This window comes from Diadema antillarum, unplaced genomic scaffold (genome assembly GCF_040938485.1).
Source record: "Diadema antillarum isolate AM-2024a unplaced genomic scaffold, OU_Dant_1.0 seq00000364_RagTag, whole genome shotgun sequence".
Taxonomy (NCBI): domain Eukaryota; kingdom Metazoa; phylum Echinodermata; class Echinoidea; order Diadematoida; family Diadematidae; genus Diadema; species Diadema antillarum.
In genome coordinates, this window is record NW_027271365.1 from 988,711 (window position 1) to 1,060,799 (window position 72,089).

At 38.5% G+C, this 72,089-nt stretch overlaps 1 protein-coding gene across 1 annotated transcript; it reads right to left on the minus strand.

Annotated features, from left to right (window-relative positions):
* Positions 1-21,008: 21,008 nt before the first annotated feature.
* On the minus strand, positions 21,009-58,962 carry LOC139731171 (sodium-independent sulfate anion transporter-like). Its single transcript, XM_071642052.1, has 15 exons — positions 58,720-58,962; positions 57,464-57,680; positions 55,809-55,974; positions 53,541-53,595; positions 52,701-52,800; positions 51,540-51,691; positions 31,887-31,959; positions 29,646-29,696; positions 28,296-28,356; positions 26,937-27,133; positions 26,047-26,177; positions 23,632-23,805; positions 23,159-23,224; positions 21,730-21,910; positions 21,009-21,037 (listed from the first exon to the last, which is right to left on the minus strand). Exons 1-15 carry the CDS (start codon positions 58,960-58,962, stop codon positions 21,009-21,011), a joined length of 1,896 nt encoding a protein of 631 aa, XP_071498153.1.
* Positions 58,963-72,089: the final 13,127 nt, after the last annotated feature.

Here is a 72,089-nt window from a genome sequence, read left to right on the forward strand (position 1 = left end):
TTTTTTGGGAGAGGCTTCAGTGCAGTTTTGCGTGTATTAGTCTTGGCACATGCAGACTCCTAATACGACCAACAAGGGTTTGTGCCTGCAAACTATTCGGCAAAGGCGGCGACTTCGTCGCGGGGCGGCGACTTCGTCGCCGCGGAGTCCAGTTGGCAAAGGGTCTGGAAACCAGACTAGTTGAGTCTAGTCTGGCTTCCAGACCCTCTGCCCATACTATTTCGCTATCCATGATATTGACGCCCTCAACGTCGAAAACTAGTATAGTTTAAGTTGATTTTCTCGCTTTCGGCAAAGGCGGCGACTTCGTCGCGGGGCGGCGACTTCGTCGCCGCGGAGTCCAGTTGGCAAAGGGTCTGGAAACCAGACTAGGTTGAGTCTTGCCTGCGAGTGCATGAGTGAGCAAGATAAGGGCCGGAATGACCCATACTCAACCATGATGGTCATACGCATGCAGCTTGGAAAGGCTTTTCTAATCAACCTTCTCTTTATAGACTCAGATGTTAGATTTTCAAATAAATAGATAATTTTATCAGTACTGGTACATAAGAAAATCACGCAACAATTACAGAATTTAGTTCCTTCTATTCTTCTCTTTGGTAACCACGTTTTTCGTTCACCTATATTGGGAATACACATAATAAGTTAATCAGTATAAATACGAATTCACGTCACTATTATAGAGTTTTTGTTTCTGTTTTGTGTGTTTTTTTTGTTTTTTTTTGCAAAGAGTGCAATAGACGTTTGAATTTAAATACTTAAAAAATGCAAAAGCTCTCTCGCTTTAGAGGGAAATACTTCCCTCCTACTGTCCTACATCCTCCCCTCATTTGCGTGTTCTCCCCCCCCCCCAAAAAAAAAAAAAAAAAATTGAACGTAGTCTCGCACCCCGTGAAAGCATTTCTTTCATTTCGCCCGTGAACTCGACTAACGTGTTGCTTGCACTTTTTCACATTCCAATTACCAGGAAGTGTCCAACCTGAAAGACGTGCATGGTTGACATCTTATGCAATAAAAATCCAAGAAGGATGAAGCTGAAGTTGGTATAGATGATAGCTATGCGCGAAGAAGATCAAACAATTTCTTTTTTCATGACTGATAGGTTACATTATACATGAGACCAAACTATTGGTGGAAGTGGTCTTGATAGAAAGATCTCTTATTTCCAATTTTGAACCCCTCCCCCGTCCCCCCCCCCCAAAAAAAAAAAGAGTAAAAATTATCCTAGTTACTGGTCTGGCTTGTTGTCACGAAATCCGTGGCCATGCTTAATCATAACAGGAGAGGCCGGCTGGTCACTCTCATAGAGCACAGGGAAGCGTGCAAAGTTCGCTGGAGGGTCTTTTCCTATTGACCGATTCTGTGACGCGCTATGTGTATTTTTAGCATAGGCGCAGCCATACTGGGTGTATCATCCGACCCCCCCTCCACACTCCCCCACCCCTCTCCCTACATTAGCACGCGCGCAGAATGAAAAACTGCTTTAGCCAATGGGCGTCTCGTACTGAGTGCGCGAATGCTTGCTAGTGCGCGAACCTTTGTTACAAGTGCGTGATAAACATGTTGCCCGGGGGTGGGGGAGAGCAGGGGGGGGGGGGGGTCGGCTGATACACACCGATACACCCACTATGGCTGCGCCCTGTGCCGTAAAATGTCTGCTGCCCTCAACGAACCCGAATCGGTCAATAGTGGTTGTTTAGAGCGTGATATGACGCACACAGAATTGCATCGTGTGAGTTCTTTCACTAGAAGTGGTAGTGCATGCTCAAAACAGTAGCATGTTCTTCTGCCCTATGTAACTCTCAACTGCAACTCTATGCAACTCTTAAGTGGTGAATACGTCACGCTCTTGAGCATATTCAGCGTTTTCTGTTCATAAATTATATTGGTAATTGATTCAACTACCTCTAGGATTTTAATACTTTAATGGTGATCATAGTATTCCAAACTGGATTCATGTTTTTAGTTCCATAAAAAGAAAATAGATTTACTACAGATCTTAGCCTCTTTTTTCTGTTATTATGCTCCGTCTGATATACAAATGCAGCATTATTTATACCACAAACATCGCAATTTCAACATTTTTACCATAAAGAAACAAAAATGAAAAAAGCTAGAGGGCTCCTACTTTAGATTCAAAGGGGAAGGCTAGTAACTGATCAGTGGAAATCAATGGAAATGCTTGGGGATGATTGTTCCAATCCTTGTGGGATTCATTCAAGAGTTCATTGTATATCTATTGTTGTGTGAAAATGCTTTGCTTCAGAACGGTCTCATATTCAAGTAATGTGCAGATTAATGCTCCGTCACTGACCAGGGACACTAACCTGGAAGCATTAAACTGCACATTACTTCAATATGAGACCATTCTGAAGCAAATCATTTTCACACAACAATAGATATACAAAGAACTCTTGAATGAATCCCATAAGGATTGGAACAATCATCTCCCAGCATTTCCACTGATTCCCACTGATCAGTTACTAGCCTTCCCCTTTAATGAGTATATCCATAACACGGAATAACCTCTCCGAATTCGGTGCTTTTATGCAGCCTGTAAGAGCAATTTCAAAATTTGACATTAAGTAACCAGACTAGAGAGCGCTGCTCTGAATCGGTGCAAGCGGAAGCACTTTGAAGGATCTTTCAGCTCTATAGATGAGCAGGGAATGGTTTGACAAGTTTCTTTTCAAGGTCTCATCTCATCATCCTCCTTCTATCCCTCCTCCAATCTCACACCATTTCCTTTATCATTGTCCAGCGACGAATCTAAATCAGATTATAGGTAGTGATATTGCGCAGAATTAACTCGATAGAACTCCTGCTGACACTCGCCGAATCCGTGCTCGACGCCGTATCCGTTTTGACTACCGACACGTCTTTCGTAACCGTTCACCTCTTCGCAAGGGTAGTACTCCGAGGGGAAGTGTCCAGAAGGGTCGCGGAGATCGAAGTGAGCGGCAGACGACGTTGATGACACCGGGAAACCGCTGCAAGTGGTGCTTACAGCAGAGACGTCTTGACCGGGCGGTTGCTCCAGCATCTCTTCCAGCGCTCGAATGTAGTTCTGCGCCAAAAGCAGAGTGCTAATTTTGCTGAGTTTCTGCCTGTGCGCCCCTTGTTTTGGTCGCTTAAACGGAAGTACTTGTCGAAGCCGCTCGAAGGCGTCACACAGCTGATGCATTCGATCTCGTTCCCGTGAGTTTATCCGATCGCGTCTTTCCACGGTAGCCCGACGGCTGCTATAGCGGCGAATACCATCAGGACCCTTCGGCGGCTTTCTCCCCACGGAACTCCGCTTTGCTCTTGGCGAGTTCATCATCCCGTGACCGTACTGGTATGGATGAGTCAGTACCGATGAGGCCATCGACGGCGACGTTGGAAATGGCGTCGGCTGCGCGTTTTCGAAGCCGTTGCTCGTTACGTAATTGTGGTAAGACCCGTTAGGAACTGGGCCACAAAATGGTGATTGAAAGTCGAGCATCCTTTCCACCCCAACGTCCACGTCGACTTCGCACGGTAAAGAACTGTCGCCGCTTCGCTGGGCCAACCCTCTAGCAACTTCCTCTGCAATGTCGAATTCGTCGTCCCTTTCAAAGGCCATAACGACTGTTTCCTGGAAGGACTGATGTCTTTTCCACCTTTCATCCAGTGCACTGTCCTCGTAAAGTGTATTCTTATTTTTGCATACGTTTAATACGATATCAAATCGGCCGAAGAAATCTTCAGACGCCCCTCAAACCTCTATGCTGACTCCGGCTCAGCTCGTAGAAATCTGTAATCAACACGAAATATAAGTGGTCATTAATAGTAAATAAAAACAAAATAAAATGAACTGCAAATCATAGTGTCATTTCGGTTACTACTGGTCTTACTTCTAGTGCTATAGATTAGAAAGATAATGATAATGATGATTAATAAAAGTATTTGATAGTATGGTAGTAGTAGTAGTAGTAGTAGTAGTAGTAGTAGTAGTAGTAGGAGTAGTAGTAGTAGTAGTAGTAGAAGTAGTAGTACTCTCTGAAAAAAATCGAGTGAAAATATTCACTCTTGAGGGAGTGAATACAAAAAAGATTGAATTTAGAGTGAAATTGGAGTGAATTTTGAGTGAAAATGTTCATTTTCACTCATTTTAGAGTGACCTCAGGGATCACTTGAAGATTTTGGAGTGATCCCTGAGGTCACTCTAAAACGAGTGAAAATGAACATTTCCACTCAAAATTCACTCCAATTTCACTCTAAATTCACTCTTTTTTTGTATTCACTCCTTCAAAAGTGAATATTTTCACTCGATTTTTTTTAGAGAGTAATAGTAGAAGTAGTAGTAGTAGTAGTAGTAGTAGTAGTAGTAGTAGTAGAATTAGTAGTGGTAGTAAAACAGTAGTAGTAGTCATAGTAGGTGGTAGTAGTGATGATGCTGATAATATAGTAATGCTAACAACAATAATAATACTTATAAATTAAATGGTGATAACAAATGAGCAATCACGTCTCATCAAGTCAGGGTTACCTCCTTGATATTGCGCAACTCTTTCGCAGTGTCCTGCAGTCATTATTACGTCACCACTGCTAGGTAATTATATTATGTGAACTTGGGTCAATAGGGGCATTGATGATGACTGTAAACATTACTGTCCAAGGACTGTCGAATCGAGCAGGAATCTTTTGCGGAGTTAGCCGTTCATAGGAGCCTGGACTTTTGTGTGCTGTACATACACCCATGTTGCTTTCACATAATGTGATTGATTTGTCTCGTATGCAATTGGCAGGTCATAACCTTCAGAGATGGCTTTTAATATCTATCTGCCGGTAGCTTTCATTCTTTCCATCTTGGTGTGTTGCATAAGGGAGGTTCTTTTTACTTCAAGAAAAAAAAAAGAAAAATACGGAGAATATTCATTCAAATTGTTTATGGGAAAGTTTAGAGAGTGCAAGAGGAGTGAATGAGTAAAGTGACTATATACATGCACGTTTAAACGGGCGGAGCTGACTGCATACTGTGGGACCAGTTAGACCCAGTTCTTTTTCGTAACGATGCTGTATTGTTGATGCTCATCGCGATGATTAGATATTGCTGAGACCATGCAGCCACCCGGTTTGTTGAAGTGGTTAGCAAATCAATAACTTGGAATCTAAAAAATGATGGGTGAAGCCTGTATTTCTCCTGCCCTACGAGTATGTGTCTTATGGTGAGCCTAAGTGAATATGATTAATGTGACGGTTAACATGTGACGGTACGTTTTGTCTGTCTGTCTTTCTTTCCCTATGTGTTGCTACCGGTCAACGCGGAACACTGAAAGACATTGCCTGGTTTTCTAGCATCCCTTTCTGTGAAAGCGACACAAAAATTGATAGAATAAAGACTGATGTCATCAGGGCAGAGTATGATATGATTTAGATCGGTGATGACACCACCAGTTTGAGGGCTGAATTCTGCTCTCAGTAGCTATCCAGCCATGGTTGTACTCGAAAGAAAGCTTTGAAGGCAATACTCGATGGGATTCAAATTCAAATTCAAATTCAAACTTTATTTTCACTTTTTATCAACAGAATGTACAAAGAAATATGATGAATCTGACATGCGTGTCGTTCATTCTTCTAAATGCTATCATGATATTGCAATTTCACAGCAAAATGATTTTTTTTTTCTGTACTTGTCTTGACATTTACAAAATCGTACCACTGTTCATATGTTTGTCAAATTCATGAAATTCTTCCGTCGAGGTGTTTTCATTGCAATTGATTGACAAATTGCCCTACATCGACGTAAATAAGCACTGAATTGATCAGTGTTTTAGTAGTAGCCATGATAAAAATCATGGGCGTACATACTCGAGCAGGATTCGAACCTACGACCTCCTGATCACCGGACAATATTGTATCATTAGTATGTGTATTCAAATGGTGTAATCATATTTGTTGGAAATGAAATAAAAAGAAACGAATAATAACCAACGCAGATATATATGAGGAAAGTTGTCATGAGTAAAACCACAAGCATAACGAATCAACATTGTTATTACTACCCTTTGTGTGGTCCCGTTTTGATTGTCCTCTCAGGGCTGCCTATGTGCATCAGAACCTTGGTTAAAGCCAGGGGTTAGACGGATGGACGATCTTGTGTATGATATTTCAGATAAGAACCATGCGAATCGAGCTGTACATTGTATACGTATACTCCAACGTTCATTGACAAGGTGCGCAAGCTGAATAACTGTGACTTTACATAATTATGCACATGAAAGTCTACAATCCCAGCGGTTGCTTTATTCTTCGTGGGGTTATTGTAACTCATCCCATTCTTTAGACCCTTCTCTTTGGTCTCAAAGAATGAGACAAAAGAGAAACTCAGTATCATACACACACACACACACACACACACACACACACACACACACACACACACACACACACACATATATATATATATATATATATATATATATATATATATATATATATATATATATTATACTACACATGATGACATTGGCCTTAGAGAACCGCAACTTCGAAACTATTACTAACCAGTCAACCCACATCTTTTAGACTTGATGATATGATTTTGTTTCTTTCATTATTAATTTCTAACATAAAGCCTCCTGCATATATCACTTAATTTGAATGATTTCTACGTCACCTCCCCCACCCCCCCATCCACGCTGTGGGTTGAATTTCATATGTTTCTTCTTTCTTAGCGGGATGTCAGAGATATCAAAGTAATTTTTCTCTGTTTAATTGAGCTTGAAAGACGATAGAAAGAAATCCATAATATGGGTTGGAAAGTTTAAAAAAAGTTTTTAAAGTTATTTTCTGAAGTCACGAAAGGTGAAAGGATTATTGTGAATTTGATTAAGGTTTAGCTGAAGGACCAATGAAAGTATAACAGGTAGGATTCTTACCTTCGATTCAAGCAATATTGTGATCATTGCTTGAGTTTTCACGAACCAGGCGGAGAGTTTGTTTATTGGATGCGCTCTTCCGATCACATGAAACTCGCGTAACATTCAATGGATGAAGCTCCAACGTCTCGATTATTACTTCCGCTTCTTTATGGATGCGCCGTTGCGTTTCATATCAAACTTAACGATGTGTGAAATTTCTGATCTTCTCGGAAACAAATAAAAACAAAACAATGTAGGAATCTAGGCAAGTTACATCCAAAAGAAATTGAAAACTGAAACAGAAATTGTCTCGTTCACTTGCGATGAGGAAAATTAGCGAAGGACACGCCAAAGCATTGCATCATGTGTATCACTGACTGATATGTACCGTTGTCTATAAAGTGCAAACCCCTTATGATACTCCGTGCTTCTGGGTATTTGGTAGCAGAAGTAAGGAGGAAAAGGGGGAGGGGCGTGGTGGGCGCAGAAAGAAGGGCGAGAGTGATAGAGATTGAAATATCTTGCCTACCAGCACAGTGTGTCAATTCGATTCTTTCTCACCACGGACTTACTTTGTGCTAGTCGACAGGCAACACACATCACTCTGAGAGCATAAATACATGCGAAAAATCATTGCTTGACATTGGATTGATAGATGATTTTTTCCCCTTTGGTTACAGTTTGTTCTTGTTTGTCTGTGTTTTTCTCTTTTCTTTTTTTTTTACGAACTCCGTATACTCATTAAATCTTGCATATACAGCTGATTTACAGCATTGACAATGATACGGGCATGCACGTGTATTTTATATTCTTTGCGTCCATGCGCGTAATTGCTGGTGTACATTATACATTCTGAGTCAATAATGGAATACCAGTAATCAATTACTGAGATAAATTTCCCCTTTTTATGACTCGTGTCCTTTGCGTAGCTGTATATAACACTTGCGGAGGTTATATCACGTTCACTGTAAATACTGCACAAATCGTGTTCTTTACTTGTTTTTGTTTATTATGTGATGAACTCGCATGGTAGTCATGACGAATCATCATGCAGACCATACCAATACTCCATCATGTGCATCATCGTCACCATACTGAGTCTCCCACCCCCTCTCTATCTTTCTCTCTTTATATACCAACACTCTGTTTCTGCTCTTTCGCTCGATTTAGATTTTATGTAATGTGACATCCGTCTCCCAGATGTGTACTCACTCAACATCATTTATGTGATTTTTTTTCCTTTTTGGCAATAAAATGAAAGCAATTTGCAATATCGCACGGAACATAACTAAATAAAGTAATTCATATAAAACGCCCTATTATTGAATTTTCCCTTTCTCCTTTATGGGATCTAATTAGCCAGCCAAAAAAAAAAAAGTGCCTTGCCATATTCTATTCTAGCAAACGAATATGATATAAGTTTTTAGATATACACTATATCAAGTATTCCTACCGATCTGTACGATTAGTACAGTTGTGACTTTTCAACCATGAAAATCGGAATGCTCATAAAGACTGTGTCGACGAAATCAAAGCATTCTAAAAATCTTGTCGGTTGCCATTGTTATAAAAACTGATTGTAATTTGAGAACAAACAAAATGAGAATCCGAGTATGATTGATTACACGTAGAAAATGTACCGTATGGGCGACGAAATACGCTGGTAAACTCTAGACTCTTGGCAGCGGCAGCGGTGTCTCATGGGCCTGCAAAATCTAAAGGCGGGATATTTTTTAATCGTGAACGGTGTTGAAACATACGGGTTGAACACATTGTCATGATAATTATACAACCACGGTGACGAAGAAGAATGGTCCATCCAGCAAGACCAGAATGCCGTGAATAAACACGAATTCATTGTTACTATAAGGTCAAGCATTGAATAACATGATTGATAAGCAATTATTATCAAATCAAGCGATTTTCTGGAAATTTTGAAAGCCTAAATTATTTCGTCCAGTACAAAACAAAACAAAAAACTTGATGTTGATAAACATTGCCCCGATCAATCGATAAACAAAGAAATAGGCAGATGATGGTTGCTCCTCAAAATCTCATGTATTAACTTAAAACAAACCATAATCAAGGTCTCCAGATGGTAATATGCATTCACATACATACTTTATAACTGTGTGAGTAATGTGAGTGTACACACAAGCATACGTAATAGATAGATAGATAAGATAGATAGATAGATAGATAGATAGATAGATAGATGGATAGATATATAGAGTGGATGGATGGATAGATAGATAGATAGACGTTACGCTGTTGCTTAACTTATTCTCTGAGGTATAGTCCACATAGAATTTCAATTTCCATAGCTCCTTTTTTTTTTCATTTTCATGTTCATTTGGTCGTTTGTAATTACCCATAAAGTACACGGCTGCCTTCACAATTACGAAAGCAAACAATTGTAAAAGTCCCCTGCCTGATCTCCGAGCTATTTTCTGTATAGTTTGTATGGGTGTGATACTCGGAGTGCGAGCACAAACCTAATGCTGTTGTGTGCTGCCTACCCTTTGAATTTTCTCTCTCGTAGTATTTTGTTGGGTTTTTTTTTTCGGTCTAGACAAAGTCATCCAAAGCTTCTCAGTAGGCGTGTCTTCATCAGCCCGAAGTTTCAAAATAGCGCGCTATCTTGCGGTTACCAAAACTAGTCCGATGTCAAAATAGCGCGCTATCTGTGTAGTGAAGACGCAAATAGCGCGCTATTTGATCGGGAAAATAGTATTTTGATTGATAAACTAGGCGTGTCTTCATCAGCCCGAAGTTCAAACTAGCGGGACATTTTGCGGTCTTATAAATAGCCCGATACAGCGAATGTGCGTCTTCATCAGCTCGAACAGCCTGCTTCGGGAAATTAGTCCGAAAATGACGCATGCGCACTTTGCAATATTACTCTGCCTGGCTCGCGGTTCGAAAGTGGATTTCCCCGCTCAAAATCTCCTATGTCACCGTATGTACGATTCTACAACCAGGGAGGTGAGCAGTACAGCAAATTCTCTCCAAAGGGACGCTACTCTTTCTTCTGTCCAGTGAGGCATCTTATATGAAATTAACGAATTGCAATGTTTAAACAAATCCAAATTTTTCTTCCAAAATGCACACAATCTGCAAGAATCTTCAGCTAAGGTAGAGTGGACCAGAAGAAGAAGTTTACAAAAAAAAAAAAAAACAGCTAGCATGCACGGCACTGAGTTTTAATAGGGAGGTGAGAGAAATCACCTCCCTGGTTTTAAAGATGACAACAACAGTAGGCCTATAGTACACACATGTGATCCTTGAATACACCGTGCGTGTAATGTACTATACACAATCACTAGCTGCTTGTACATGCGCTTTCCATTGCCAGCTGGCTAACCAGAAGCGTGGAGGGATCGAGAAAATTTCGGGCTGATGGAGACGCACCCAAGATAGCGCGCTATTTCACGAATTAGCGCTCTAGTTGACGAACTAGACCAAGATTTTGGGGGGAAATTTTCCCGATCAAATAGCGCGCTATCTGCGTCTTCACTAGCGCGCTATTTTGACATCGGACTAGTTTGGTAACCGCAAGATAGCGCGCTATTTTGAAACTTCGGGCTGATGAAGACACGCCTACTGCGGTGACCTATCCCACGTACCATACAGAGTGAGACTCCGATGAGAGGCACAACTCACTATCACGCCCTGTGATTGGCTGAGCAGTTTGTACTCTTTGACCAATGGAAACGAAGGTTATCGATACACACCCACCGAAGTTCGGTGTACACACAGCGCCCTTGGCTCCTGCTTACACTTACATTGTACTTTCAGCAATAGTTGAAGATCCGCATGTACGTATTCATAGTATCAGGGAGGTCACCTCCCTGATAGTATTCGTTCATTCGTTTGTTTTGCTCTTGGTTTTTATTTTGTGTTGCTTTGTTCTGTTCTACTTTTTCAATGTCTTACACAAAATAGGTTCCGGGAATAGCACTTCTGAACTATTACCTGCACAATTCAACTTCAAGCCAGTCTTCCACACACTATTATGATAGTATATTGTATTCTTGTTGGACACAAGTCATTGAATCATTAAGACTCTGAGTTTCAGATGAATGTCGAATCTCTGGACAGTTAAATTGCATTTGTATGGCGCTCACTTACTATACGGATGTTCTGAAACGCACTTGTGCTTTTTTATACAGGAAAACTAGAAAACATTATAACGTAAGGACACTGCAAAACCAAAATAACAGAAGCGAAAAGTTGAAGAAACAATACAGGCGATACAGTGATACACATAACTGACCTGTGTGCGCCTCCAGAAAAAAAAAAAACAACAACAACAAACCGACTGATCAAAAGGATGAAGTTTTCGAGAAGAATTCTAAATGATTGAGGCATTCAGAATATAAAGAGGGAGTTTATTCCAAAGCGGTCGGGGTAATGGAAGAGAAGGCTCCTACATCATAACGGGTTTTTGTACGTAGACCGTGAAGTAATTGGAAGAGAGAGAAGATGAACGGAGGGGTCTGGCAGAAAAGGAGGATCGAAGGGTGACTAGATTTGAAGTTTATGGGCAAAAATGTTAGCCTTTCAACCACGTCGAAAGGGTAGTCATCGTGAACGCACCGACAATTCAAGCATTTTCAACTTTACGACAAGTCATGCAGTGCAGTAATTTGTTTACACAGTAACATACTAGGCTAGCACTGTCTCCTCTATTGGTTCTGATCGTGTGCGAATGAAAAATATCCAGATTTCCTAAACAGTTTTGCTGTCAATCAAAATGGTCCATATGTTTTAGTCATCTTCAATTATGCTATCTCTTCATGCGCGTGTGAAGTCGACGCTCCTGATGATGTAAAATCTATAGAGATGGTTTAATTTTCATTATACTTTTTTGTTTCAAGGGGAACCTCTTCTTTTGGACGTCTGAGATATTCCACGCACAAATAAGGTATTGATGGTTCTTAGGAACTGGAGTTTTCGCCGGTGTTTTCGAATGAATTATTAAGATTTATATCCCTGACGACTGAGATTCGTATCAGAGGTTATATCATTTTGTGTCCTCGTCCTATCTGACTTTACACATTTAGACGGAACAGTGGAAGGTGACGTATTTCGTTAAGATACTCTTTGAGATATTCGACAGTTGTTGCTTTTTTTTTGTTCAGTTTAGTTTGACGGTTACAAATTGGTGTTATCAAATTTTACGGGGTGTGTTAATAATTGTTCTAGCAGATTCCTATTAACGCCTTTACATAAATGGTGATGAACATGCTTTCTTTGTAACAATAGAAGTGATACGCAGTGACCAGGAAATACAAATTAACAAACTAACGATGCAAAGGCAAATTACATGTACTATAAATAACTCTGTCTTCTTGTTTCAACCCCCTTTTTCAGTGGGTCATAAAATAAAGAGTCAGGGTGATCCGTATCAGCCCAGCATAAAGAGAGGGCATGGTCTTTTATATATTTTGTTTTTGTTTTTCTGCCTGGAAGATCGTCTGCCAGAGCAGATCGTCTTCGTGATCGGAAGACATTCTCATCAAAGTATGTTTGATAAAAGAGAATGAGAAATATGTTGCCTGTTTCCATTAACCCTGGCGTTGCCATAGGCGATCTGATCATACGAAATGCCTGTGGGATTCTGAGTTAGTGGTCCCGAGAGGCTGGTATATTCTCCGCGTGGGTGGTGTGGTGAGAAGTGGTGCAGAATTACGTGTATCTCCATTGGGTCAGAATGGTATATACGGAAGACCAAAACAAAGGCAAACAACAGCAGCAGCAGCAGCAACAACAACAACAACAACAACAACAACAACAAAATAACAACAACAGCAGCAGCATCAATAACAACAACAACAACAAAAACGAGCAAAAGCAAAACAAAAAAAAACAAAAAAAAAAAACCAATCCCTACCAATCTTGTAATAAATACTTCAATTACTAGTAGTAGGTTCTTTTCAGGAACATACTTATCCAGAAAGAAATCAGCGGCGGACCTCGTATACCGAGATAGCTGGTGTTTCAAAAATAAATAAACAAAAATAAAAAAAATCAATTGCATCTTGTATTTTTGTCGATTTGTTCGTTCAAGGCGCAAACTCCGCTTTATGTTCACTTTCTTTTCAGTCAAGGGAGAAATATCAAACTAACCAGAACGGTAGAAAGGGGAGACATTTCATCTATGATGCCGCTTTGAAAAGTTTCAGCCTTAAGTCATTTCATGGCACTGACCACCTTCATATACATAAGGATTGAAAGAATGCAGCAATATCAATAGAACACATCAGTGAAAGTTTGAGGATAATTGGACAATCCGTTGAAAAGTTACGGACATTTTAAGTATCTGCGAAGTCACTGCTGGAAGAGAAGACTACCACAGTGTATGATGTCACATGCGTACAACAATATAAGGAAAATAAAAAGAGAATTTCCCAAAACTTTACTTTTTGAATAAAGTGCACATTTCTTCAACTTGCTACCGACGTATGTTAAGGGTAATATTATTCTCCCTGCCTTCTGAAAGAGAGAAGTCGAGTGTTCTTTTGTTATGCGATAAAAATGGAAATATGTTGAATTTTCTTTAATCTTTCTTATATCGTTGTACTCATGTGACATCACAAGCTATCGTAGTCTTCTCATCCAGCCGTGACTGAGCAGAAACTTCAAAAATTCATAACTTTTGAACGGATTGTCCGATTTTGCTCAAACTCTCACTAATGTGTTCTACTAATATTGCTGCATTCACTCAACCCACATGTCTATGAAGGTGAACTTGTCCTTTAACGTGGCGTTCTTTGTTTGTTTGTTTGTTTGTTTGTTTTGTTGTTGTTGCAAGAACCTTCGTTACAGGAATCACAAGTATAGAACTTGCGTTCTGTCTGTGGCAATACGCGCTGGTGTACATTTTCAACGATCATTCTTGATCCATAGTGCATGTTACAACGTGCAGTAGCTTGACAATCTCCTTGCATGTTCGTCGCTCTAAGACAAAAGCCGTTCTCCTCATCAATTTCCGTTGTCCCGTAATCTGTTTGGGGAAAAGAGTAAAGGAAATTTGATTAACACTCAGCTTTTATTCTCACTGCTATACTCGGGTTCCAGGATTGACTCACCATTTCGCACGCTCTATAGACTCCGACACAAGATGCTATCATCAGATAACTCTCATGAAATAAACTGGTAGTCTTTACAAGACAAAAATCACAAAAGTTTCTCCTCATTAGCTGGCTTGTTATTTCTTTTCTAGACGGACACGAGATAAACGAAATACACAAAAGGCGACCGTGGCATGTTTGAACGAAAACGTTTCCCTGGAATGACGGATTGGGGTTACGTAACAGATGGGGAACGTAATACCGGATGTTTGATATGGTGAGCCCTCATCTTTGATTTGTAGCCCCTCCCTTTCTTTCCGGACGTTCTCACAGAAATACAGGGAAAAGTAGACTGACGAGTAGATGATTACGTAATTCTTGGATGCTTCTGCGGACATCATTCTTTAATATCTCATCAATGAAACACGAAGACGCCACATACAATAGTCTTCACTTGGCATCGCAGAGCTGTCTATTCCTTCAATCAATGTCAGGTCATCAATTGGAGTTCTCTCCCTCTCCTATTTCGATTCACCCCCCCCCCCCCCCTTTCCTTCTTGTCTGCTTCTATTTTTTTTCTTGTACGAATGAGAATGAGAAGAGAAGCGATAATAAGTGCATCAGAATCAGAAGAGGGCAGCTTCCGTCTCTCTTTAAACTTCCTATCCTCGTGGCTGCTTTAACTATTTTTCTTCTGCAAGCATCGTCGTTTCACACAACCATCCTCGTCCCTCTCTTCTCTCTACTTGCAATCATCACCGTTATCATCATCATCGTCATTATCATCATCATCATCATCATCATCATCATCATCATCATCATCATCATCATCATCATCATCATCTCCACCATCATCTTAGTTTTACTAGATCTCTGTGTAGAGCTTATAGTCGTTTGCACGACTCTTCGCTTCTTTCTCTTATTCTATAGAGTCGAACTTTTCCTCGATTCACCTCTTACCTTCTTCAACCCAACGGTCTTTTTCAGGATCACTTCACCATTATTTACAGGGATTACTTTCTCAGGTTTACTAATAGTACTCTTTCATGACATGTTTTCCCTCTTTTTTTCTTTGTCATATCTGCTTCATTCCTTCTTCCACGGAGGTCCTTTTCAAGACTACATTTCTAACTATGATTCCCTCTCATATCTCTTTCCTACAGGAGCCCTTCCTATGATCCACCCAAGTCGACGTTCTCAGTCGCTTCCGGACTCCCGTTTTCTCTCGTTTCACGTCCTGATACATCTTCCTAATTTCACATTCTTTTTCACTTCTCTAGCTCTCTTATCTACATGATTTTCAAACGTTCTATTTCCTTTCCTCCTTCATTTCTGATTCATCTTTCCCCTCCCATCGACTTCCGAGGTTGACCTGATTCCCATTGTATTCTTCCTTGCAACTGTCCCTGTCTCCTTTGAATTCTCCCGTCTCCATTAGTGCAACCTCAACTCCCTGCTCACCGCTGCCCTTAAGACTGTCATTATTTACCTTCCTTAACACTCTCCCGGTGTCGCTTCCCTCCTCAACTCTCCTCTCTCTTGGTTCATCTCTCACCATTCAACAGTCCTTTCAAAGATTATAATTATACACATCATGGTGTTAGCACTAACCTCTCCTCCTCCTCCTCCTTCTCCTTATATCATCATCATCACCATCAGCAGCAGCAGCAGCAACATCATAATTGCCATTATCAATGACAACACCATCATTCCGAACCATGCACCTAATACCTCTCTGCACTCAAAAACGCCGCACCCCAAAACTCTGTACCCAAGCACTGAACAACGCAAAACCTTGCAAATATCGCAATATACCACCGCAGCGCGTTTATTTTTCAATATATCTCTATAATGTAAGCTCAATTTACATGATCACCAAAGCGTGGCAGAAAGTGGCTGCTAAGAAAACCAAGGAGTCGTAATAAAAACCTCGTTGTGTCTGAAAACAATACACCTTCAAAATCACAACCCATACCACCCAACAAAACGGTCTGAGAGTCAAAATTGTGACAGGAAAACTTTAACAGAATTATTTTCTGCTAGATAAGAACAAGGGGGACAAAATAAACGTTGACGACTCTCAACAAACAACATGATAAAGTCTACCAAATGCAATGTTTTCAACTTTTACATAGTATCAACGCTTGACTTTCTAAAAAATGGGTCGCTCAAAATCATTAAACAGAAATTAAGCGTAAGATGAACTGTCTTTTAACACAGTGAACTGATACTTGACATCCGTCCTTTTGTTTTCTCCTTCAATTCACTTCACATTGCATCACGAAAAAAAAAGAGCATTACTGTTCAGATCAATTATTTACCAGCAGAAATTTTGCTTAAAGTTGTACATTAAACCTCGAGGCAAGTACCACCAATATCATACATGTCATTTGCAAATATCTTCATGATATTATTTCATGCATGAATGATCACACACTGAAGGCGATGCATCGTGAAAAAGAGTGCCCTCTGACGCTCTAATTTCTATGACGACAATCGTTAATTCATGAACTACAATGTTCCGGTAATTTGCAGAGCTAAGCAGAAAGAGAAAGTGGGAGAAAGACTGGGAGAGACGCAGAATAACAGACAGACAGACAGATGGCCGAAGAAAGAAGTACAAACAAGTTCATTCAGAAGTCGGTATAGAAGTTAATGAATATTTGAATATATAAACAAAGATACATATTTCTAAAAATGTTTCACACACTGACTTTGTATACTACGAACGCTTTAAGCTTTCTAGTGTTAAAATCTGAATACAATTTTCCCTCAGCAATTATTATGATCAATTCTGTGGATGATCATAACTCCATTTCATGTTGAAGAGCATACATATCTCATCACTAAATGTTAGCAGTGTGATAAAATGCCCATAAGAATGCACTGTGCACATTATGGAACATACTGGTGTCAACCATTTTTTTTTTGCATTTCTTTGTTGCATTTTCAGCACCTTTATTATGTACTTCTGGCAAACTTTAACCCAGGTAAAATCTATAAGATTAGCATAAAGCACAATATTACAGCTGCACTTGGCAATGACATAAATACAGTTCTGGTTTTGAACTATCTTTCACTCACTGAAAGCACGCAACTGAAATGACATAGAGTCTTTTGGTGGCCAACGAGTCCAAAAACCAACACATTACTTTCACACCCAACAATGTCTACTAAATACCTTATGAGCACAAACATTAGCGCACAAAGAACACACACTTTTGAGAAAGAAAAGTCCCTCACCCTAGATACATGTAAGATTTTTAGAACAATACTTTACTGTAAGAAGTCTACAACCCCCCCCCCCCCAAGAAACAGTGACTTAAGTATGACCATCAAATCTGCAAAGATTTGCATGAATTTTTTTTCATGTAAACACAACATCCTATGTGCACAATAACACAGAAACAATGGAATCAGTGTCCTCACATCAGTACTGTGTCTTCAGCATAAACCTTGCTTTGTGAATGAAGCCAAAATAAAATTTTGCGAATATTTCCCATATTAAATATTTACCATGGTATATTCATCCTTCAGGGGATGAGTAAGAATATGACAACCACGATTTGCCACAATGGAGAATCATGAAGGGCATATTCATTAAAAAAAAGAAAATTGTGACATTTTCTGGAAAACACTCAGGCTCTATGGCTTGGCCACATGAATTGGAAGTGATTGTATCATAAAGTTGCTATGTTAGACATCTTTATGACTGACATTTACATGCAACACAACTTTCACATGAGATAAAGTTCTATATTAAACACCATAATTATACTTCTGCAGGACAAATATCCCAACAAACAGAGTAAACAGACACTCGCATTGCTCTAAAACATGGGTATGGTGGTAGGATGCAGTATGCACAGGCAGAAATGAGCTTGCTGAGTGCTGCAGACTTTTACTTTCTTTAACTACAGGGGGCAGTCTTTCCTCAGATGGAGCTTCAAACATGCAGAGCTTTGATTGAAGATCTTGGGTACATTATGATAGGGTATACTGTAAAACACAGTATTTTCATGGCATGAAATTTTTGCAAATTGGAGCCGGTGGCCTTTTTCGCGGTTTCAAATTTTTCGTAGGTTGCCTTTAACATCCAATGCATATAGTGCAGACAAGAACTTGTGTGTGCATCAAAATTTTGAAAATCTTGGCTCTCGCAAAATTCATGAAATTAAAATGCACGCGAACATCCTCATTTTACAGTACATTCTTATAGACCGAGTATGCCACACATCTGATCTTTAACTTCCAAAAGACTTGATACTTAGTAAAACAACTTCCTTTGAGCAATAGATGAATAGAATCTTCACACGAAGTCATAATTATGGAAAATAGCCTCTTATGTAACCTGACATTCCTCACTTGTAGCCAGATTTAATTTGAAATTATAGAAAAATAGGAGAGAATCAAGTCCTTTGGTATGACTTCTAAGATCAGAAAAGTGTTTGACTGTCAGTTTCATGAAAATTAATTTCAGTACTAGCAGTACTTCATTTCAAATAAGCCTGAATGCTTGGGTTTGATAGCAAAGCTTGGGTTGAAAAGCACTGATTGATATAGTCAACATAACGACTAACATTTTAGAAGTAGACATTTTCCAACTTTTTTCCCCCAAATCTGTGTCCACGGAAGCTGGAAAAAAAGTTTGAACATCAGGAGTGGCTATGAACGAGGACAATTAAGTTGGACAGGGACATTAGGGAGCTTTAGATTTTAGACGCGCGGACGTTCAAAGAGAAAAAAACATGGTCTGAGCGTGTGCAGTAGCGCACGTCAAGTTACTGCGCATGCTCAGACCATGTTTTTTTTCCTTTGAACGTCTGCGCGTCTAAAATCTAAAGCTCCCTATTCACTATGATATCCCTGTTTCAGAAAGATTTATTCACAGTCTTTACTATGTACTTAACCACACTACCGCGATGGAAATCTATATACATAATTCATCGCAGACTACAACATTGATAGGTACAAGCATATCATCTAATTACACATTTAATGTTAACATCACCATGTATTTGTTGCACATTTATACCTTTAATATTTTTTCCAAAGATATATACATGATATATAGATGCAGTGTTCAAGGCACATGTTTCATCTTTAAAAGCAATCTTTGATTACATAACATCACCAACACCTGATCAGCCAAATCATTATCATCATCATCATAATAATCATCCAATCATCACTGCTATCATCATTCGTATTTCTCTCCCTCTCTCTCTCTCTCTCTCTCATATATTTTGTTTATACAGAGGACTTCCGTTATAACAAAGTCCTCGGGACCAGCAGTTTTCTTTCGTTATATCGAAATTTCATTATAACCGAACAAGTCAGCAATAAAAACATAGAGCCAATAATGCTACGGCCTGAATTTTTATTTCATTGTAACCGGAATTTCTTCATAACCGTGTTCATTATAACGGGAGTGCATTGTATTTTATCTACTAAGGCAAGAAAGACCAAGTTCCAAGCAATAAATGGTATCTCTCACACACAGCAGGATTCATAGTACCATGACATAATTAGAATCATCTGTATCAAAAACAGACTCATCCCTTTAACACTACGTTACAAACAAAGAATGTATGTACATCAGTAAAATTCTACAGAACCTGTGAATATATCATAATACATGTACAAGACCATTCTTTTTTCATTTCATTGTCTAATTGTCTAAAAGTAGCATCTTTATAGGATATGTCTTGATTACATTTTTTGGCAGCATATTTCTAACTTTAAAAAAGTTTCTCACAATAATGATAATAATACTGTATGATATCATCCCCTTAGCACAGCCTCTTCAGCAAAAATCCTACACCGCATTTTTTTTTAAAACAAAAATGAGCTAATTCTACTAAAACTGCCGATTTGCGTAGCAGAGATAATGCAACATTCAATGCTAGGGCCTGCTGCATCATTTAAAACAATGACTGAAACTTGTCATCCAAATAAGGCAACAGGCAGATGTCACAAGCATTGTAGTAATAAATCAGATGGAATAAAATGGATTCTTTCATTCACCTTTACAAAACTCCTCTGGCAGTTGAAGCTTTCATTGGATACACTTTGCGCTCAAAGCAAATTTGATAACTATACATAGAGTGTTTAGATGACACTGAAAGTACTCATGAATGTGTCGATTGAGAATGAAAAGGGCGTTACGTTGCCACAAAACCCATAGTGTTTGAGACAACTTAACGCCCTTCTCATTCTCAACAGATGAATTATGGGGCTTCTATCTTGGAGTTTGTATGTGTTTACATAAACCTCTGAGAAAACATAAAAAACATGAATTCCACGTTTACATGCTGTGCACAAGATTCCTGAGAAATTGAATAAAAAAACTGCATTCAATATTTCTAGTGATAGTGTATTACGGTGGGAACATGAAATGTTGTTGATGCAGAGAAAGGGATATGGGCAAAATCTTTGGAGGGACTCTTTCAGCTCGATTAATCACTTTTTTCTCAGCAACATCAAATGATTACTTTGTTGCAATGCAAAAATCAACCTCTGCAATTTTCTTTACAGTTAATTGATAATGTGACAACATTTATCTTCATAAAATGAAAGTACATTGGCATATAAAAACAAAGTTTGTTCCTCCTGTACAACTCTACTCTCAAGGTATTACACTGGACCTTTTCTTCATGAGTCTAAATGTCCATGTTACAATTTGATGATACATTGGTGGGTGATTAAATCAAGACATCATTGATGCAATGCACTGGGCAACAAACCAACAAAACATAGATTTCTAATCTCGGCATGATGCTGATTTGGAGAGATTTTACCAAAGTAGGGAAGAACAGTGACATGGAATGTGCCATTATTACTTTGCAGCTGTAGCCAAAATGGTCAGTTTTGGTCCTCCCCTGAAAAATATCTGTATACACCCAAAACGCCCTTCCAAGGCAAAAGTGCACGTATATTTCTGGGACAGAGATTCAAGATGTTCCTCATCAGTTGCCCTCTCTGCGCAGCATATCATATGAAATCTGGGTGTTGCCATGGTTACCTCCTTATATCTCCACGGTCGTGTTCACACTGCACTGTCTTCAATGTTGTGCTCTGAAGCAAGATTAGACACACCAAAGAAACAGATACAGATGCAAGATGAAATGTATTCAAATAATCTCATTTACGGCCTAAAAAGGAAAGATAGTTAACCTGTTGAGGACGAGTCCTGAGTAACTTGTGCAAATGTCTGTGGGAAATGTGTGTTGCAGCAAAGTCAAACCGTCCTCAACAGGTTAAAAGCTACAATCAATCTGATTCCTAATTTCTCAAGAATGAAAAGATTGATCTCTTATGGACATTGTAATGGCAGGGCCCTCTGGTAGAGCAGTAGCAACACTGAAGAGGCTACCCCGGATATATCAGATCTTATTATTCTTATTATCATTATCATTGTTATTTCTAAAATGTATAGTAACATGCATCTTCAGAGAGTTCAGAAGATGCAAACTGTTAAAAACTTATAGACACGCACTGCATAACCATTACAAGATTACGTAGACAGTCTATTACTCATTTCCTATGGTAAAAAGTGATCGATTTCACAGTTTTAGTCATCAAAATGTAAGTTCACCACAACATTAACAGACAATGTTTTATTTTTACTAAAATCACTAGCTACGTTTATAATTTGAGTCTAGAAAAGTAAGAATTGATAGAATAATCATGACAGCACAATAGAAAGATAGAATAGCAAAACTGTAAGATATCAAGGTAGCCCAGCAATTCCAACCACCACAACTCACCGTTAGACTTTGCCACTTCATTTTCCTCACGATCTCCCATCACCATGGCGACGAGGTGAGTGCTCGCATCTCCTTGGCTCTCCTCCAGGCCCTGGTTGACCTTGTGGAGGGCATCGTCCACACTGTCCAGTATCTTGACCCCTTCTATCTTAGCCCTGTCCAGCATCGAATGTATTCCAGGCTGTGGATGGAAGGGGGTCAAAAAAAAAAATGAACTGTGACAGGCATGACCAGGAACACCTTGCAATTCTCTTATTTCTATTTGTTTGGTCTCACTTCAAGAAATACAACCATTACATTGCTTGTTTTGTTTGTTTGTTTTTGCTTTTTTCATCTGGGATAAACCTTGTTTCTCACTCAAATGCCTTCGCTTGTTCCTTAACACTATGCACTAACAATATCATCATTTGTTTATAGTAGAATTGTGCTGCTGATGTTATTTTGTTTGTACATGTTAACGCGTTGTAGCAATAAATGAAATAGACTCTTTGGACACAGCTGATGACTTTACACATTTAGAACAATTATAAATTTTTTTTTGTAAACACCTTCCTTCATTTATCGTTGACTTTGCTATTTTGTTGTTTATTGCTTTACCGTTTTTCAGCAAGTTTCAGTAAGTTTTATTTCTCCACTTGTATATAAAAGAAAAATAATGACAATATATCAACATATTATTCACAAGTCATGAAAATATAAACAATAGTTCACATTACAAATATACAATCGTGATATAATAATACATACATATGGCAAATCTTTAAATAATAAACAGGAGGGGGAGCCTGTTATCAACTTTTTAAAACATGTTTGATTAGTAACTTATGTTGCATAAAGACATATCTTTATGTACCAGTTTATGTTTATTACCCTTATGATACTACTTTATCAGAGAGAAGAGCTCATATGTAAGAGTACCTTATACTGGAGAAGAGTTTCCACTTTCACTCATGTTTTCTTACCAGGCAGGATAATGAGTTAAGTTATACACCATAGACATACATATCTTACCATCAGTAGAAATTCAATATTATTTTCTTTTCCCTGCACATACATGTATATACCTCTGTAGCAGTGCAGTACACAAACTTTCAAAGGATCACAGTCAATTTGAAATTGTAGGTTTCTTTTTTTTTAATCTTCTACACACAAAATATGATACAAACTGTTATCTGGAGAATTCCTTTGTTATCACAAAGGGGATACATCTAAGAAAAACTCTAAGAAACAGAAACTACACTGTTGACACTTCAGTGGCTGGTGCAATTATCTTCAAGTCACAGAGATTCTTGCATTCAGTTCTCAAATACTTCCCTTTTTACCACAATATTGAATGTTTTCACTTGGGATTCGTAATTCCTGGAAATCCAGGAATAATACGGATGTTTATTCCTTTACAAGACTGTTTATGTGACATGGATCACCTTACCTTTACTCCTGTGAGCATGATGCTTAGCTGCTTTTTCCTGAAGGATTTCACGACATCTTTTAATCCCTAGTTTTGAAGAAAACGAACAAGGAAGACAAGGAAACGAGAGTTATCATTCAAATCAACATCTGGTATTCCACTATTAAAGAGTAATGGTGTTTTAAACCTATGTCCCGGGCCTGCCAGAGATAGTAAAGGGAAACCTCATTACTGAGTTAAACTTTAAACAATCAAGTCTTTGTCATTTGATGACATATAAGAGGTGCTTCTGTAAAACATATCAAATGAAAATGATAAATGATGCATTGAATTTCAAACTAAATGTGACAAGAGGGAAAGTTTGCAATACAATGTCTACCCCCTGGTGTTAGACAAGGGCCACTAGAATCAAATAAATCTTTCAGACAGTCATACAAGTTTGATAAATGCCGGTGAAGCATCAAAGACATGATTTTTTTTTTCAAAATTCTTACTTCTACGACAGAGTAGTCGAGGGATGCCACGCGTGAGAAGTCGATGATGGCAGAGCGTGGGACTTCACAGAGGAGTCCCTTGTCGTCCAGGAGGTTGTGGAGGGTACCCATGGCTGGGTACCTTAAGCCTTGCTCCAGTGTGATGATCAGGACTCCCTCTTGATCCTCTCTGGTCTGAAAAGAAAATTGGGGAATTTTCACTAACTCTGCACCACTTTCCCTTTTTACTTTCTATAGAGTAGAACAAACTATAACTAGGAAAAGCACTCAGAGAGTGCAGATCTCCGCCAAGCAGCTCATTTCCACCCACACTTGCATGCTAAAAATTGCCAAATTTCCCAAAGAAGCCTTGTGTTTACTTCATCAGCTTCCTGCAGTGTGGCACCTTGAGCAGAGCATGTGCTTCAGTGCGTGTATGTGCAAATCTCGTATACATGCAGCTTGAACTCCCAAGCTAATTTACCCTATTTGCCAAAAGATTAGAAATCCTTCAAAAATCCAGAAAAATTCTTGGATCACTACCAAAATTTGAAATTTGATCATCTGTTCCTTGTGTCATTATCAACTCTTCCTGTAAGTTTCATCTAAAACAATTCACAACTTTTTGAGTTATATTGCAAGCAGACAGACAGACAAACAAACAAACAAACAAATGCCAGCAAAAACATATCCTCCTCGGCAGATGGTAATAAAGTGCTTCCTTATTTAGATGATCCATCTGAGCATTGGTAATTCAACTGGTGGACAAATTGTCCTCCATCAACGTAAATAAGCACTGATCAGTGTTTTCCTGGTAGCCTTGAAAACTAGAAATATCACTTAAGGTGATTAATACCCCCGCCCCGTGACGACAGTCTTACCCAAGGAATGATCTTTCCTTGATCTTCTGCCATTTAAATTCCGTTACCATGGCAACGCAGCTTCCGACACGTCCAAAAAATATGTCTTGCACATCTTCCCACCAAGACCAATGTGTGTGCCACATTTCATGAGCTTCAGTCGAATACAGAGGAAGTAGTTCAATCCGCAAGATCTTTCCTTGATCTTCTGCCATTTATATGCCGTTACCATGGCAACGCAGCTTCCGACACATCCGAAAAATATGTCTTCCACATCTTCCCACCAAGATCAAGGTGTGTGCCACATTTCATAAGCTTTGGTCAAAAAACTGAGGAAGTAGTTAAATCCGCAAGATCTTTCCTTGATCTTCTGCCATTAATATGCCGTTACCATGGCAACGTACTTTCGGGTACTGTCAAAAAATGCGTCTTGCACATCTACAACCAAAGGCACACATCTGTACCAAGTTTCATGGAAATTGGGCAAAAACTGAGGAAGTAGTTTGCAACACAAAATTTTCCATCATTTTGGCTCATAATATGTGAGCTGTTACCATGGCAACATACTTTTTGTCACTGTCAAGAAATGTGTCATGCTGACCTATATCCTAAGACAAACATTCAATATGAATTCCATGAGAATTGGAAGAACACTGATGAAGCAGTTTTGCCATGAAGCATTTTGCCCTATATTTTACCAATAACATGCCGTTACCATGGCAACGCACTTTTTGCCACTGCGGAAATATGTGTCTTGCACATTAACATATTCAGATGAACATCTGTACCTAATTTCATAAAAATTGATCAAAAACTGTGGGAGGAGTTCGCGACGCAAGATTTGTACCCATTTTTGCCCATAATATGCCGTTACCATGGCAACGTACTTATGGGTACTGTCAAAAAATACGTCTTGCACATCTACAACCCAAGGCACACATCTGTGCAAAGTTTTATGGGAATCGGTTGAAAACTGAGGAAGTAGTTCGCGACGCAAGATTTGCAACGGACCGACCGCCCGACCGCCCGACCGCCCGACCGCCCGACCGCCCGACCGCCCGACCGCCCGACCGCCCGACCGACCGTCCGCTGATTCCTATATACCCCCTTCAAACTTCGTTTGGCGGGGGTATAAAAAGTCAATGGCATACATACTTGGGTTTGATTCGAACCAACAATCTCCTGATTACCTGACAGGCATCATATCCATCAGACTACAGAGCTTCTGTCTGAAAGCCAGTGCTGGTTCTAATCCTTATAACATGGAGTAGGTATGTACGGTGTATTTATGTATCAATTTATGGGTAGTTTTTTGCCTTGTGGGCTTTATAGGAATGAATCTCTTGTGAGCTAAAGGTCTCTCCTGTTGGTTGCTGCAAAACGTCACATGACAATTAGACTATGAAATAAAATATAGCTGTCAGCCAGTCAGAGGAATGCACTTGGTCATATGCACTTACATCTTCTGTCTCCATGTTGCTTATAAGGGTCAGGAATAACTGTAACCATTTCAGCAACCATATCACACAAGGCAACAAGGGGGTGGATGTGCAAGCGAGATTATTGTGATGCATACCTTAAAGCCAGGCTTTCCATACGGGTACAAGAGTAAGATTATGTCGACCACGATGCCACAAATGGTTCCATACTCCACTCCGAGCCAGAGAGACAGGAAGAAAGTCACAAAGAGGGGAATCAAATCCAGCTCTGTAATGAGAGCAAAATAAAATGATTTAATGATGCGCTATAAACACAGCGAAATATCTGGAAGCCAGCACTTAAACAGAGACGAGGCACATATTAAAGACAATAAGCTATGATCTTGCATAATATTCAGAAGATTTTTACCGAGTAGTTAATCTTGATAACACTATAATCTGTATTATTATACCAGCCATTTTATTGGCAATAAGCCATATTCTTTATCCAAAAAATGATCAGGATGGAATATTGTTCATTTTGGATTTTAGTTTTTTTGTTTCCTCCAAAAGAGTATCCTCTTTGAAAAAGATATACCTTTTATTAGTTCCATACATTAGACCATTAGATGACAGAGATTCACCTATATTTGAATGTGCCCAGCTTGGATAATTTTGTTATATTTAAACAGAAAATGAGTTAAAGCATATTGCAGAAGCTTTAATACATGCTTCATTTTTCTTTTTATCACTCTGATACGATTGCAATTCCAATGTTTCAATTGATATCAACTGTGAAAAACATAAAGCGAATTGTGAAAGCTTTAAGACTTGCTTCATTTTTCTTTTTATCATTCTGATATGGTTGCACTTCCAATGTTTCAAATAATAGCTACAGTGTAAAACATCCTCCCCCACTGATAAATCCAACATATTTTTAATGGAGCTGCCTTTTCCCCATCCTCTATCCGATGACTAAACAAACAGGGGCTAGCTAATGACTTTCAGATCAACATCACCTGACAACACTACATGCTTTCTCACTCACTTTTGACTCTCCACAGGTCCACGACGATGTGGTAGTCGATCATGAAGACCACGGCGTACATGATGACGGCGGCCAGGGAGGCCTTTGGGATGAAGTAGAAGAGTGGGGTGAGGAAGGCCAGAGAGAGAATGACCAGGACACCAGTGACCAGTCCAGCCGCTTGGGTCTCCACCCCACTCTGATTGTTGATGGCAGACCTGGAAGTGAGCAACAATAACTTGGGCTTTACGTACAATGTACCTATATATCCAGCATTTCATACATGCAAACATACATACCACGTACCTCATACTGTATACACTGTTATATTCGCATACAGATACTTTTGCAAATGAGGAGGTCATAGACATTTTCGCAAGATGTTGTTTTTGCGAATTGATGCCGACGCTAACATAAATGCACTATCATCCAAATGCATCTAGACATTTTCATGTACATGATCCAATTGTGATTCGTAAAATTTGCAAAAAAATTAAACCCTCACAAAAATAACAGCTTATACAGTATTCAGATGTTTTTACAAAACATACATATCCTCTGCTGAGAACGAGAAGGGCATTATCACAATTTTTTAGGGCATTGAGTTATTGGTATCAGGTTTTAGAGCTTGATCCATACCATATGGCATCAATTTTGCATTACATTCATTTTCAGTAAAATGTTAAAAATCAAAACCACAATGGCACTGTTTTTCCAATCATTTAGAACAATTATGCTTATAAATCTATAACCACATTTGATTAGATAAACTTTGTATTACAATGCTTGTAAATCTATACCCACTTTTGATTGAATAAACTATTTATTTTATGAAAATTGATTGCTTCCTTTATATTTACACTCAAATGTTAGAATGTAACAGCACCCTTGTAGTCCTCAGCTGACGATAATGTATACACAAACAAACATATGTGTTCAGATATGTATAGACTTATCAAGCATACTCATGAATACATATAATTCATACTTAACCATCACATGCGTAAATGCATACTTATGCAGACACATTTTGAGTGTGTACCTGTACATTGTGAGATTGCTGCTTTGGTGAGTATAGGGCATACTACCCCAGATTTCTGTTCAGACATTCTCCCATGCACTCGTGTAACAGTTCACATGCCACATTTCATTGTGAAAATCCAAGTGCTTAAAAATATCATTAAAGCGCTTTCAAGCATTTTTTGTTTGAAACACAGAGGTGATACATCAAATTGCTTCCAATACCAATATCATAATACATATCAAGGGAGCATCTATGTAAACAATAAGGACATGTCAAGCATTTTCATCTAATACAACAAACTATGTACTACCTGAAATTTACCACCATGAATGAAATGCAAGCACCTTTGAACTCACCTAGAGAAGCTGCCAGTGATTGGATAACCAGAGACGAATGAGGAACCAATATTACAAGAACCTGTTGGCATGATTAAATATAGAGAAAACTTTAGATGTCAGGCATTTATAATCAGCTCATTATGTCTTTTTGATGCAATTAATTTTGGTTTGTATGCCTGAAGGACAATGTTAGACTTTTTCCCCATAGGTCATTCATCAAGTGATTTGTGTGCTAACCTTTGACCTCTGACCTTTGAGACAGCAATTGGGAAAAAAAAACCTGAAAGATCTAGTGAATGATAGTGGTGTTGTCATACCTTATAATATCAACTTTTGTCAAATGTTACACCGTGTTATGTTTATCTATTTATTTTTTTGAACCTGAGATTTGATCAATTATATGCAAATCTGGTCTCAAGCCAGTTCAATAAAAAACTCTCATAGAATTTATTTGTACGGATAATCAAATGTTTTCTTCAAAAAAATCTAAAGGCACATCAAATAAAAGCAAAAATGTGTGATTTGACTTTAATCATTAATCATTGCATAATCACTAATGAATGATAAATCTTAGGCTGCATACGTTATTGCAATGATATTATTATATCACATCTTTTTGAAATATGACAACTGCGCTTGAATATGTAAACAAAAACACAACTGCTATCAACAATTTATTGCATCTGGGACATAATTAGATCCACATACATTTTATTTGGTACATTAAAGGAAAACAAAACCCAATTATAGAAATGTGGATGAGTGGAAGCAGCAACATTAGTAGAACACATCAGTGAAGGTTTGAGGAAAATCAGACAATTGATGCAAAAGTTATGAATTTTTATAGTTTTGATGTTTGAACCGCTGGATAGGAGACTACAAGAGTTCATGATGTCATGTGTAGACAATATAAAGAAAATATAGAGGGAATTCCACAAAAATCCATTTTCATTATAATTACACATTCCATCAACTTGATACTGATATATGCAAATTAAGGGTAGTATACTACTCCCCCTGTTTTCTGAAAGCGGTTAGTCAAGCAAGTGCTCTTTTATTATGCTAGAAAGTGAAATCATGTTTAATTTTCTTTACATTTTCTATATTATTGTTGTCCACACATGATGTCATAAACTCAAGTAGTCTCCTCATCCAGCAGTTCTAACACAAAAACTTTAAAATTCATAACTTTTTCATCAATTGTCTGATTTTCCTCAAATTTTCACTGATGTATTCTAATAATGTTGCTGCTTTCACACAATCCACATTTCTCTTTAGGTTTTGGCTTCCTTTAAGTTTTTAAGTTGAGTTTATAGGCGTCAAGCATTACTTATAGGCAACCAGGGCTATATAACCAGCCATACTCACCTAATGCAATGAGTTCCTGGTTGGTTTCCACTTTGTAGTTATTCTGGCGAGCTGCAAAAGTAGTATTAATAATGATGATAATTTTCATGAAGACAATGCTGTTAATGATGATAACGACAACAATAACAAAGTAGTACACGGATTTTTACTACTTTGTTATTGTTGTCATTATTTTGGACGAAACTTACAGGAAAAGTGAGAATGACACAACTAACAAATAATTAAATTTTGGTAGTGATCCAAGAATTTTTTGGGAATTTATGAAGGATTTTTTATATTTTGACAGGTAGAGTCAATGAACTTGGGAGTTCAAGCTGTGCATTTTTGAGGCTTTCAAACGCACACTAAAGTGCATCCTCTCGTAGTTTCTGCTAGGGCGAGGCGTGCCATGCAGCTGAGGGTTTATGATGTAACAAAGGCTTCTATATTGGGAAATTGGCCGATTTTCAGCATGTATACCTATATGGGTGGAAATCATTGATCTCCATGGAAGAGCCCAAAGAGCTTTTCCCTAGTGGTGGAGAGGAGAAAAATCTCTTTGGGAAGAGCAAGATCATCAATGGAAAGTAGCTGCTTGGTAGAGGTCTGCGCTCTCAGAGTGCTTTTCTAGTTATTTTTATTATCATTATTATTATTATTATTATTATTATTACTATTACTATTATCATCATCATTATTTTCATTATCATCATATTAATGTCATAATCATCACTACTTTCATCAATATTAGTCTTATGTGTTGAACCAAAGGTTATCACTGTAAAGCTTTAAGTAGGGCCTGTGTATATAGCCTATAGATATGCTATAGCACAAAACAAACTTTAATGGAATAGCTGCAAATTAACAACTAATGCTATCATTCTTGATATTTAATTACACAATGTGTAGTACATTTGTACCAATAAATGATAATGAATTCAAATCACTGATACTGACCAGGCACTCATAATGATACCAGGACTATAGCTTGATGTTTTTCAAAAGCTTCTTGGACTATCTAGCAACAACTATAATACTAACTTGAGTAAATCTACAAAATGAATGAATGAAACAGATGACTATGAGCCATTTGCATGTATAGGGATGTGTAAGCATGTGATGCCCTTTCATAACTGTCTATCATTATTTGATATAAAATGAGAAGCTCAACACCTATTTTTGGTACTTCCGAAGAAAAATATTTTCAGTGTGCAATGAAGGATGGGCATAACAATGCTGTCCTATATATTTGTAGGAGATTTTATATGGCAATATAATCTTCAAGGCAGATCCAATTTTAATGACTTTTTTTAATGCTAGAGGTAATAGAAGATCCATTTCTACATGATGTAATATGTTACTACCATAATATTCAAGGACAGCGATTTGCTAAATCGTGACCATTCAACAAACTATTGTTTGTGTATTATCATCATTTTAACTCATCATTTCTTAAAACTGCTCTAACTTTGCAACTCACATATTTTGAGGAGGCTGACATTTGATTGCTCATCGTCTCTCCTACAAAGACTGCTACTAGTGACCATACATAATACAAACCTCCAGATTGTTGTTGCTTCCCTAACTGCTTTAATTGGATGAACATGTGCTAGGAAAATTAATAATTTGTTATACATTGAGCAATTGCTCTCAAATGCTTTCAGAGTGATTGTAAATAAACAAAATGAAAACTTTATGAGTTGCGAGCTGAACTGAAATTGCAAGCCACAAAGGATACTGAGCAACAAAGCAGTCCTTTCTAAATGAAATGCTCATAATTGCTTCTCGATGATAGCTTTTTCTGAAAATCTCACTTGTTTTAAGAAACCCTTGTTCATGCTTATATCCCTCTCCTGAATCGATCTATTACAAAAACTTCAGTAGGAAAACAATCACTTGACTAAAATGCCTCAAAGCAGATAAATACATTTTTACCAAAGCAAATCAATGTCGGATTTTCTCTCACTTCCCAAACAAGGAAGTAAAACACATAACATGCACACACTCATACAAAATTTCACCACATCTGAAGACTTGCAAGATTCAGAATAACACACACACACACACACACAAAAATGAATTTGAATTCTACAATATCCCATAATTTCACAAGACCGTACAATTCTGGACATAGAAATAACTTACTCTATATTACACAAACTTAACAGTTTCAGGTGGGTTCTCTACAACTACACAGTTTGATAGTACACTAAACTACTCTCCTCAGAGTTGCTATATGAAGAGTATGAAGGCACTACTCACCAAAGCCTTTTGCGATTGCAATATTTTCCAGAAAGCCAAGCACGGGAATAACTATAAGACCAACATTTAAGTTCTGTTGGGGGGCAGCAATGAAAGTCAAAATTCATAGAAAAAGACAAGCAAACAAACAAATAAACAAAAATTAGCAAAAAAAGCAGTCCAATGTTAGGTGAATTCACACATTGGACACGCAGATGATGCAAAAAAAATGCAGGAAATAGAAGGTATAATTTCAGGTAACACTCAAACTCTGCAAGATGATGTTTAAATGATATTCAGATATTCATTATGATATTTATTATCATTCATTTATTATATCACCTGTAGTGTGATTTGGCTCAAAGTAATGATATTCATTTTTTCTCATCACTTTCCCATGTCACTATAACCTTTTTTTATGGATTTTATTTTCAATCCAGAAACTACACAAAGCCACTAAAAAATATGCTGTTAAAGTCTGCTTCAAACTGAATTCTGTCCTGTCCAAATATAGGCCATGGGCTAGTGGGGGTCAACGTGCACCCCCTCTGCACTTAACATTCATTGTTGTTTCCATGTAGCCCTTGGTCTGGAGAGTCAGAAAAGTGATGTTAACAAAAAAAAAGTTGGGTCCCAAGACCCGCCCCGTGACGTTTTGTGACGTCACTTCCGGAACGACCTTTTCGCGAATACGGGGGAATAGGATTTGCGTATTATCCTAATAAAGTGGTCCCCATGCCTTTATTTTTCATTAATAACCAAAGATTTTGGTATTTCTAGATTTCTCAGAAGATGGAAAATATGATGCAAAGCAAAGTTTGGCAATATAAGCCCTCAGTTTCTCGTCATCGACAACGAAATGGGCAACGATGTCGACAAAATTCAACAAAATTTTACAAAATTTGTTCAATTTTTCAAGTTTCACCCTTTAAGTTTGTATATTTTTGTGAAAAATTTGTTAAATGACTTGAAATTTGGTCTGGATATTAAATGAATATCCCTTTTTATGAAAACAAAAGATTTTGGCCTAATTGAAATCCGATCTTCTTCTGTAGACATTCAAGTGCGCATGCGCGGTGTCTAAATTAGCCTCCGAAATGCCATTTTTGATGTCCAGTATCAAAAATGAGTTACAACGAATCCTTTTATTATGTAATGTGAGACCCTATGGAAATTATGCCCCCCCCCCATTTTTTAAAGATATATATAACACCTGCAATATGTATTCCATTTTATAAAGATACCTAACATACTTATGCCTAAGATGCCTAACAAGTGTGAAAGTTAGATTCACACCCCTAAAACAAAATGGAAGAGTCAAGAATGTTGAGAGGAAAGAGTGACGTGGAAGCTGAGGAGGGTGATGATGTGGCCACACTTTGCCATGCCATCTCATTCTAAGCAGACCGTCTCTCCTCGTCTCTTTTTCCAGGTAAGAATTTATACAGTTTTCCACCATTACTTTCTGGTATATAACTACATTAGTTTATGCATTTTGACTTACACCACTCATTGCAATACATGTGTTGAGTTGTACTTATTTCGAAAAAGATGTGTTTTAGGATTATTTGTATAAGACAAAGAGCTGCATGCAGGTAGCAGCTTTTGACTAAATTAATGTTGTTACGGAACAAATCCTTTCCATTTAAATTTAGTAGTGGATTTACACTACCACACTCTAATTTGTTAAGCTACCAGTATAATAGAAGATGTATAAGTTAAGGTGATATGAATAATTACCAAATTATGGTTTAACTCCTCACTATATGTACTATGAGCAAATTTGCCGTAACCATTGTACAGCCTACTAATGATTTTAGATGTGAAAGTCCCCAAGCTACTGTTTAAATTGTGCGTGTGTGTGTGTGTGTGTGTGTGTGGGTGTGTTCATGTCCGCACCCATGTGAATGCGAACACAACCATCTCAGGTTGTGTAATGGATAAGATGGGGAAAGTATCATGGTTGTGAACACTTGTAGATTTTAAACCTGAAATGGTCAGTCTGGCTAAATGTGCCAGGTGGTATTCATCAGGCTCTGGTAGGAGAGTCCAGACGAAAGATTATGTGATAACTGGCCTCCTTGGGCCAGGCGAAGTTGTTCTGATTACAGTCTAGTAGTCTAGACCCCTTTTAGTTCATTTCAAACCGATCGTTAATCGTTATAACCATGTGATTTCTAGTGGCGATAGTACATAAAATTCATGCCTATCTCATATTGTGATAGGGAATATAGATTGTAAATATTGTATAATTCATCTGGATATGGACAAGAAAAGAAATGTATATTTGAGTGAAAGGGAAGGGACTGAAACACAGACTAGACTGCCCGAAGTCTCTCCCTCACTGAGGAGTAGAAGTACTCTGACCTTGTCCGCTGGAGATGTGATAGTCTTCCACTGGTCAGCGGGACCACAACATCATAAAATCCACTTGAAAAAAGAGAAAGTTTTGCTGCCACTTGGAAAAGAGAGGAAATTCTGATTCTCCTCTTTTTAGGAAGCAAAAAGGGAGAAAAACTAAAAGACTTTGAGAACATCGTAATGAAAGTGAGGAAAAACCAAATTTTGTACACAAATGGAAACTTGTTGTGCATACATTTTATAGTTATGAAGACGAACAGTTTTAATCATGTTGAGTATAATTATGATGATGCGTGATACAGAAAAAACCCTATGATAAAAGAAGATTTATTCGTTATTTTCGGTGAATAGTTTTTGGCAGAATTTTGGTTTAATGATATTTAAGTTAAGAGTTAACAGCAACTGGACATAGCTTTCCCAAGGGGAGAATAGAAGTTATTACATAAATAGAATAAAAGGTGAATATCATTGTATGTGTTTAATGACTGGTACACATTGATTTATGTCATGTTATTTTACTTGTGTTTTGATATGTCTGTTTTCCCTCATTTTTCATTCCTCCTTTCATCCTTTCCCTATGCGCTTAGAAACATTGTGTTAAGCGCATTACAAATATAATGTATTATTACCATTATTAGTAGAAATATCGGTTGATTTATAAGTTAAGCAAGAAGGAATAAATCAATATTTAATAAGAGAAAGGAAGACAATCTGATATAATTCGGAGTGAAATTGGTTTGATTCAGTCATCATATTTTAATACGATGCTGTAACAGAAACAAGAATGCAATTTTGAGGTACATAATGTACAAATGTTCAGCCAGTTACGAATGTAACTTCATGGAGAATAAAAAACACACTTTGCCATGCCATCTCATTCTAAGCAGACCGTCTCTCCTCGTCTCTTTTTCCAGTCCAGTGAGCTTATTTCCTAAAAGACCCTTGCCCTATTGGCACGGGGCTTACATTTGGCGACCCTGCCAGGACGTCACACGGAGCAGACAGAGTAACTCAGAGGTGACCCGTTGTGGCGTCCCATGGACTTGATCCTGTAGTCAACTAGGCTGTCCAGACCAAGTACCAGTCACCGACATCCAAGATGGCGTCAGACCTAGCAGCCGTGAGCCAAAGAGTGCAAGAAGGGCTCCACCAGCTGGACGAGGCGCAGCTCCTTGAAATCGCCCAGAAGCTGAACATCTCCTCAGATGATGAGACAAAGGTAAGGGGGAGAGGGAGGATGGGCATTTTAAGATGGGTGGTCAGGTACTTGGCTAGGGAAGAGGTGGAGGAGATGGATGATGGAGGGCTCTCGATCTTGGAGGGAATTCTGTCTTCAATAGAGAAGCTGGTGGGGGGCACAAAGAAAGAAGCGCCACCTGCACCGCAAGGATCTGGAGACACCCCTACCCAAGAGGAAGATGCCAAACCAACCACCCCTTCTCCACCGCCAGCAGCAACAGCAGACCAGGTCCCACTCGCTGTCCTGACGAATCTGATGAAGCGGGATTTCAAAATCTCCGGGCAGATTGGCGAACCGGGGCAGAGAGACCGCATCACATATACAAGCCTCACGAGGCAGCTTGAGGCAGGACAAGCGAAAGGCTACAACGACAGGGAGCTGGTTGAGGCGATTATTCGCGCAATATCTCCGGGGATGCGCCTCCGCAGTTACCTGGAGAGCTCGGAGAACTTGACACTAACAACAGTCAAAGAGATCTTAGAGGTCCACTTTAAAGAAGGAGATGCCACCACCCTGTACAAGGAATTATCTTCGGCAAGCCAGGGGTCGAGTGAGTCCTGCCAGGAATTCGTCCTGAGGATGCTGGACCTACGGCAGAAGGTCCTTTTAGCCTCAAAGCGGGTGGATGCGCAATTCCGATACGATCCCGCCTTGGTACAGCAGATGTTCCTTCACTCCTTGAGCACGGGTATTGGCAATGACAGCGTCCGCCTGGAGGTGCGACTGCTCCTCCAGGAGCCAAGTGTCTCAGATGAAGCCCTACTCAAATGCGTCAAGGATGCTGATGGAAGGGAAGCAGAGCGGAGGGGTAAACAAAAATCAAAGGCAAAAATAAACAAGGTTGATGAAGGCAACTGCGAGCTCACCAACCAAATCAAGCAGTTGCAGGCAGATCTGGCTGCACTGAAGGCTCAGAAGGAGGCACCACCAGCCCAGCAGCACCAAACCAGGAGGCCAAATAGAGAGAGAGGCACCGACTGGGGCTGCGCTGCATGCCGGGAAGCTGGAAGGGGCCCAGAGTGCAGACATTGCTTCCACTGCGGGAGCGAGGATCATTTCTTGCGGGGGTGTAGGCTCCGTTACAGGCAAACCAAGGTGTCGGGAAATGGTCAAGGGTCACCCAGGTGGGACGGGGGTCGACCCCAAGGCCCAAGTCCCAGAATGGGCCCGCAGGACCAATAGGAGACGCTCACCCCAAAGGCCAGCCTACCTTCACATACAATACCAGCACAGTAAAGGGCAAACACAGGAAAAGGTTAACAAAACTCCTAGGGGACAAATGTATTGTAAAATGCCGATTCAACAGAATAGACACAAAGGCTTTATGGGATACGGGTGCCCAAGTATCTATAATCTCTCGCGAGTGGAAGAACAAGTATTTCCCAAACGAGGCAATTCACCCCATATCGGAACTGCTGCAGGGTACAGAACTCCAACTTCGGACTGCTAATGGCCAAGAGCTCCCCTTTGTGGGATGGGTAAAGTTGAGCTTTTCAGTAGAAGATGGACAAGATGCCCCAGTCATAGATATCCCAGTGCTCGTGACTCCTGACTACCTCAGTGAACCCATCATAGGCTTCAATGTTATCAGTGAGCTGGTGAAGCTGCCTCCCTACATACACACCAACAGACCCACAGATAGGTTACGCCATGCATTCCAGTCCAATCCTGCAATCATCAACTCAGTTGTCAGCCTCCTTCAAAACCCGGACGATGAGGAGGAGGTGGGCGTGGTAAGGCACCCCAGGACGATGACCACAATCCCACGTCAGTCATCAGTCATGGTTACGTGCAGAGTCCGGACAACTGCACCAATACAGTCTGAGACAGAGGTGTACTTCCACCCAGATAGCAATGACCTTCCCCACGGCCTTCATCCCAGTGAAGGTTTACTCAAGCTTAAGACTGGTACTTGCAGTAAAGTTTCTGTTCAGATAAATAACACCACCAAGCACGACATAAACCTCCATGGTAGATTGATCGTTGGCAGGTTACACCAAATCTCTGCTATCATCCCTGGGACCATAGCCTCTTGCGAGACTCCCATGCCAGCTAGGCCAGAAGCCCAGAGTAACAGAACGACAAGGACAGATGATTTCTTATCCGGTGTAGACATGACGGGGTTGGATGAGGACCAAAGGGCTCGCGTGTTGAAAGTTCTGGAAGAAGAGAAAGATGCATTCTCAAGAGATGAATCAGATGTAGGATGCATTGAAGATCTTCGCATGCACATTAAGCTCACCGACCCAAATCCGGTGCAGCGAAATTACATGTCCATACCGCGCCCACTGTATGAAGAGGTCAAAGACTACCTGACCGATTTAATCGCTAGAGGATGGGTAACCAAATCGAAGTCTCCCTACTCGTCACCGGTAGTCTGTGTGCGCAAGAAAGATGGCACCCTACGTCTGTGCATAGACTACCGTGAGCTCAACAAAAAGACAATAGCAGACCGACAACCCATCCAAGGATCCAGGACGTAGTCGACGGACTCGGGGGAAGCTGTTGGTTCTCCACACTTGACCAGGGGAAAGCCTACCACCAGGGTTTCATGGATGAAGAGAGCCAGCCCCTCACTGCGTTTGTGACTCCCTGGGGGCTGTACCAATGGCTCCGAATTCCGTTTGGCTTGAAGAACGCGCCTGCTGTATACCAACGACACATGGAGTCTGCTCTCGAGGGACTAACTCACAGCTGTTGTGTTGTTTACCTTGATGACATCTTGGTTTACAGCAAGTCCTTCGATGAGCATCTCCACCACATCCAACAAGTGCTTGGCCGAGTTCGGACACATGGCATTAAGCTAAAGCCTAGTAAATGCAAAGTGTTCCAGAAGGAGGCCAAGTACTTGGGAAGGATAATCTCTCAGGAAGGTTACAGAGCGGATCCGGACGACACAGCAGCCCTCGGGTCGTTGAAAGAGAAAAGACCGAATACAGTTGGAGGAGTCAGACAACTTCTGGGTCTTGTCGGATATTACCGTCGGTATATTCCCGACTTCTCCCGCCGTGCAAAGCCCCTTTACGACCTGCTCAAGGGACCGTGTACCCCCAACAACAAGCCAAACAAAAGAAAGCCTAGCAGAAAGAAGAATCTAGTCCCATCCAGTCAACCTGTGACCTGGACCGAAGTACACCAGAAGATCCTAGAAGAACTGGTTGATCTCCTGTCCTCTCCACCGATCATGACGTACCCAGATTTTGGCGAACCCTTCTGTCTGTATACGGATGCTTCTCAGGAAGGTTTGGGTGCCGTACTGACCCAGCAACGCGATGGTAAACAACGGGTAATTGGTTACGGTTCTCGGACACTAAGCCCTGCCGAGAAAAACTATCATCTACATTCAGGGAAGCTTGAATTTCTTGCGCTCAAGTGGGCTGTAACCGAGCACTTCCGAGACTACTTGTTCCATGCACCTTCTTTCACCGTCTATACTGACAATAATCCCCTTACATATGTCATGACAACAGCCAAACTAAATGCAACGGGACTAAGATGGGTGGGGGAGCTGGCTGATTATAACTTTGATATCAAGTACCTACCTGGAAGGAAGAATGTAACGGCTGACACACTATCACGCTTACCCTTGGATCTGGAGGAATACCAGGCAGCATGCACCCAAGGGGTATCCCCAGACACTATCCGGGCAACAAGCGTATCAGTCCTACAAGACACCTCCACAGCCTATCTTCATGCTCTGACAAGCAGTGATGCCACGGATGAGGACATCGAGAACCATGCTACAGAGCCTGCGTTGTCCAGGGAAGAAATCCGAGAAGCACAAGATCAAGACCCAACAATCAGCCCTGTTCTAACTGCAAAAAGGCAAAACAGGTTCCCATCTCGTAAATCTCAAATGAGCATGACCCACAGTACTAAGAGTCTTCTCCATGAATGGAGAAACCTTGAGATTAGCGAGGACGGCATCCTGTATCGCAAGACCACCAACCGATATCAGATGCTTCTACCAAAGGTCTACCACAGCCTGGTGTTGAGCCAACTGCATGACGAGATGGGGCACCAAGGGGCTGATCGAGTCCTGTCACTCCTACGGGACCGATTCTTCTGGCCCTACATGCAGCGAGATGTAGAAAAGTATACCAGCAGCATGTGTACTTGCCTGAAAGACAAGAAACCGACCAAGAAAACACGGGCACCACTACACCCAATAACCACAACTCAACCATTCGAACTGGTGTCGTTAGACTTCCTTCATCTTGAGAGAAGCACAGGAGGCTATGAGTATATTCTGGTCATTGTCGACGACTTTACCAGGTTTGCTCAAGCCTATCCAACTACGAACAAGAGTGGGAAAACTGCAGCTGATAAGTTCTTCAATGATTATGTCCTTCGCTTCGGGCTCCCGAAAAGAATCCACCATGACCAAGGACGGGAATTTGAGAACAAGTTCTTTGCCCAGCTCTGCAAACATACTGGAATTGCCCGCTCTCACACGACACCCTACCATCCTCAGGGAAACGGGAAAGTCGAAAGAATGAACCGAACGATCCTCGGAATGCTCCGGACACTGACAGACACAGAGAAATCCCGTTGGAGAGACCATGTAAACAAAGTCGTCCATGCATATAACTGCACCAGACATTCTGCCACGGGATACTCACCATTCTTGCTCCTGTATGGACGATCACCCCGCCTTCCTGTCGATCTTGCCTTTGGGTTGAAGAATAATGAAGACAAAAACGCACCTAAGAACCACTCTGAGTATGTTGCGAAATGGCGAGATCAAATGACAGAGGCATACAAACTTGCTTCTCGACGGATAGCCTCTGCTGCAGACCGGAACAAACAGTTCTATGATCAGAAGGTTCACAGCTCTATATTGTCCCCAGGTGACAGAGTGTTGGTGAAGAATTTGGCTCCAGCGAGTGGCCCTGGAAAACTTCGCGGGTACTGGGAAGATAGGGTCTACATAGTCATTTCCCAGAAAGACGAGATGCCAGTGTACGAGATAGGACCAGAAAAAGGAGAAGGGAGAACAAGGGTCCTTCACAGGAACCATCTTCGGCCGTGCGACTATCTCGAAGAATCTCCACCCATCGGTCAACATGTCTCGCAGCCTCACTACAGACCAAAATCCCCAAATAGAACCCCTAGGAAAGTGAAAACGACTCGACCACCATCGCCCTTACTTGACTCAGACTCTGAGGACTCAGAGACTGAATACTATATGGAATTCATGCGGCGTCATGTGCCCATTGATCCCCAAAATGACAAGGAAGTTCCACCACCAAATACCCAACCAGTTGAAAATGAGGAAACCGAACCTCAACCCCCAAATGACAGTGAGGTAGATAACATGAACGATACTGATGATAACCAAGATGAAGTTGTTGTTCAGCCTCAAGAAGAGCAAAATGAAAATGGTCAAGTTCAGCCCCCAGAAGTTGTTGCTCAAGACGATCCCCTGTCTCCCCAAGATGCATCACCCTCATTAGAAAGGAGGACTTCTAGCCGTAACAAGAGACCTCCCACTTTGCTGACATATGACCAATTGGGACAGCCTTCATCAAATGTGTTACATTTAAACAACATGAATGCCCATACTTACCAATGGCCCTATGCCCACCCACCATATCAGCCCACACAGAGATCCAATCAACCGATGCAGCATGAATTCAACTACCAACCGCATGTGGAGACACCCCAGCCTCCCCTCCAATTCTCCAATCTTCCTCCATACCTCTTTCCAAACCAGTATCCCACAAATTTTCAGCACCAAACTCTCCCCCAATTCCTTGGTAATCGCTACGCACCAAGGATGAGCTTTCGCTAAATTCTGGACAAAGATAGCACCCATTTCCACCATAGCCCGAGTGTTCATCTGTGGGACTGAAGGGGAAAATCAACTCTGTAGAGCTAATGATGAGGCCGACCCAACTACCACATGAAGCTTAGGACCCGGATTTTCAACAATGCCCCAGAAACGAGGACATTTCATTGGGAATAATAAGAAAAAGATTGACAGAACGCTGACAGTTTTTATAATGACTGTTGTAATGTAAAATTGATATCCAATTTGACGGAGAAAACAAGAAGGGAAAGACGAGAGATGAAGAACAAACCTATGCGCAAGGTTTACAGGGAAAGGAATCAGGACCCACAAGTACGACGGACAATACATGATGAAATACATTGTTAGTTATGTTATTTTGTTCGGCACGAATTGTGTCAAGACGAAATGTCCTGACCCCCTTTTTGTTTCGTTATTATAGGATTGATGTGTACCAAATTGTACTGAAGTGCAGAACCTACCTGTTGAACCAGAAATTTTTGTTAAAATTCAATGGCTTGCACCCAACTGGGCTTGTGCACCCCCGGTTTAGGTCAAGTCATAACGGTTCCGGTAAATCGGAGTGATACTGGAAGCGAGGAGGAGATATTCCTCATTGTGGTTAATAGGGTATGGTGGTACAGTCAAAACACATTGGTTGATGTGAAGGATAATCATTAAGACTGTCTTGTTTCAATGCTTTGTTTAGGAAAATGTATGTAATGTCGTGGAAGACATTATTTTAAGAGGGGAGAGATGTGAGACCCTATGGAAATTATGCCCCCCCCCCCATTTTTTAAAGATATATATAACACCTGCAATATGTATTCCATTTTATAAAGATACCTAACATACTTATGCCTAAGATGCCTAACAAGTGTGAAAGTTAGATTCACACCCCTAAAACAAAATGGAAGAGTCAAGAATGTTGAGAGGAAAGAGTGACGTGGAAGCTGAGGAGGGTGATGATGTGGCCACACTTTGCCATGCCATCTCATTCTAAGCAGACCGTCTCTCCTCGTCTCTTTTTCCAGGTAAGAATTTATACAGTTTTCCACCATTACTTTCTGGTATATAACTACATTAGTTTATGCATTTTGACTTACACCACTCATTGCAATACATGTGTTGAGTTGTACTTATTTCGAAAAAGATGTGTTTTAGGATTATTTGTATAAGACAAAGAGCTGCATGCAGGTAGCAGCTTTTGACTAAATTAATGTTGTTACGGAACAAATCCTTTCCATTTAAATTTAGTAGTGGATTTACACTACCACACTCTAATTTGTTAAGCTACCAGTATAATAGAAGATGTATAAGTTAAGGTGATATGAATAATTACCAAATTATGGTTTAACTCCTCACTATATGTACTATGAGCAAATTTGCCGTAACCATTGTACAGCCTACTAATGATTTTAGATGTGAAAGTCCCCAAGCTACTGTTTAAATTGTGCGTGTGTGTGTGTGTGTGTGTGTGTGGGTGTGTTCATGTCCGCACCCATGTGAATGCGAACACAACCATCTCAGGTTGTGTAATGGATAAGATGGGGAAAGTATCATGGTTGTGAACACTTGTAGATTTTAAACCTGAAATGGTCAGTCTGGCTAAATGTGCCAGGTGGTATTCATCAGGCTCTGGTAGGAGAGTCCAGACGAAAGATTATGTGATAACTGGCCTCCTTGGGCCAGGCGAAGTTGTTCTGATTACAGTCTAGTAGTCTAGACCCCTTTTAGTTCATTTCAAACCGATCGTTAATCGTTATAACCATGTGATTTCTAGTGGCGATAGTACATAAAATTCATGCCTATCTCATATTGTGATAGGGAATATAGATTGTAAATATTGTATAATTCATCTGGATATGGACAAGAAAAGAAATGTATATTTGAGTGAAAGGGAAGGGACTGAAACACAGACTAGACTGCCCGAAGTCTCTCCCTCACTGAGGAGTAGAAGTACTCTGACCTTGTCCGCTGGAGATGTGATAGTCTTCCACTGGTCAGCGGGACCACAACATCATAAAATCCACTTGAAAAAAGAGAAAGTTTTGCTGCCACTTGGAAAAGAGAGGAAATTCTGATTCTCCTCTTTTTAGGAAGCAAAAAGGGAGAAAAACTAAAAGACTTTGAGAACATCGTAATGAAAGTGAGGAAAAACCAAATTTTGTACACAAATGGAAACTTGTTGTGCATACATTTTATAGTTATGAAGACGAACAGTTTTAATCATGTTGAGTATAATTATGATGATGCGTGATACAGAAAAAACCCTATGATAAAAGAAGATTTATTCGTTATTTTCGGTGAATAGTTTTTGGCAGAATTTTGGTTTAATGATATTTAAGTTAAGAGTTAACAGCAACTGGACATAGCTTTCCCAAGGGGAGAATAGAAGTTATTACATAAATAGAATAAAAGGTGAATATCATTGTATGTGTTTAATGACTGGTACACATTGATTTATGTCATGTTATTTTACTTGTGTTTTGATATGTCTGTTTTCCCTCATTTTTCATTCCTCCTTTCATCCTTTCCCTATGCGCTTAGAAACATTGTGTTAAGCGCATTACAAATATAATGTATTATTACCATTATTAGTAGAAATATCGGTTGATTTATAAGTTAAGCAAGAAGGAATAAATCAATATTTAATAAGAGAAAGGAAGACAATCTGATATAATTCGGAGTGAAATTGGTTTGATTCAGTCATCATATTTTAATACGATGCTGTAACAGAAACAAGAATGCAATTTTGAGGTACATAATGTACAAATGTTCAGCCAGTTACGAATGTAACTTCATGGAGAATAAAAAACACACTTTGCCATGCCATCTCATTCTAAGCAGACCGTCTCTCCTCGTCTCTTTTTCCAGTCCAGTGAGCTTATTTCCTAAAAGACCCTTGCCCTATTGGCACGGGGCTTACAGTAAATTCACAACTTTAATCAATTTTTCCAATCAGCAATCACCTGATTGAATAAAAGTTGCCTTAAAATGAGAAATCAAAGATGACTATGGTTCTTTTTGATGATGACGTTGGTCACGACATCGAAGATGAAGACGACGTCAAAGACTAGAATACGACATAGCAGGAATTCGTTTACAAATCTCATTTTCAATTGATTGATCTTGGCGATAAATTTACAGTAAAGGAAAACAAGATAATGAATTTTCAATTCTACTGGTATCTTATTTCTTTGCAATAAACTCAAATCCTGCTTAAAGGGGAAATCCAGTCTAAAAATAAGTTAGTCTGATAAAAAAAGAGTAAAATCTCACGAGTTCAATGGTAAGAATTTGACTGTAATCTGAGGAAAAATAATTAAGTTACTATTTTTTTGCTAATTTCAGCAAAACATTTCTTGTACAATGGATAAGAATATGCAAATGAGTAACCTGACCATGTCATAACCTCACAACTTTCCATTGATCGTGTACAAAAAATTAAGAAAATTCAGTGTTTCAGTCATTGAAGTCTGACAAATGATGTTATTCCTGGTTGCATAACTTGGTAATAGTGATGTAAGATATATCATGATTTGAGCCTCGAGCATAATTGCGTTTGAATGAAAAACTGGAAATGTCAAAATTTTATGTACAAACTACATGGGAAGATGTCAGGGGATGACATGCTCACTTAGTCATTTGCATATTCATATTGACCGTTCAAGAACTATTTCCTCAAAAAATAGTGAAACTTCAAAATGTCATATAACTTCCATATTTTTCGTGCGATTTCGATCACAATTTTACCATTGAACTCGTAATATTTTACTTTTTCTTATCGGACTTACTTTTATTTGGACTGGATTTCCCCTTTAGATAAATGCTTATAACTAGTTTCACAATTAAAACACTTATCTCAACTACGCTGCACTCACTGGCACATTTCTAGATACTGCATCAGGCGTGGATAATATTTTGACATGATTTTTCCTCTATTTTCTTCAGAAATTGCATCCACATTGAACTTGTCACCGAAATGACACTATACATGATGCATGATAGAGACAATGGACTTTTAGAGGCCTAAATTACTTTAATGTGTGTTTTTTTTTAAACTAGGGAATGCTAACTTGTGGGTTCTTGGCGGTTCTGTGGCATAGTGGGTAAAACTTTCGACTCCCGATCAGAGGACCCGAGTTCGAGTCACGATTCAATCACGATGTACAATTCCTCGATAGTAATGATTATATTAACATCATTTTCATTTTATTTCGAAAATTTGGGAATATGGACTTGCAGGTCATCGACAATGAAGTTGGCATACATAAGGTTGACAAACTTAAAAGTCCATGCAGTGTTTTTTTTTTTTGCAAGTTCTCACGCTAAAACATCTAAATATCCATTATTTGTTGTAATATCATTAAATGAAATTTAAATCTAGTCTGGATATTAGATAAATAACCTTGTTTGACAAAAAGACAAAACAAATAAGGCATCATCTTAATTCATGCATGTTCTGTAGACATTTAACTTAAAGTCAATACTTTTGTTAGATCAGCCATGGTGCCTTATGGATGTCCAGAAGCTGACGCTGATTCACCGGGTGCACTTCACGAGTTCAACACCCACGAATCATACAACCCTTGAGTCATAGAGCCCGCGAGTTATACAGCCTGTGAGTCCTACAGCCCATGAGTTCGAAACCCTTGAGTCTTACACCAGGCAAGCCAGGCCCACGAGTTTGACACGTAATAAACAAGACCCACGAGAAAAACACATTTACGGCCCTGCGATGTGAATATCGAACTCGTGGATCATTTTTAACTTGTGAGTTGTTGTTGTTGTTGTTGTTGTTTTTTTTTTTTTTGGGGGGGGGGGTTTGTTGCTTAGAAAAGTGTCAAACTCGTGGACCTTGTTTACCTAGTGTCAAACTTGCGGGCCTTGTTTGTATACGGTCGGACTCATGGGCCTTATTTGCCTGCTGTCGATGTCATGGGCTGTACGACTCATTAGCTGTATGATTCATGGATGTCGAACTCGTGGGATGACAACGAATCACTTTGCCATCCTTTCAAAGTCTGAAATTCTTTTGAGCTCTGAATCGAATTCCAATGTCCCCATCAGCGTTATTTTATGAGTGTATTGGTTTAATGATTTCATTTTTGCTCCTGTCACTGCTTCTATGCCAGTATCGGGCTTTGATACATGAGCCATGGTGCCTTTCAGAACGTCCACAAGCTGATGCGGCATCACCTCCCTTGAGGTGAAGTCAACAGAGGTCGCATTAGATCTTCATCCTTCGTCTATCCATGATCTTCATTTTGGTCCGTTGCTAGCTTTCATATTCTTAGTTTGATAATTGCTATGGAGGACATGCTGTTCAGAGACATCTCTGAGAAGCCAGATCAAAAGTTTTTGCTTTTGTGACATAAATCATTTTACCGTACTTATAGACTGTATTGTCAAGAATCGCAGATCATTCACCTCCAAATTCTTCTGTTACCATGCAAAGCACAGCAAAGTATTTTCAGTTCATCCATCACCTCAGCTGTCCCATTTCATGATTCAGCCCTTGTATGTACATAATTTCCAGGACTCCACGCATTTACTGGTTGTAATACCACTAGTGCCTTAAAGGTAAGGGGAAGGTAAAAACAATGTCGAGGCTGATGAGTCATTTCATGCTGTATTTCCAAAGCTTGATGAATCTTGAAATGTTAAAGCTGAGATGATAATGAACCGGAACGATTTACCTGTGCCTGGTATGGTAACAGAAGAAGGTGAATGCCTTCCAAACTCTTTACAGTCCAAGTGCGGTGAAATGGCTAATGTCACAAAGGCAAAAAACTTTGATTTGGCTATGATACCGCCCTGCTGAAAGGTTTTAGATTATGAGAGCCAGCAACAAACCCAAACGAAGGACATGGATGGACAAAGGATGAAGATCTAATGCGACCTCTGTGGACCTCAAGGGAGGTGCTGCCGCGTCAGCTTGGGGACATGCATCCTGGGCCCCGTCTTATAAAGCCTTCAAATCAACTTGCATTGCAGCACACACAAAACTTGTGATTGATTTCTATCGCAAGTCTTTATAAGACAGGCCCCTGGAAGTCACTGTGGCTGATGAATCGGAGCCGATACTGGTATGGCAACAGTGACATGAGTAAAAATGGATTAATTCAACATATACCGCACTCAGAAAATGACCGTTATGGACATTGGAATTTCATTTGGTTCAGAACTCATGCGCAAATGAATATCAGACACTGACAGGATGGGGAGATGATTCCGCATCAGCTTGGGGACATCTTGTTAGGCACCATGACTTACATGACCTATGAATCAGAGCCCGATACTGAAAGTGACAGTGAAAGTAGTGAAAATGAATTCATTCAACCAATAGAATCACAGAGTTACAATGATAGTGACATCGGAATTTAATTGTAACAGTGTTCATGGGCAAACGGGTGTCAGACTTTGAAAGGATAGCTTAGAGCTGGTAAATGACTCCATCAATTTCAACATATCGGAATTAAACCAGTGGTAATCATTTGAAGCATTTCGATGTTGGACCCTCAATAATTTCATGCTGGAAAAAAGATAATTAGCAAATAATTTTATGAAACATCATATAACCAATTCTACTGTGAACAATGTTACATTTACAAAGTTTCTTTATAGTTTCAGATGGAATACAAAAATTTTAAAAAGAGGTATGACAAATATGATTGGTTAGTGTTGACTAAGTATGAATGCTAATGATATTTTCAAAGCATAAATTACGAAACCTGACTAAACCAAAAAATACTCTTGAAAAAAAGGCTATTGGAATTTGAGTATCTAACAGCAACCAACTTTTAGCAAAGAATGAATGTATTATAATTATGCCTCATATGATCTATGAAATCAAACTCATATTACTGAACTATCAATGTCTAATAACCATTTCAGATAATGTCCCATGAATTGGGGAATTGCTTATAATAAACATGCCTTTATAGTCCCATTAAATGATTTGTTGTGGTAAATTATAGAATTATGATGTCATTTTATATGATCAATAGAAATGGAATAGTTGCCTCCAATTTCTCATTTTAAGACAAATTTCTCGTAGTTATTTTCTTTAAAGCAAATTATAATACTTGTAGTTTCTGATCTTTGACGAAAAACTAATTGCTAGACAGCAGAAAAGAACTTACGGCGGCTTGTTTCACACACCTTGCATACACACTAAACATCTTAAAAGAATTCAGGATTATTAAAAAAATACTAAATTCTCTTTTAAGGATTCGAGTTTGTTGAGAAGGCAAAATGCAGATGTAATCAAAATCTTCTTTTCCTCATAGCTAATGGTGTTAATCTTTAAGGGTCGTTTTAAAGCAATTGCTAAATTCAGTTGAATTTGGTATTTAGACGAAACTCCAATGTGAATTTGTCATCGACGCCGCTGTCTTTGCCGTCATCACTGAAGTCAAATGTATTTCAGCAGGTGTTTGATGATTTAAACAATATGATTAAAGTTCCGATTCTACTTGAAATATACGAGTTAATATATCAATTTACTAGTTACCAAAAGGGACATGTTGTTGGTTCTTATTTCGCACTCCTCCTACCCTCTTGAACATCTACAGAAGAGGCCAGGATTAGAATAATGGCTCATTTGTTCCTTTTTAATGAAAGATGGCTGTTTATTTAAAGGAAAAGTTCAATTTGACAGACATGTGACATGTGGCTTGAGTGAAATCACTAATATTAGCAGAACACATCAGTGAGAGTTTGAGGAAAATCAGACAATCCGTTCAAAAGTTATGAATTTTTGAGGTTTCTGCTCGCTCACTGCTAGATGAGAACACTAATACAGCTTGTGATGTCACTGCCATGTGTAGAACGATATAAAGAAAATAAAAATAAAATTCAACATATTTTCACTTTTCTTAGAGAATGAAATACACCTGACGTGTCTCTGTCAGAAGGCAGGAAGAATAATATCCTTAACATAAGTCACTGACATGTCGAAGAAATAAGCACATTTTTCAAAAAGTAAGATTTTGTAGAATTCTCTTTATATTTTCCTTACATTGTATATATCGTTCTACGCATGTGACATCTCACACTGTAGTAGTCTTCTCATCCAGCAGTGACAGTGCAGATACTTTAAAAATTCAAAACTTTTGAATGGATTGTCCGCTTTCCCCAAACTTTTACTGATGTGGAATTCTACTAATATTGCCGCATTTACACATTTACACACGCATGTACACGAAGCTGGACTTATCCTTTAATATCCAGACTAAATTCCAATTAATATAGTGAATTAACCACAAAGTAATGAATATCTAAATTAGCATAAGGGCTTGTGCTGACTTAGTTTGTTGACCTCACGAATGCCCATTTCGTTGTTGATGACCTGCAAATCTCTATTGCCAAATTTTCGAACGAAAATAGTAAAAAGAAAATCAAAATAGTTTAGGTCATACTGCGTATTAATTAAATGAATATAAATTCATTGAAATCAACGGAATAAACAAACAATCAGATATTCACGTTAATAAAATCATTACCATTTATTTGACCTACCCAATTACAAACATGATTTACAATATCTTACGAAATTTTAAAAGAGACTAAAACATATCTAAAATGATCTCTGCTATGTCGTAATTCTAGTCTTTGACGTCGTCTTCATCTTCGATGTCGTGACCAACGTCATCATCAAAAAGAACCATGGTCACCTTTGATTTCTCATTTCAAGGCAACTCTTATTCAATCAGGTGATTGTTGATTGGAAAAATTGATTAAAGTTGTGAATTTACATGATAAAAAGATTCGTTGTAACTCATTTTTTATACGGGACATTAAAAAAAAGGCATTTTGGAGGCTGATTTCCAGACACCGCGCATGCGCACTTGAATGTCTACAGAAGAAGATCGGATTTCAATTAGGCCAAAATCTTTTGTTTTCATAAAAAGGGATATTCATTTAATATCCAGACCAAATTTCAAGTCATTTAACAAATTTTTCACAAAAATATACAAACTTAAATGGTGAAACTTGAAAAATTGAACAAATTTTGTAAAATTTTGTTGAATTTTGTCGACATCGTTGCCCATTTCGTTGTCGATGACGAGAAACTGAGGGCTTATATTGCCAAACTTTGCTTTGCATCAAATTTTCCATTTTCTGAGGAATCTAGAAATACCAAAATCTTTGGTAATCATTGAAAAATAAAGGCATGGAGACCACTTTATTAGGATAATACCCAAATGCTATTCCCCCGTATTCGCGAAGAGGTCGTTCCGGAAGTGACGTCACAAAACGTCACGGGGCGGGTCTTGGGACCCAACTTTTTTTTTGTTAACATCACTTTTCTGACTCTCCAGACCAAGGGCTACATGGAAACACCAATGAATGTTAGGTGCAGAGGGGGTGCACGTTGACCCCTACTAGCCCATGGCCTAATAATTAATAATATGAAAACATATACAGTAAATGATTGCAATTTCAGTGAAGAAACACATATAAATACATACAGTATGCCCCCCCCCCCCATTTTTGCATTGATAACTCCCAATATGATTAAATTGTCTAAATGCTATTTTAGGGTCTTAAAATATAACATCTTAGCTCTATTTTGCAAAAAAGAAAATACATTCAATTTGGTTTACCAGTCACAGATAAGTGTGGATTGTTGAGAAGTACGTCATTAGTCTGATTATTCCAAGTTTAGCACTTGGATGCTTGGAACTGCATATTACAATAGCCAGAACTTGGAGGGAAGAGATTCCTGACATGCTCTACAAAATTCCTTATTTCTCTTTGACCATGTGCACTGAAGCACATCAAATGGGTTTTTCTGTAAGATGTGGGCAATGAGTTATAGTTTCATACCCTGAAATTGTATTTGAATTGACTCACTACTTTTAAAGTTATCATTGTGGAGGGTCCCGTTGTAATTTTTTGGGGGGACTTATGGTTTATCATGATTGATGGCCACTGAGTATGATGCCACTACTAGTGATGAGTCTCAAGCTGTGAATACAAAATGTCAGCCATCTATTTGTGAGAAGCTATGTGTGAATGAGTGGCATGCAATTTGCAAATAATACACACCGAAAATAAAAGACAACATTACTAGACTAATGAGAATGTGTCACTTTCAGCAAAAATGATTTGTCTCATAACCAGCACAATTCAGCTAAGGCACTTGATGAGCAAATCTAGAATTCCTATAAAATGAGGGCAAAGCATCTTTCTACACTTCACTTGATGAGAGGCATCAATAAAATCAGAAAAATGACACAGCATATAACTGACTGACAGGGATGTTACTTACCCCTAAGATGTTCTCGGCCCCGAAAGAAGGTATACTTAGGGCCGGTAGGCCAGCCGTGACATTGCCCACGATTGTGAACATGTTGTCCTCATGGTGCGTGTGAACACCATACGCTATGGCTGCAGCCACAACTACGATGACAGCATTACGGGCTGAAATATAAAAAATATGAGAACCAGAAAATAAGCATGCCACATGACATCAACATCATGTCATGTGATCTCATTATGGATCAACATCAGTCCTATGCAGGTGCACATTTGCACTTTTTGACTTCATGATAGACCCTTTGAATACTGTAAAAGTGGAAATTTTCGCGGTGTTGAATTTTTCACGCATTTCGCGCAATCCGAAACTAGCGCAAAAATAAAAGCACACAAATATTTTTGCTAGCCGTATGTTCCAGTAGTTGATGTCTTGATTCCGTGAAATTAAAGACACACGAAATTCTTCTCACCCCACCGAGCGTGAAAAATTAGTCGCTCGAAAATATCCACTTTTACAGTATTAAAGTTACTTTTTAAAATTTATTTGCAAGGCAGGATCATCAACAGTTTGTTTTATGATTAATGTACATGATCAGTGGGTAACCTAGCTCATACCATTCTGAATGAAGTCAAGATTTTTTCTAGAAATTGGGAGATTGAAGGATTATCCTCAGATGGACATTTTCATATCATACCTCCAACTCTGCAGCACAACTGCATGACAAAGACACAAATTCATGAAGTACCTTTTTCATATATCTCATTGTTCAGCTCATGTTGACGCCTAAATTGCAAAGAATTACATTTTCCAATGAATTTGCTCATATTTTGTTGTCATTTTGTTGCTGAAGAACTTAGGATGTTGTTTGGTTATTTTATGAGAATGATGGGGAAAAAAACAAACAAACAGATGCATAAATTCTACAGTGTGACAATGCATTCAATGTTTTGATACATCTCGAATACTATAGTATTGTAAACAAGTCATTGCTTTATATAGTAACAGGGGAATATGTTCTGCTAAGACCAAAGAAAAAAAATGCGAACAATAACCCATTCACTACTGAATTCTGAAATCCCCATAGAATTAATACACAGATCACCATGTTCCCATATGGAACAGGTTAAGTAAGCAAACATATAGACTTTTAACTCCTTCCATCCTTCCACTTACCAGTCCCAAAAACCCAAAGAATTTTCCAGTGTACTCTGCTCTTCATGGGGGCTTTCTTTCCTAAATTTTCCAGTTTGCACTGGGCTTTGTTCTTCATGAACTGAAAGGGGATCAAACAAAGAAGGAGATGAGAAAGAGGGGAAAGAGAAATAATGTAAGTCAGGTGTAATCTAACTCATTCACTTTTGCAAAACTTTTCACTGACTTGATCAGTAAGGTTTCATTGTTTTCGTGCCAAGTTCTCTCTCTCTCTGGAAGAAGCTGTGATTAAGCAAGGCAAAGAAAAGAATTGACAGTACAATTTTTTTTTTGCTTTGTACCAGATATTGTGGTCAAAAGTGTTTTTCACCTTCTTTATGCTACATTCAATGTTGAAACCAGTACAAATAAGAAAAAGCTTTTCTCTTGAGCTTAAAAGATAGATTAAACAGAGATAGGTAGCATTACTTAAAATCACAATAATTGACACGTACCATGAAATGAGCCCCATTAGTTCCAAGTTGAAATACAGTTTGTTGCTGTAACAGCTAAAATGCCAAGAGCTAGACTACATCCAAACAGAATATGTGTGCAAAATCTTTAAATTTACACTAGATTAATATTGATCTAACCACTATTCACAACACATGCTCTGTAAGACCAATAATAGATGTAAAAAAAAATGTAATTCAACTTTCAGTTTTCACCCAAGGATCACTTTCAAGCTAGAGTAGTAACTTGATACAAATAATGAAAAAAAATGAAGTTTATAGTCAATTTCAAAGCAATTTCATTACCATATCAGGATACCAAGGCAACTTCTTTCTCGGAATGATAATTTTAGACCTTATTTGCACTCACCCTCATAGCAGCTAGGGCTACTATACAGCTCAGACCAAGAGTTAAATCCTGCCATCTGTAAAATGAGCAAGAAGGAAGACTAAGTCAAAGGCATGGGCTAAAAGTTTTATGGGGTGCATCGATCATTTTGCATTTTGCACTTGTGCATGACATGTCAACTTGATGAAAACATTTATCTCATCACTTCAGTACAACTGGTAGAAATATTCAGTGTCACCATCAAGGAACATTTGTCACTGCCTTTCGATTTCAATCGTTGTATTTGTCGTGGTTCGCAAATTATCATAATTGTCATCCAGACTCGCCATGGAAGTTTATGTTCAAATTTTGGGTCGAGAAAATAGGTCCAAGTCCTCTGATAATGAAAACGAACTGTTCATGTAAAGATATGTTAGCACTATGCAGGAAGCATAAACTACCTCGTTTCTACACTCATTGCTTACTTTCGTGGTGTGAATTAAGATATATTGATTTTCTTCATGTGAGCAACATACTAGATGAAGTATTGTGGTATAACAGTAATATATGCTTTAATGGAAAAACTTTGTTTTTTGAAGAATGGTACAAGAAAGGTATCTTGACACTTAATGATGTAGTCGAAAATGGATGTTTTAAATCTCGCAAGTCAATTTGTTGTGCTCTCAATTGTGATAATTTATTAGCGGATTTTAAGTATTCAAAACTTAAAAAGGCAATTCCAAAGATATGGGTGGAACGTATATCAGAAGTAGATCAATGTGAAAACGCGCACAAAGATTACGATATTGATTTATATGCAATAAAGGACAATGAATATATCAGATTATCTAGAACAACGTCGAAACAATTTCATAGTTTTTTATGTGAGAGTAAGAAAAGTGATCGAACTATACTGTTATATTGGAAAGACAGATTTGATTTGAGTACTGATTTTGATTGGAATACTGTTTTGAAACAAACATTTCGGAAACTAAGGAACAACAAAGTTAAGCAATGCTACTTCAAGACATTACATCGTATTCTACCTTATAGATATAATCTTTTCAAATGGAAAATTGTAAGTGATAATTTGTGTATATTTTGCTCTGAAACAGAAACCTTTAGTCATGTTCTTTTGGAGTGTCCTAAAGTGTCTATGTTTTGGAAAAAGATTACTGATTTTATTCAGTTCGCTTTTAGAGAAACAATTTTATTAAACAAGAAATTATTGATTATTGGAGTGGAATCAAAGAGTCCAAATGTAACGAATATAAATAAGATATTGATATATGCGCAGTATGCAATTTATAAACAATACATGATGCATTTATTTCAAGGGCATTTATACAATAGTTTGAAAATATGGATTAGTTTTAGAAATGAAATATTGTTAGATAATGTTTCTGAGATTGTAACAAACATGATGAAATCATTTACTTGATAACCAATGAAGAATCTGTACTTTTTGAGTATGTGCTCATTCATTGTTTTTAAACAAAAAAGAAATCGTTTGATGTAAAGCTTTGGAAATGAATGAATAAAGTACCTCTGTAGAGGTTTAAAAAAAAAGAATTTGTCGCTGCCTTTATAAATGGATTTAATCTTGATCTTAATAACGCATTATATTATTTTTTTATACATGACAGCACAAGATTCTCCTTTTTCTATCATCATCTTTTTTTCTCTCGTTCTTGTTTTTTAAATGGATTTCCATGGATGAATAGGCATTAGGGGCAGATCCAGGAATTCCATAAAGGAGGCACATGCCCCTTGCCATTTTTTTCTTTTAGTTTCTTTTGTTTCAACAGAAAATATAGAGGGGGCGCGTCAAAGGCGTGGGGTAAAAGTTTGATGGGATGCATCAATCATTTTGCATTTTGCACTTGTGCATGACATGTCAACTTGATGAAAACATTTATCTCATCACTTCAGTACAACTGGTAGAAATATTCAGTGTCACCATCAAGGAACATTTGTCACTGCCTTTATGAGTGGATTTAATCTTGATCCTAATGATAATGCATTATATTATTTCTTTTTTTGACATGACAATACAAGATTCTCCTTTTTCTATCATCATCTTTTTTTCTTTCGTTCTATTTTTTAATGGATTTCCATGGATGAATAGGCATTGGGGCAGACCCAGGAATTCCATAATTAGGAGGCACATGCCCCTTGCCATTTTTTTCTTTTAGTTTCTTTTGTTTTAACAGAAAATAAAGAGGGGGCGCGTGCCCGGTGCGCCATATCATATTTTGGGCGAGGAGACGTCTGGAGTTTGGGAGATATCAAGATTCATTACATGTCCACCTGGTTTGGGTGATGTGTTTGAACGTCTCGATGAGGTCCAGGATGAATGTCTCAGATGCAAAGTGGATTCCTAGAAGGCTCTTGACCTGGCTCATCGCTATGGTAACGGCTGAGGCTGATGTGAAGCCAGAGATGACGACAGCTGATATATAGTTTGCGATGAAGCCTGCAATTGTCATTAAAGAATACATGTACAGCGTACGTATAGTCCAAGCAAACATAAAAAGGAATCTTGGCATAATCACTTTTCATCTTTATATCTGGGGGTTGTTTCATGAAGAATTTAAGTCAACTTAAACTTTTTTAGTTTGCCTTTTCAGCTTTACAGTCTAATGTCTTCAGAATCAACTTAAAATTGTTATCAAATTTGACAGAAAAAAACACCTTTGTTTATTACTTTAATTTTATTTCATTACGAAAATTAGAGTACATGTATTAATCATTAAAGTCACACAGCCTATCATAATTCAAAGTAAATCTTAACTTTTAACTCAACTTGAATTTTTTGAGAAACAACCCCAGGAACTTTTTTCTCTCTCTCCCTCAAGAGAACTGTGAATATATGAAAATATAATCTCACAAGATTCATGATTATCACAATGCCCACATATTCAGAGAGAAAAACCTATCACAAGAAAACCTAAGTACAGTTTTGGTCTCTTAGCTCACATTTATACAACAATCTCTCATTTTTTTCTCCCTTACTCAGTAAGTGAACACAATTGTGTGTGTAAGCGTGATCCTGACCAATTCATTGGACCAATCTTTGGCATACTCATAGCCAACTCCTATCTGTTCGCTTCTTGAAGTATAGTGTCAGATCTAAAGCTAGGCTGGGATTAGATGTGTAAAAGTTCAAAGGGGAAGGTATACTATTGGTGGAGATGAGGATTGGGTTTTTAACTTTTTGCATGACACCAAGAAAGCACTTATGAAAAAGTACAGAGCATACCATTCTAAGAGGAATTCAAAGATTCTTTGATGAATCGGTTTTGGAATGGCTGAGACATCCCAAAACAGAGTAAAACAAAGTGATCATAATAACAGGTGGGTCTGTCCCACTTTTTATTGGGATCTCTTTGTTTTGAATATCTCAGCCATTTCAAAACCAATTCATCAAATACACCCTGAATTCCTCTTAGAATTACATGCTTTTTCATAACAGGTTGCTCATTATCTAAAAAAATCTTCATCAAATATGTTGGAAACCTCAAACCTCATCTTGACAGAAACTGAATCATCCCTTTAAACTATTTTCCTAAATAAAGAAAAATACAGCAAGATAAACCATGAGTACTTCATCTCATCCACGCTCATAACATAGAACTGCATCAGAGATTTTGACTAAACCATACCAGGGGACAGTTGCATAAAACTTTCTACCTGAGAAAACTCAGGTTGATTTTTCACAAAGTTTTTCCTGTGTTGCAGTCAATGACAGAATCATACTAATCTGAGTTTCAGTTCTTACCAGAGATTTTCTCAGGTAAAGTGTGTTATGCAAGAGGCCTCATTTGATTTTTTTTTTTTTGCAAACAAAATTAACAAGGAAATCACCTGTTCAGTATCAAAAGTATATCTTCTGCTAATGCATAGAGTAAGGCTAAGCACATGACATTTTGATTTTACTTCAAGTGTAAATCCCTTCAGTTTACCTAGATGGAGAACACCCATAATGATTTGGAAGATTCCACAGAAGAAAGCCAAGAGAATGGCATAGGTAGGGTCATTCAACTCCTCATCCTCAGGAAGGGGTGTTCCATACTGGGAGACCAGGAGGGACATTATGGCAGTTGGGCCGACACTTACATCCTTTGCCATCCCAAAGATGGCGTATACGAAGCCACCCATGATAGCTGCATACAATCCATACTGAAACATGAAAAAAAAAAAAACTAGAGAGAATGTACAAGATATGAAAATCTTGAAATTCCACCACCAGAAAAACAATAAACAAAAACAAAATCACGCTCACATACAGTTTCAATCTTGAAGATATATGATGATGCATTTACCTTTAAATGTATGAATACAAATAGGCACCTCATAGTCATGTAAGTATCATGTTTTCAGACGATGTATATTGTTCATCATTTTTTTTTTTATGGTAGTATTATTCCAGGTAGTGAAAATATTGATACCATTGACAGGGACCAACTGTATTTCTTTACTGATCTATAAAATAAAATCCCTTTCAGAGAGTGAGAAAAACTGATTATTTAAAAGGGGATCGTATAGCTTGGGTTGGGACTTAACTTCAGGTTTCTAACATTTTTGGGTTTGATAATGAGAAACTTCTTATGAAATATGAAAGAGCATGTAACTCCACGAGAAAGTTATTTGAAGAAAATTGGTTTTGAAATGGCGGAGATATGCAAAATAGAGCAATCCAAATAAAGAGGGGGACCTGCTTTTATTATGATCACTTTATATCACTTTGTTTTTGGATTATTCAGCCATTCAAAAACCGATTTTAATCAAATAAACTTGAATTTGTCTAAGAATGGTATGCTCTGTACTATTTCACGAGTGATTTCTTGGTATCTCATAAAAAGTGAAAAGCTTAATCCTCGCCTCCATCAATACTGTACCATCCCTTTAATGAACAGACATATTTCTTCGATGGGGTGACAAGACCTCGTATCTCAAAAATGTCAAAAAAAAAATTTTGGCTTAATGGTGAAATAATGGTTCAAGTGATGTCTTGGCCAAATCCCAACTGTCTTACTCCAAAAATGAGGCCACCATGACATGTCAAAGGAAAGGCTTTCCCATTCATTACAGTGCTTTGGCCGCCATGTTTTTTTGCTCTCCTGAACATTTGTAATTTTTGGGATACGAGGTCTTGTCACCCCAGCGACGATTTATTGCACAGTCCCCCTACCACATTCCCTTACTCTCTCAAACTCACCACTGAAGGGAGCTTGGCAATGCTGGCATAGGCGAGCCCCTGCGGGAGAACGGTCAGCCCAACAGTGAGTCCAGCGATGAGGTCGTTGACCGCCGTCCTAGGGCGGTACTTTGGGAGCCACGAGGTGAACGGGAAGCGCTGCATCCATCTCTCCCTGGAGCAGTAGTCAGACCCTTTACGACGGATCCTGTTTCGCAGCTTTCTCCCAAATTCACGTCGCTGATTGCGCGAAGATGAACTCATATTGTCAACTCAGCTGTGCTCTCAAGTGCTTTTTTTTCCCCAGAATCCCGATCCTACTCAGCTGAAAATTTCAGTACAACATAGGAATTTCCATTTCATGCCATCTCTGCAAAATAGAATGTAGAAATGTAATCACAAGCATGCAGGAATACTTACAAGAACAAAAATCATCCTTCTATACATATGTGACTTAGGCCAAAACTAGTACCACAGACATCATTGTCTACAGTCCTAGTTTCACAGCCTTTTATTTTTATTTCATAACACCAGTTTCATACCATTGGGATGTCTATAATTCATGATGAAGTCCCACTAAAAAGTGTTTTTAGAAAAAGGCATACAATTCATACACTTCCTTCATATTTGCTATTGCAGTTATTGTAGATGACAGACACAATGTTCATAAACATTTCAATATTAATTATTTTCATCTTAAACATTCCCTCATACTCCTCAAAAGGGAAATATTTGATAACAAGTACAGAATATTATGTACACTGTAGTACACAGTGTTGGAACCGAGTCTCCCAAAAATGTACTCTACAAATAACTTGATTATGGTTCACATTACAAAACACTTTCAAATGCAATGCACATCATGAGAAATACCATGACATGACTTACCTCCTAGTCAATAAAAGCCAAGACTCTTTGCTATCAAGTTACTCACAAGGTAGTAGGTGGATGTGCCACAAGAAGAACAAATACAAACATGTACTTGTAAGAGTTTACCAGTATTTTCCAGTAACCTCTGAGCAGATTAAAGTGATGTTGACCCAGAGGCACAGAAATTTTTCTGGAGGACAAAATCAATGCAGGCAGAATGGATACAGGCTCCAACTAAAGCACTGGCAGAAAGCAGATATGCCTCTTGGCTTCAAGGCTATTGGCTTTCTTACTTTTAGGACATATTATGGAGCTATTGCATCACAAACTTCCCGCAACAGAGAACCTGCCAAAAAATCAACTGACCAGTCCAAATCCTATTGGTTCATGTCTTCATGACATCACACAAAAGCCCCAGACTTGTATATTGGCAAAGAGGTCCCTCATCCTGTTGTTTCAATTAGGAAGAGGAAATTAATTGGGACAGAGTGACCATTCACTTGGTCAGACAAAGCCACAATAACCATACTTCCCACTCATTATCAAGCTTGATTCTGGGTACAAGAGCTTACAGGGATGGTATACATGTAGTTTTGGTTGAGATGGGAATTCAGGTTTTTACTTCTTGTGACATAATTACAAACCACTTATATAAAACATCAAAGAGTATACCTTCTATTAGGACCACCTTTTTCATATCTATCAGCCATTTCCAAAATTTTCATCAAATATATTTTTATTCCACTGAGAATAGTATTCTCTTTCCTTATCTTTTAGGTGGTTTCTAATATATCTCGCAAAAAAGGTAAAACCTGAATAACCATCTCAACCAAGACTATACCATCCCTTTGAGGTTGCATGCCTATGACCTATCACTATCAATATACTGTACATAACAGCATGTCATTTACAGGTATACACCCATGCACTAATTACAATCTAAAATACATGTACAAAATGCATGCACATATACGTGTAGATGTACTAAAATGAACCATACAATTATTGTATTTTTGTGTGTGTCATGGTCATAATAATGCTCAATTAGAATATATAGAAACACAACATCTTTTCATTTACATAAACAATATAGCATATCTCTTCTGCTACAAAAGACAAGTGGCTGGATCCCAGTTTAGTTCGAAGTGTACATGTACATGTAATGTTTGGGTACTACATCGTATTTCAAATAATAGTTTTGTAATAATTAACCGTTACAGACAATGGTGTACATGTAGCATTATACATGTATGAAGCTACTTTACTTTAAAGGGATGCAGTCCTCACGAAATAAAAAAAAATATGTTGTTGTTGGTACCTCAAATGAACTACTTTCATCAAAAACAAACTTTCAAATCACCAAATAAGCTCGTACATTTCGGTTAAAAAAGTATGACTCTGCAAATGAGCAAGTCTTGGCGGAGAGTCAAACGTCATCGATGCACAACTCTTTCCAGCGGTGTTCTGCTCGTCATGCGTACGCTCCCGAGTTATTTATAAATACATGTTTACTATTTATTTTTATATTATTGTATATATAAATAAGCTTGAAATATTTTATTTGAAATAATAAACCACATATTGTCACATTTTATGAAAAAATCAGATATGATTATTTTGAACACTTAAATTGGTTTTCTGAGGCACGGCTGTCAACTTGAGAGTAGGGCATCAATGACGTTGCACCTTTTGGCAGGCTCTTACACGATCGCTTTCAGGAATTATTTTTTTTAAATCGCGTGCGGAGACAATTTTTGATGTCCACGCGTATAAATTGGTGAAAGGTTATATTTTTTACTCTTCTTAATTATCAGTACAGTGAAAATCTCAGGACTGCGTCCCTTTAAGGCATACATGTGCACACATAGCCCAAAGATTTAATTAGAAGTAAATGGAGTAGAGAAATGTAGGAGGAACGGAATAAAAGAGGTTTGGCTTTAGAACAGCACTCTGAGTCATTGTAGAAGAAAATGTTGGTTTAGAGTGAGAGCCAGTCCACCCTACAGTATGGGTTTTGCCATTGGTGGGACACTGCCAATAATTCCTGTGGCAACTACAAAGTTGTCCTAGGAAGAATACTAGAAACTTTCTTCATTAATAGTCTGGTTTCCAGACCCTTTGCCAACTGAATTCCCTTCCACAAAATGCACTATCCATGGCAATAGAGTTAATTGCCTTTGCTGAAGGCAGGACCAACCAGCTAAACCTGCCACTTCTTTCATTGTTAGAGCTAGGGTGTCAATGTTGGGAAAGCAAAAATAGCATAGGCAGATGGTCTGGAAACCAGACTATCCTCTCCTGAGACATGGTTCTTTCATGAATGTCTTTTTATGTTCCTACATATCTTTTTAAAAAAAAAGAAAAAAGGAAGGGGTGCCAAAAACAATACTTCTATACAGGTAGGTTTACTTTTGTGTACTTTCTCTTTGTTTTTTATTGTGTTTATTGTGTGTGTGTGGGGGGGGGGGGGTTTACACGTGGTTTAACACTCTCAGGGACTTGACCAGTCTCAATACTCATCATTAATGGCAAAAAAAAAAAAAAAAAGAATGGGACAGATGCTACAATGATGATGAGCTGGAAGGGGAAACCCCAAACCTAATCATGGGGACTGCATTTACGAAATAGCATAAAGGGGTAGTTGGAAAACAGGTGGCCGTCAGAGGAGGGGTGAATTAAGGGTCTGGTAACAGTGAATATCAGTATGGATCTATGAAAGAAACAGGAACTAAGTCTTTTGACTTTCTAGATAAATCTTTGTAAACCCAAATTTTGATGGGGTTACATATTTCTTACAAGAATGCTACCTACATTGTAGTATGTTTTTTTTAATGACAAACTTTAGTTCTAAATGATGTTAGTCATCAAATCAAAAGTAATTGTACTTTACAATCAACAACCAAATACCAAAAATGGTTTTAATTGTGACAATTGCTCTTGTGCAATTGTTCCCATGAAATATCATTATATATCATATCATAATGCCAAGTATAATTTCTACACATAAACATAACCCTTAACCCTAATCCTTATGTAAAAATAAACCTAAAACCCTATCAAAGCTATAACTCTAAGTCCGTGGAGAAAATAAGAATGGGCAATTGTTGCAGCTGAGCAAATGTCCATGTCACCGAGGAGTTAAACAGGCTCGTGATTGCTTTCTCTAATGACTGCAATCAATAAATATGTCAAGTGACCATTGAATGCAATGCAAACACTACAATGTACTCATACAAAAATCTGTACCTCTACGAGTAATCGGTACAAATTGCATTCAACAGACATCACAAGGCCACAAAACGGTGTGGTTTCTATACAATGCACTTCATACAAGTACCTTTCACACTGCACTGTACCCACAAAAGAGTGGGTTATGCTCTAATAACTTTGAACTATATCTCCCTACCAACCACACATTTGATATTTCCCAGTATGGATGGGTGATTAATGCATTCACTCTACAAGAGTCAAAGCCACTGCTCGGTTGAAAAGAAAAAAAAATCCAAGCTGAAAAGGTGCTGGAAATTAATTATTGTGTCTACTAACAGTTGGAACAAGTGACCCATTAAAAGTGTATGCAATCTGTTGCACACTATACTATGTCAATATGTGCTGAAAGTACGAAACATTAAATAGTGTCATCTGTCACTGTTTATACAGACAACATCACCCTTCTAAGCATGCAGGAGTATTGAAAACAAAGTTTGCTATCCTTTTATTCAACTGTCCCAAATTAGAGAGAATACATCAGTGCATTCATTAATTACTATGATATTACTGCCAAATTCTGAACACCTAGAATTCAAACTTTGTAAACTCACTTCTTTTCACAACATTATTATCAGGTATTCTGCTCCCAGTACATTTTGTAGGTTTCTACAGAAATGTGCAATAACTCAATTGGAAGTCAAACAGCTCTTTTCAAATGCTGACACCTACAATGTAGGCGCATTTGATATGTTTCCTTGAATTTGTTTTCCTGACAGTACTCTGGACAGCATTTTAAAGTGTACTAATTCCCTGAGTATTATGTTTGTTATATATGTAGTATATTTACTTGAGACATTCCCTCTGCAAAATATTGAATTTTTTGTCACTCTGAATTTTATTCATTGAGGGTTAAATATACAATAAAAAAAACCTACGTGGCACTTGAAATAGATTAGTCAATTACCATATGATTCTTTCAATCAAATGTGACCGTGCACCTCAAAACGAACATAAAGTCGTACACACTGATTTTGCGTGAGGACTGAAAATAAATGAAATGGGTCAACCTAGCCGAACTTGACTTTTTCATATTTTCTGAATAAAGAGCGGGTCTTCTTTTACATTATGCTAAAATTTGGTATCATAAAACGGGCAGGAAAGTGTGTTTTTTCAGCAGTTTATCTCGAACATTTTTGGTAGAATAGTGTGATTAGGTGTGTCTTTACAATCCCTTTTTCATTTCTGAAAAACCTTGTCCACTTTCTTCACTTTCAACTCTAATAACTTTTGAAAAGATAGTGCTACTGCTTTGAAAATTGGCATTAATTATGGACAGAATGTGTTAATGAGGCTTGCTTAATTTCAATCTAATCTCATAATCCCTTCATTGTTGTTACTCTGGTGGTTTACTTCCTGTGTTTTGTCCCATTCATCTCACAGCCAGCACGGTTTGGTAAAGATTAAGCGCTTGAATAGACAATGTACTAGAGCCTCTTTTCTCAGTTCACACTTTTCCTGAGTTTGTGCTTTCTTTCCAATATTTAGATAGGCTAGGAGAGTCCATTTGATTTGAGTTATACATCATTTTAAAGCTTAAAGTCTGCTCTTTCAGAATTTGGTCTTAACTAAAAATTCTTGTCTGGCGACTTTTTGTTTGTTTTGAGGTGCAGGGTCACAAATGGTCATGCTATAGCTACAGTAGAATGTGTACACATCAGTATCGGTGCTTATGGAGCAGAATTTTAACCAGCAGAACACAATTAATTGCCCAATTGTTAGAGAGATATGATCTGATTTATTGAAATATACATACTTTCAAGGGCTATCACAGACATGTGAATTATGGCTGTACACAAACTTGATTTCAAGGGTATAGGTACCTTTAAAGGACAAGTTCACCTTCATAAACATAAGGATTGAGAGAATGTAGCAATATTAGTAGAACACATCATTGAAAGTTTGAGGAAAATCAGACAATCCATTCAAAAGTTATGAATTTTTGAAGTTTTTGTGCAGTACCCGCTGGATGAGAAGACTACTGCAGTGTATGAATAACTTAGATGTCACATGCGTACAACAATATAAGGAAAATATAAAGAGAATTTCACAAAATTCCATCTTTTGAAAAAAGTACACATTCCCCTGACTCGTTACCGATAAATGTTATGGGTAATATTATTCCCCCTGCCTTTAGAAAGAGGCAAGTCAATTGCTCTTTTATTATGCGAAAAAAGTGAAAATATGTTGAATTTTCTTTTATATTTTCTTTATACTGTTGTACGCATATGACTCACAAGCTGTAGTAGTCTCCTCATCCAGCGGTTCCAACACAAAAATTTAAAAAATTCATAACTTTTGCATCGATTGTCCAATTTTCCTCAAACTTTCACTAATGTGTTCTACTAATATCGTTGCATTTTCTCAATCCTTATGTTCATGAAGGTGAACTTGTCCTTTAATGACATGCTATAAACAAGCCTTCCAACCTTGTAGACCAGCATGTATTATACAAGGTCTGGGGTTTTACATGCCTATAAATACCACTCATTGTTATGTCCAGTACCTTGTATTACAGGACTCAATGGTTCAAGCTCTACTGTAAGCAAGAGGTGAACAAATTGAGTACAAAGTTTCATTTTTTGAACCCCACTTTGGCTGACAGGCACGGTACCAGCAGATTTGTTTGGCGCACAAACGCTGCCAGACACTTTGAATGTTACATACGTGTAACACGTGCACAGCATCTGCCAATCCCCCAAACTGTGTCTGGACACCACCTCATTACATCCTTAGCAATTTTCAACGGGTACCAGCACCTCCACTAGTATCAGCTCAGTTGGAGATAGCTATCACTGTAAGTCAGACACTTTTTTTATCCCTCTACTGGGAAGGCATCAAAGCTTAGATGCACACAGTAATCCCACCAAACTGTAATTACGGTGTGAATATGCTGTCTTGAGATGTGGGGGGGGGGGGGGATGTTTTATCATTGTTATGCTACAAGACCATGTCTCCTGCTGCCAGCAGGTGCACAGACAATATACTACTGTTATGGGCCTGAGGAAAAGATGGTGGTAATCAGCAGGGGTATCACATCATCATCAGTGACACCAGACAGAAAACTGTAGAACCACCAGACTTTGAGAAACAGCAATTGACAATTTCATGTCTTGCCCTCGGGCACCATGTCTGCCTGTATGAAAATTCTCAAGGCTCTTCAACCCCACATGGGCTTAGCATGCTACATAAATTTGCAGAAATATATATATATTCATGACAATAACACATATATTTTTTTTTTTGCTAAAACACTGATCACATTTTAGTATTGAGATAAAAAATGCAGAACAATCTTCGTATTCAACTTTCTCACTTTCTTTTTTTTGGTATCTTTATTAAATTTGTCAGTCAGAAAAACAACTGTAATACAATGTACAGGCATTGTCATATTTGTCTGATTTGTAGTGTGTGTTTTTTTTTAGTTTGATTGAGAAAAACTGGAAATGTCACTATGGCGACAGGTATGCCTCTGCCATAATGCGTGGTTCTCCTACAATGTAACAGGTCTATAGTATTAGTACAATGTCTTGACAATGTGTGAAGATAGTTTCACATTATCGGCAAAATATCAAAATGACAGGTTTGTCACAAATGTGTTCATTGTTCACTTTCCTTGAACTAGGTTTAATTAGATGGACGGCTATACTGCCTATTCTTTAAAGAGGGCAGGAATTTGGGGATTTAACTTGACTTTTGACCCTTTTAAAAGTCTATGCACTGAGTAACTTTCAAGGTACACTGTATGAAGAAAAAGTGTAATTTCAGTATCAAATAGTAAAATTTTTGCATTTGAACTTGGCCCTTGACCCTGAACCTTTGACCATGACCCTAAAATTCCCAAGAGAACCACTGTCAGTAGAACATTCATAAATATATGTACTAAGTTTCATGATGATACATACCCTGAGTCACTTTCGAGATATGGAGGAAAAAAGTGAAATTTTAACATTTTCACTTGACCTCTGATCTTTGACCTTTGACATCAAGACTTGAATCTCTCTCTGGAGAATCTTTATTTGGTATTACATGTATATACACCAAGTTTCAAGAAAAAACCTTCAGGCATTGCATAGATATGGGAGGAAAGTGAAATTTTGAGCATTTAACCTTGACCTTTCGATCTTTGACCTTGAGCATGTGCACCCAAGAGTTAATAGGCACAACGTCACCCACACGTGTACAGTAATGTACATACCAACCTGAAAACATAATGCCTCCGGCGACACTTCGTGGCAGAGGCATGAAGAACAAAATTTGAGTAAATTGGCAATGGAATGATATAACAATTTGAAGAATAGATATTTGTCTGGCTAGCATAAAAGTAGCACGGGATCAAGCAATGACATGAATTCACAGTTATTGCCCCTGACAAAGGCACATCATTAAGCCAGTGCCTTGGTTACAGTCCAATAGACAAGTTATTGCAGTGTCTTCAGATCATATGGGTGTTTCCCACATTTTCCAATATAGCCTTGGGCAGCTGCACCTATGTACTTGTTGTGAACAAAGGGAAATCTTAGTGCTGATTACCTTGGCTTTGAAAAATGATACTTCTGAGATGCCTCGGAAAAAAAAACATTCTGGGTCCCAAAAGTTTCTTTGTGACCAAAGTACTTATTAGACTAGAATACACTATTGCAAAATTGTACAATAGAAACAAATCAATAACAGAAACGATATCAATGTCAGAAAGAAATGTCGATTTGTTACAGTACAACATTCACGTGCACATCACTTCTCAAAAGAGTAATGGCATATATTTCATACATTGTAATACCAGCAACGTGTGAAATGCTGCCCCATTCTAAATCTTTTTAAAAAAGCCAACAAAATGAATGACATCTACCCGGGGTGATTTCAAGTTCAGTGCTAGTGCTATAGCCCCCAAATATCAGCCTTAAATCGAGCTCCAACACGGACGGTCAGAATAACAAGGCGATACGGATTAAAATTATCAATCACCAGCACTATGTGTTGGAATAGCACTGCGTGGTCCACTGGATTTGCGTGATGAAAAAAGAGATGGCGCATGGTTAAAGTCAAATATCAAAAGATGTAGTCATGACTGCTTAGTTTTAGACATAATGAGCCACAAATTTCATCCGTTCTTTAAAACACAATTACCTTTATTTTGCTCCCAGGCTCAGATTTATATAGCCATGTCTGGAGTGTTCATGTTCTTTACGTGGGCGACCACTGCATTAGCATGGACTTTGCACGTAAAACATGCATCCATTATGGAAGTGAATGTGAGTCTTGCATGGCGGCAACACTAACACCAGCACCGAACTTGAAATGAAATAATTTTTAGGTCAACCTCCCAAAACTGACTGATTTCAAGTTCGGTTTTATCGCCGGTGCTAGTGCTGAGATAGCACTAGCACTAGCACCAAACTTGAAATCACCCACTGTATATGTGACAAATTGTACATGTATTTCTCAGTAGTGAAGGAGTTAAAGGACAGCAAAGCCCAAAAATTAATGTGGATTGAGTGACAACAGCAATATCAGACTGTACAGAAAATTGGACATTTAATTCAAAAGTTATGAATTTTTAAAGTTTCAGTGCTGTCATTGCAGGATAAGAAGTCTTCTTACATGTAACTTCATTAGGTCATTTTGGACACCCATTTGTAAAGAAAATATGAAAATTTCAAAAAATCTGCTGGTAATTTCTCATGAAAAGTACACATTTTCATTGATTTGTTAATGACATGATATATAGTTACCAAGTATATATATATATATATATATATATATATATATATAACTTTTTATTCCACCTGCTTTCTGAAAGAGGTACACTGTAAATCAGGTGGAAATATGTTAATCTTTCCGTGTATTTTCTTCATTTTGTTGTTGTGATAATGTCATGTTCAGTGAAGTACGGGTACAATGTTTAGTCTCCTTATCCAGCAATGACAGCCCAGAAACTTCAAAAATTCATAATTTTTTAACAGATTGCCCAATTTTCCTCCAATTTTCAGTAATGTGTTCTACTAATAGTGCTCATTTGACTCAGCTGTTGGGCCTATCTAAACAAATAATGGTGTCAAAAGTAGATTACGGGTTATTCAACAATACCCTTAGTCACTTTGTGTTAGTATTGATAAGCTCAAATTGTACAGTCAAATACACAACACTGGTCACTTTCATTTGATCTCACATATGCATGCATGTCACCATTAAAGGCATAATTTACCACTTGCAGATGAAACAAAAACCCAGCATTGATGCTCCAAAATAGTTCTAAAATGTGAGTTAGGGATAGAAACAATCAATGTGTTTATAGAACTGTCAAGCAATATAATCAACGCTAAGTATTGTTAAATATACTAAATGTAAACAATAGTTATGATAATTTTTTTTTTCCAGACTAAACTGTCTACAGTTATGGTTTGATGAGGAAAATGGTGATATCTCCTCATATTTTAGGATTATGAAAAAAATTTATGTGGTAGGATATTCCGTGATACAACTGACCTACACCATGCACCAAAGTGATATACATCTCGAACATTTTTTAATCACTGCTCCAAAAGGTACACAGGACCTTTAAACACTGGCACAGTGCATTCCAAAACAATTATAACACCCTTATTTGGTTTAAAGCACCCAGATTAGAAAAGAGGAAATTCATTTCCTTTCTCTTTTTCCTTCCTTCTCTCTGCTTTAGACTGTATACCAAACACATGCTTCCATTTACTCTAACTTGATCTACTGTAAACCAATACCTATAACTTTACTATAAATTTTCTTACTACATAGTGGCTGTCTTGCCATTTTTGTAGAGAAAAATAAAATTGGAGCAATTGCATGCATTCTTTTGACTTCCACAAGAGCGAAAACAATCAACTTGCTGATTATATTCTGTCACTTTCTGGGAAGTTTCCATGAGTCTTCAGGAAGACTCGGAAAGCTTTAATTCTGGGTCACAGATAGGACTTGTGGCTGTATCAAGCAACATCTCAGCAATGCAGGAATGTAAAGTAATGATGTTTACAAGTGAAATTTAAAGGTCCAGTTTACTTTTGGGAGCAGTCATTTGAAAAATGTTCAAGATATCGCTTTTCATGCATATGTGTAGGTCTGTTGTACCACAAAACACCCTCCCATATAAAAGTTTTGCAATAAAGCCTAAGATATAAGGAGATGTCAGTGTTTTTTCTCAATAAACCGTAACAGTATATGGTTTAGTCTGGAAACATTTTGATTATAACTATTGTTCAAATTTTGTATATTTAACAGCACTTAACATCGATTTTACTGATTCAAATTTTCACAGTGGTTGTTTCTATCCCCAACTCACATTTTAGAACTATTTTAAAGCACTAATGCTGGGTTTTTGTTTCATCTGCAAATGGTGAATTATGCCTTCAAGTTACAACACACCTCCACCTTATACTCCCTTCAGAGATCCTGTGTTTACCTTTGGGAGCAGTAATTAAAAAAATATCAAGAAATCAAGAATTTAATGAATATGTGTAGGTCTGTTGTATCACAAAACATCCTATCATATAAAATGTTCGCGATAAAGCCTAAAATATACAATTCAAGGAGATATCTGTATTTTTCTCAATAAACCGTAACTGTGAGACGGTTTAGACTGGGAAATATGGTTATCACTATTGTTTACATCTTGTGTATTTATCAATACTTAACATTGATTTTACCAATTCAAATTTTTAAAGTGCCAATGGTTGTTTCTATCCCTAACTCACATTTTAGAACTATTTTAAAGTATTTATGGTGTTGTTTTTTTCATCTGCATGCAAATGGTAAATTGTCTGCCTTTAAGTGTTAGCTTTGACTTAGACAATTACTACTTCAAGGGGGAGGGGTGATTCCAAATGAGTTTACATGGTGGTTTGCAGTTTTTCTAGCCTTATAATTACACTGTAATGTTAGGTCTTACATGTACATATGTTCCATACATTGTATGTATTCATTAATTATGTTATGACTTCTTATGTTATTTCTACTCAATTCACTAAAACATAAAAGCAACAATAACACAGTCGAAAGTGTTGAGGTCTTATTTATCATTTGCTGGAGACTTATGTGTTAAAACACTCGTCTCTAATTTACCATGTATTCCAGTCTATACCTACCTGGCCCCCATTACCTGCAAGACGGGAGATCGTTTATAGTCTACCGGCCTGACCCCATTCCCTATAGGAGATCGTTACTTACGGTTGACATCTCCAGTGCAGTCAGTGACAGTGAGTGGATAGTCAGCTACGCACCTGTCAATAATCCACCTGGATAAATTACGAATCTCTTGACGTGACAAGAGTCGCATGCTCACTAATCATAATGTTCACACTTTTAAAATTCAACTGAACTTACCAGAAACGGTCGTCTGCGTCTACGACTGTCCGATCTCAACAACAATGAACTAAGAGTAAGATGTGCCTTCTTTTGCATTCGCTGCACGACTCGAATATATTGCAGCGCAGCTTCTGCTTTCGCTTGTTCGTTACCGGCGACAGTGAAAAGCACTGCAGTTGCCGTACACAGCCCTACGCAAGCGGAGTATCGAAGCGGCGCCGACGCGACGTCCCGAATCAGCTGTCACAAGCAATGTACAGGGAGGTACAGTAGTGGCGCCGCGCGCTGCTGTCAAATAGAAGCACCAGAGCGAGGCTCCACCCACACCGTTACCCGCATTGTTCACATTGCCAATGCCACAGGAATACCCATGTTTTACGTAACCCGCTGAATAGAGAGCGGGGGTGGGGGGGAGATGAGATCTCACCTCCATTGATAACTTGGGTCGAGTAAAGCCCAATGCCCGCTGTGCGACCTGAGCTTGTTGGTGCGAGCTGGGATGAGGTGATGTCGCACCAGTGGGCGCCCAAAGCTCTTTCCAAAGTAAATAAGTTGCAAAATCAGAGTCAATGTGTTCCAACTGAAGCGTGAATGTGTTGTAAAAAGACTGAAGAGTAAATGTGTTGTCAATCCACTGTCACAAGCAATGTTTCTATACGGGGACAAGCGCGACGGAACAGTTCTGGGTTTCGTTTTGTTTCGTTTTGTTTTGTTTGTTTTTGTTTGTTTGTTTGTTTGTTTGTTTGTTTGTTGCTTGTTTGTTTGTTTGTTTGTTTGTTTGTTTGTTTGGGTTTTTTTTTTTTTTTGGGGGGGGGGGGAATCTCGACGCGAGCACAGTGATGTGACGATATGAGATCCTCGGCGAGGGAGCGAAGCAATCGAGAGGGTGTGGGTGTGGGAGGGGAGATACCCCCTCCTAC

Coding starts and splice junctions, on each gene's coding strand:
- LOC139731171 (XM_071642052.1), bottom strand. CDS start 58,962: ATGAGTTCATCTTCGCGCAATCAGCGACGTGAATTTGGGAGAAAGCTG. Junction 52,801..53,540: donor TAGCCCTAGCTGCTATGAGG/GTGAGTGCAAAT, acceptor ATCCCCTTTCAG/TTCATGAAGAACAAAGCCCA. Junction 29,697..31,886: donor TGCAATCGCAAAAGGCTTTG/GTGAGTAGTGCC, acceptor CTACTTTTGCAG/CTCGCCAGAATAACTACAAA.